The following is a 72,089-nucleotide window of genomic DNA, read 5'->3' as shown; positions in this document are numbered from 1 at the left end:
CTGTCCTAGAACTTAGGACAGGAATGCTCAAGTGCTGCTCATCTCGCCTCCTGGTTGCTATGTGTCTGAACACTTAGTGCCCATAAACAGCTAGCTTGACCTTTTGTGTAAAAGCTGGAACCACTACGGTGCCCACATAACCAATTTCTCGTCCTCTCCTCTCCTCCCATCACTACCACCCACGTAGGCATAAATAATTCAAGCTGGCCCTGTCGATGTGGCTGAGCGGTTGAGCGTCAACCTATGAACCAGGAGGTCATGGTTGGATTCCATTCAGGGCACATGTCTGGGTTATGGGCTCGATCCCCAGAAGGGGGCGTGCAGGAGGCAGCCAATCAATGATTCTGTCTCATCATTGATGTTTCTATCTCTCTTTCTCTCCCTTCCTCTCTAAAATCAGTACAGAAACATCTATATTTTAAAATTGAACTGTTTTTTAAAAAAGCTACTACAAATCTATACCAAACATCATTGTTAATAAAATCTATAAGTATGCATTTTAAAACAGGAAAAAAAATGTCTGCTGTGATCACTCTTTTCAACATTGGAGGTTCTACCACACAGAAGTAAAAGAAAAAACAAGTATGAGGATTGCAAAGGGAGAAATAAAACTATTAAACACAGATACTATGCTTGGAAAATTCCAAGGACTCTATAGAAAACATATTTCTTGTTTAACAAGGTGGCTTGCTGTGTAGACTGATTGTGTCCCCCACCAAATTATAATGTTGAAATCCTAACCCACAATGTGATGGTATCAGGAGGTGGGAGCCTTTGGGGCTGATTAGTCATGAGGGTGGAGCCTTCATGATGGGGTTAGTGCCCTTATGAAAGAGACCTCACAGAGCTCCCTCACCCTCCCACCCCTCCACCCACCGCCTTCCATCACCTGAGGACACAGCGAAAAGCCTGGAAGTGTGCCCTCACCAGACACTGAATCTGCTGACGCCTTGATCTTGGACTTCCAGCATCCAGAACAGTGAGAAATAAGTTTTGTGCTTGTTTGTTTATAAGCCACCCAGTATATGGTATTTTGTTATAGCAGCCCGAATAGACTAAGCAGTGGATAGATTAAAAAATGGTTGACAAAAATAAATTACAACCAATGAGCATGGGGAATATAAATAAAAAGATACCAATTTCAATAACAAAATTATAAAATATTTAGGAACAAACCTAACAAAAAATGTGAAGACTTTTGTGGGGAAAATGAGGTGTGGTGCCTGAAAGGACCAGGACTGAGCTGTCTAATGTAGCTGCTAGCTACATGTGCTTACTGCAATTGAAATATAAATCAATTAAAATTAAACAGCATTCAGGATTCAGTTCCTTAATCATATTAGCCCAATTTCCAGTGCTCAGTAGCCACATGTGGCTACCCCACTGGACAGTGTAGATATAGACTATTTCCACCATCACAGAAAACCCTATTGGAAAGCACTGGACTAGAATATGTCCCTCCATCTCATAAATTTTCAATTAGAATGTGATCATTTAACATGGCTTATGTTCTACCCCCATAAAGGGAAGCATGACTTAGTAAGAAATACAGATTAGGAGTTATAAAGTTTTCTTTCCTTTTTTAAATATTTCTTTATTGATTTCAGAGAGGAAGGGAGAGGGAGAGAGAGCTAGAAACATCAATGATGATAGAGAATCATTGATCAGCTGCCTCCTGCACACCCCCTACTGGAGATCAAGCCCACAACCTGGGCATGTGCCCTTGACCGGAATCGAACCTGGGACCTCTCAGTCCACAGGCTGATGCTCTATCCACTGAGCCAAACCAGCTAGGGCATAAAGCTTTCTGAACTTCTAAGAGTTTTGGGGGTTGTCTTTTGGAGGGGGTTGGGGGTCTTGCTTAGCATCTGAAGGCACCTCTGACAGTTAGGGAACCAACTATTTTATGAGTCTTTTCATTATCAAAGCCCCAAAGTCCAGATTATTTTGATATTTGCTCTTCCATAACCCTGGCAGTAAGGATACAGGCATGGAACCCACGGTTGGCCAATCAGATACTCTCTTTGAAGATCCAAGTCTTGGGCAAGCAACACAGAGATGCTGGAACAGCTTAGAGTTCATGGGCAGTGGTGGTCTCTGGTACCTGGTGACCACGGATGGCGCCAGTGGTGATGATGTCAGTGGCAATATTTAGTACCTAGCAGTGACAGCATTTTAATCAGGCCAGTCATGTTCTGGGTTCCTGTTGTTCCCGCCACTGAACAAACTCAATTCACCAGCCTTGCCTCTAAGAACTACCCATAATCTCCCCCCAAGAAATCCCTTTTCTAAGTCACAAGGAGTTGCTGTCTTTATTTGCAACTACAGACTCTGAATGGTATGAAGTTCAAATGTCTCATAGATTATCTAGTGCAAGCTTACTGTGATTCATAATGTAAATGCAGGCAAATGGCATTACGCCTCTCTTCATATCAGTCAGCTTAGGCTAAGCCATACTGTGGGAAAAAAAAGAAAATAACCCCTCCCCTTGAAATCTCAGTGGCTTAAAACAAAACAAAGATTTATTTCTCACCTTAATGTCCATATGGGTCAGCTGTGGTTCCGGTTCCATGTCATCTTCCCACTGGACCCAGACTGATGAACCTAACCTAATGGAACAAACCCTGTCTGATATATTGCAGGTCTCAGGGGCTGAGAGAAACAGACCAAAATAATACCCCTGCTGGCTCTTAAAGTGTCCATCCATATGTCATTGGCCAAAGCAAGTTCTACATTTTGATGTACAAGCCTTCTAAAGGGAGGGCCCAGCTGATCTGAATGCTGTGATGGTCTACAATTGCCCTACTGGAAGGGTCATAAACTATTTGATCAATAAAACCATCTAACACAGCTCTTAAGACTCAGGGCTTTGCTTTATTAATTTGGTAAGTTTCAAATTCCATAACATGAATTAAATTTATTTGGAATGGCCCTAGCTGGTTTGGCACAGTGGATAGAGCGTCGGCCTGTGGACTGAAGGGTCCCAGGTGGATTCCAGTCAAGGGCACATGCCCGGGTTGTGGGCTTGATCTGAGTAGGGGGCGTGCAGAAGGCAGCCAATCCATGATTCTCTTTCACCATTGATGTTTCTAGCTCTCTCTCCCTCTCCCTTCCTCTCTGAAATCAATAAAAACATAAAAAAATTATTTGGAATGCATTATTTTGAGTTTGAAACATTCATAATAGTAACACTTGATCCAGTTTGTTAAAGTTAGATGCAGTGCTTCCAAAGTGTGGGGTGAAATATGCAGAACAGAAACATGGATGAACTCATATTGAAATCCCACTCCCACTTAAATAAACATCAACTTTACAAAACTGCATTAAGCAGTTAACCTTGGGACTTTGAGGGGAAGAAAAACCAAACATGTCCACAAGCAACGTAAAGCAGTGATACAACAGGGGAGAGATAGAATACAGAAAATTCGTCGGATGAGCTAAGTGTAAAATCCCCCAGCCTAATGATGTAATGGAATTATGTAAGGAAGAGACTACTTCACAACAAGCTAAACAATTCAAAAGCACAATAATTTTATGCCAGAGGGTGTATATGTGGAAGGAGACAGGCAGGGGAGGAAAAACTGAACCCCACATGTTGCTGAAAATTATGAACTTGAGTGCTCCTCAAAGTCCTTAGTGATGAAATTCTATTAAATCATCTTTGCCAACTAAATTAAGAAATGAGGGGAAATATCCGTATTTCCTTTTTTCTTAAGGACAAAAAAATCACATGACCTTTATCTTGTAGATAAGATTCGAGTTTTTCTGCATTCAATATGTCAAGTTTTGCATGTGGTTAACCAAAAATAATCATTCACACAAAAGTTTGAAGAAGTGTAATTGGAACAGGTATAAATGTTAAGTTATTTGCGTAAATTCAGTTAAAGCTGCACTTTCAATAAAGGTCAGCACAGTTCCTTTGGTTAGTAAAACAAGGTTTATTTCTTGAGCTTTAAAAAAAAAACCTCATGTGAAAGAAGCCAGACACAAAAGAGCACATATGGTATGATTCCATGTATATGAAATGTCTGGAGCTGGCAAATCCAGAGAGACAGAAAGTAGATGAGTAGCTGCCAGGGGCTTGGGGGAGCGAGGGACAGGAAGTGAATGCTAATGGGGACTAGGTTTCTTTGGGGGATGGTGAAAGTGTTCTGAAATTAGATAACGGCGATGGTTACACAACTGTGTGAATACACTAAAAACTGCTGAATTGTAGAATTTAAGTTAAAAAAAAACTGCTGAATTGTAACAAAACTAAATAAATGCACATGAGCTTAAAACACCCTGTGTTGAAACTATATACATATATACAATTAGTTTCAGAGAGGCACATTTGAACCACCAACATACACTCAAGGACAGTCTGTAATACATAGGTAATTAAGTCAACAACAACAAAGAAATCACCAAGCAATTCTTCCAACTATGTTCCTTATTAAATACTTGCAGGGTCTTCTGGCAAATAAAACAATGAGCAAATAGAATTTGATTCTGACCTCCTTTTCCTTATTTGTCTCTGGTGAAAATGGTGTGGAATACTGAAATGGAAAACCATGCAAAGAAAGGGAAATGTCCTAAGACAACAGGACGGTTGTCTATACCCTAGCACAGTGGTTGGCAAACTCATTAGTCAACAGAGCCAAATATCAACAGTACAACGATTGAAATTTCTTTTGAGAGCCAAATTTTTTAAACTTAAACTTCTTCTAATGCCACTTCTTCAAAATAGACTCGCCCAGGCTGTGTTATTTTGTGGAAGAGCCACACTCAAGGGGCCAAAGAGCCGCATGTGGCTCGCGAGCCGCAGTTTGCCGACCACTGCCCTAGCATTTGAGCACATGTGGCCTGAGACTTTGTATCTGATGCTCACTCAAAGAGACTACATGGCAAAGAAAAGCTCGAAAATATTCTGGGAAAAACACGTTTTCTCTGTTCCAAGTCTCCACTCTCCAATTGTTTTGCCTGTTGTAAACTACAATCACTCCCTCTAAACTGCTTTTTAATTCTTTACATAAATGTGCATATGTATTGATATGCCATCTTTCTGGCTATTCTGGTTTTCTTAAGTGCATTAATTCAGCAAATATTTGTTGAAGGCTTTCCATGTGCCAGGAACTGTTCTAGGGGCTGGGGATAAGCTGTGAACTAAGAAGACACAAATCCCAACAGCCAGTGCAAAGGTCCTGTGGCAGGTGTGTGCCCGGCACAGTCAATGACCAGCAAGGAGGCCAGTGACCTGCAGCAAGCCACATGAAAACAGTGTTTTCAAGGAAGAAGCAAGGGTGTCAATGCTGCTGATAGGTTTCAGGGCTGAGAAGACTCCCATGGATTTAGCAACATGGAAGATGGAGATGGCTGTGACCAAGACCAGTGGAGAGAGCTGTGCTAGCTGGGAACTCGGGATTTCATCCAGAGGTGTAAGTGGGAGGCAGAGTTCGCAGGTCCAATTGCTGTGGACAGGACAGCATTTTGCAAACTGGAACATGAATAGGACTCACCGAGGGCTTTGTGACAAGAGTGATTCAGAGTCAACAGGTCTGGATGAGGCCCTGGTTTCTGTATTTGCTCCCAGGTGATGCTGATACTGCGGATCCCCAGGGCCTCACTGCAAATAGCGAGAGCACGGGGCTGATTTGATCTGCAGTTTCTTTTCTGAGCACAGATCTAACCAGGGGCATAGGTGGCAACTGCTCTGGGTTGATTCTAAAAGCTTTTCATTCCAGGGGCTTGATATCATTGTCAGCGCAGCTCAAATCTGTGGCTTGAGAAATAGGGAAGAAACAGAGAGAAATGGGGAGCAATGATTGTGGATCGAAGCTTTGGCCCTGTTGGATGTGTGACTGAAAGAGGAAGGGCCTTCTATGCAGAAACGCCAAGGCCAGAGCCCAGCACGCTGCCTGGCCGCCAGCTGGCTCCTCTTCATCTGTCAGTGGTTCTGGCGGGCACCTCCTGGAAGCCCCTCTGAGGAAGGCTGCTGTATTGCTCCATTATAGGTATGAGGGAAGCTGGACACTGAATTGTACAGAAAGGTTCAGAATGACTCACTGAGATAAATATCCAATAGAGATTCTGTCTCCAATTCTCTCTCTCAGTTCATTTGTTTTTTTAATATCCTATCTAATAATAGACAAATATGCAAATTGACCACACCTCCGACACACCCACAAGCCACACCCCAAGCCACACCCACCATCCAATCAGAGCGAGTATGCAAATTAACCCAAACCAAGATGGCTACAGCCACAGAGAGCAAGGTTTCCTAGGTAACAGAGGAAGCCAAGCTTTCCGCCTGCCCTTGCCAGGCCTAAGCCTCCACTCAAGCTACAAAGTTTCAATTATAGAAGGTAAACAAATTCAAACAAATGGCGGCAGAATGGAGCTTGAGAGAGTAGGCCAGGGTTGCCGCCGGCAAGAGGGGAAGCAAAGCTTTCTGCACACCCTGGCCGGGAAAGGCAACAAAGTTTCAATTATAACTCCAACACAAATGGCTACTGGCCTCCGAGGGAGCCCCAGGCTTGGCTCCGCTCCAGGCTACAAAGTTTCAATTGTAGAAGGAAAATAAATTCCAGATACCAGGGCCTCCACTTGCGTTGCCAGGGGGCGTGGCCGGCCTGCAAACCACCACAGGCCCCTCGCTCAGGCCGCCCCACGCCCCAAGGGAACCCCCACCTGATCCGGGACACCCTTCAGGGAAAACCAGCTGGCCCCCACCCCTGTACCAGGCCTCTATCCTATCTAATAAAAGAGTACTATGCAGATTGATCATCACTGCAACACACAATATAGCTGCCCCCATGTGGTCAAAGATCCTGCCCCCATGTGGACACAAGATGGCCACCACAAGATGGCCAGCAGGAGAGGGCAGTTGGGAGGCACCCGGCCTGCAAGGGAAGGCAGTTGAGAAGGACCAGGCCTGCAAGGGAGGGCAGTTGGAGGTGATCAACCCTGCAGGAGAGGGCAGTTAGGGGTGACCAGGCTGGCAGAGGAGAGAAGTTGGGGGCAAACAGGCTGGCAGCAGAGTGGTTAGGGGGTGATCAGGCTGGCAGGCAGAAGCGGTTAGAGGCAATCAGGAAGGCAGGCAGGCAAGCAGTTGGGAGCCAGCAGTCCTGGATTGTGAGAGGGATGTCCGACTGCCCGTTTAAACGGGGTCCCAGATTGGAGAGGGTACAGGCTGGGCTGAGGGACAACCCCCCTCCATATATATATATATATATATATATATATATATATATATATATATATATATAATATATTTTTATTGATTTCAGAGAGGAAGGAAGAGGGAGAAAGAGATAGAAACATCCATGATGAGAGAGAATCATGGATCAGCTGCCTCCTGCAAGTCTCCCACTGGGGATCGAGCCCACAACCCGGGCATGTGCCCTTGACTGGATTCGAACCTGGGACCCTTCAGTTCGCAGGCCGACGCTCTATCCACTGAGCCAAACCGGCTAGGGTTGATTTTTTTAATATATTTTTATTGAGAGGGGAGGAGAGGGAGAGATAGAAACATCAGTGATGAGAATCATCGATCGGCTGCCTCTTGCACGGCCCCACTGGGGATGGAGCCTGCAACCTGGGCATGTGCCCTGACAGGGAATGGAACCGTGACTTCCTGGTTCATAGGTTGATGCTCAATCACTGAGCCATGCTGGCCGGGCTGATTTTCTTCATAATAGCTTTACAGACCATACAATTCACCCATTCAAAGCCATCAATTCAATGGTGTTTATTCACAGAGTTGTGCAACCATTATCACAATCAATTTCTGAACATTTTCATATCCCCAAAGAAACTCCCACACCCTTTAGCCTCTGTCTCATTTTTAAATATCAAAATGCACTTAAATGCCCGGCCAGTGTTGCTCAGTGGTTGAGTGTCGACCTATGAACCAGGAGGTCACAGTTCAATTCCCCCGTCAGCACCCAGGCCGGGGTTGCTGGCTCGATCCCCAGTAGGAAGTGTGCAGGAGGCAGCCGATCAATGATTCTCTCTCATCATTGATGTTTCTATCTCTCTCTTTCTCCTTTCCTCTCTGAAATCCATAAAAATATATTTTAAAAATAAAATGCTGGCAGGGTGGTTGTGAAGATTAAATGAGATGCTGTACGATATGTAAAGTGCCAGGAATCTAGTGAATATGGTGATGGAACATCCTTCGCCCTTCCTCTGAATGGATGACTAACCTCAAGATTTGCCTGAAGGGTCACAGCCTCTATGAAGCCCTCCCTGATTCCCCTAGACCAGTGGTCGGCAAACTCATTAGTCAACAGAGCCAAATATCAACAGTACAACAATTGAAATTTCTTTTGAGAGCCAAATTTTTTAAACTTCAACTTCTTCTAACGCCACGTCTTCAAAATAGGCTCGCCCAGGCCGTGGTATTTTGTGGAAGAGCCACACTCAGGGGCCAAAGACCCGTGTGGCGCTTCCACAAAATACCACGTGCGGGTGCGCACGTACAGTGCGATAGAAACTTCGTGGCCCATGCACAGAAGTCGGTTTTCGGCTCTCAAAAGAAATTTCAATCGTTGTAACTGTTGATATTTGGCTCTGTTGACTAATGAGTTTGCCGACCACTGGGCTAGACGCCTGCACCCCTGCCTCTTCGGTCTCTTAAAATGGAAAATGACTACTGGCTACATGGCATTGGCGCTCCACCTGCATCCGTGGGTCCTGAGGCCTGGGACGGTGTCTTGTCATCTCTTTGCACCCAGCACCTGGCAAAGTGTAAAGCAATGTGCAATCGTTACTGTACAGCCTTTCTGGTAACACACAGTGACATCTCTGGAAACCTGATTTTAAACAGTATTGCAAATGAGATTATATGAAGTTGTCATGGGTTCTCCCTACAGGCTGTGGGCTCTTCTGAAAGCAAGAAGGTGCCTTCTAAAATTAAAGAAAGAAAGAAAGAAAGAAGGTGCCTTCTATAATCGAGGCCCTTACAGTAAATACCTCTGAGAGACAGAAAAATATTTGCGTCAAATATTTTGCATTTACTGGTAAGTTATAAATAACAAAGCAATCTGACCTGCAAGATGAAGGGCCGGCCCTTGCTAAAGGCAGTGGAGCGCTGCCAGCCGCGGGCTTCCTGACTGGTCCTTGGAAATGGAAATGGGGAATGAAAGGAGCCTCTGATCCCAGGAAGGGCTGGGGAAGAGACAGAGCTGCAATTGTACCAAGTTGTGATTTGAAAGAAGTGACATGGACAAAAGGAGAGTGATGTGGGAAAATCCATGAAGAGAGCCTTTCTGCATTCAGGTATAACAACTGTGCCGAGTGCAGAGCTACTCCTCATAACCATGGCAACCAGGATCCAGGCTATACTTGCCTGGGGCAGAAGTTTCTGTGCTGTTTGTTATTTCTGATTATGGGCCACAAGTAGGGAATTTGGGGTTGGTTGTATTTTATGAAGCATCCATTTGCAATATTGCCAATGTATGGGAGGAAAACATCGTTTTTCTTCTACCCGTCCAGGTTCCCGGCTGGGACTCTGTAACAAAAGACAAATTAACAAGAGGAAAGCATACACATTTATTGAGCGTAAGTTTTACGTGACACGGGAGCTTTTATAAGGAAATAAATACTCAAAGAAACGGTTAAACCCGAGTGTTTTTCTACTTGGTTTGATGAAGAGTGGAAAGTCATGAGAAAATGTGATAGAACAAAGGTTATGAGCCAATAGTAGTAATCTGAGGGAAACCTAGTGAGGCCTGTTCATTCCGGTTCCTCTCATCATGTTTCCATCTATAGACATAAGAATGGTCTTTTCCTTGGGTGTGGGTGGGCACCTAGCCGGTTTGGCTCAGTGGATAGAGCGTCGGCTTGCGAACTGAAGGGTCCCAGGTTCGAATCCAGTCAAGGGCACATGCCCGGGTTGTGGGCTCGATCCCCAGTGGGGGACTTGCAGGAGGCAGCTGATCCATGATTCTCTCTTATCATGGATGTTTCTATCTATTTAGCCTATGACCTGCCTCCAGGGAGAATGGGGAGACCAGAGAGTCCTTCCTGCACCTGCCATTTCTCAGATTCCTTCAGCTTAAAATATTTTGGGGTAGCATGTCCTGAACCCCATTATCAAGGACTTTGTCAACCATAAGGATACAGGGAGAGCTGTCTTTGTGTCCTTGTGTTTGAAACCAGGTATATGAAATTTGGACCATTGGTATGGCCACTTAAGTGGTGTGCCTGATCCACCCTTGCTTTCTTCCTCATTTAACTTAACATAGAAGCCACAGGGATCCTTCCTAAAGGTCATTCCAATCTTATCACCACCAACTCCTTAGCTTCCATGGCTTCCCCTCAAGCTTGGAAAACCCCCCAAAGTCCTTATCATGACTGAGTCCTTATTATGAATTCGATGGCCCTTAACTTCACCTCTTCCCCCCCCCCCCCCCCCCCCCGCCCCGCTGGTGACGACACCTCAGCCTGTGGACGCTTGCTGTGCCTCATCTTTGACAGGCACCTTCCAGTCTTAGGTCCTTTTCCTATAAAAAGACTTTAAATAAATGATCCTTTACCCCACAAGCAATTTAAAAAAACACCTTTGCCCTGGCCGGTTTGGCTCAGTGGATAGAGTGTCAGCCTGCAGACCAAAGGGTCCCAGGTTCGGTTCCAGTTAAGGGCACATACCTTGGTTGTAGGCTCCTCCCCAGTCCGGGCCCCGGTCGGGACTCATGCGGGAGGCAACCAACTGACGTGTTTCCCTTACATCTATGTTTCTCTCTTTCTCTCTCTCTTCCAATCTCCCTAAAAATCAATGGGAAAATATCCTCTGGTGAGGATTAACAAAAACAAACAAATTAAAAAAAAGCAACACCTTTATTTTTAGGGAAAAAGATATAGGATGTGAAAGAATGCTTACCTATGCTTAGAAAACATAATGCTATCTAAAGCAAAAACCCAGATTACTATTTTCCCGACTCTAGTTGCAAAAGTCACTAACAAAGTTAATACAAAATGAGGAAGACTAGCCAGATTTTTATGTCTTGGAGAGTAAAGGAATTTCCATTTCAGGTGTTTTTGTCTGCAAATTTAGGTTGCAAAATTCCAGTATAAATAAAAACTACCCACAAAAAAATCCCCAAACCCCAAAACACACAGACTAAAAAAATAAAAATAAAAAAAACCCTAACCAAAAAGCAAAGAGTGACATGAACTAATCACACTTGGGTTTCACGTACTGTGCTCTTTCATACCCACTGAATAGTCTTTAAGATCATTCCAAGTCACATGAAACCACGCTTTGTGAAACTTGAAGTTTTAGGTGACTTTGCAAGTTTCTCTTTAAAAGACTAATATGCCACATCACAATAAGCAGCTCTGGGAAGTCACAGGGAGAAAAGGGACCAAAATAGAATTCACACTCGATGGCCTCAAGCGATTTCTTCAAAACCATTTGAAACACAAAGGTCTTTTAGTTTTGAGCACCTTTGGGGGAATTCTGTGGTGAGGCAGGTAAACTGTACGTGGGCTTAGGCCTTCAGGGTCTGGCAGAGCAAGTTAAACAAGTTAGGAGAAAAGAACTTATGAAAATGTGTAGGTCATCTGGTTGGCAGATAATTCAGAAGTAAACTTGGACTCTTATTTTTTTATTTTTCAGAAGTAAACTTGTTGAAGCTATTACAATGAACATTCTATGAATATTTATTTTAAAGTATATTTTATTGATTTCAGAGAGAGGAAGGGAGAGGGAAAGAGAGAGAAACATTAATGATGAGAGAGAATGATCAATCGGCTGCCTCCTGCATGCCCCACACCGGGGGTCGAGCCTGCAACCTGGGCACATGCCCTGACCAGGAATCCAACCATGACCTCCTGGTTCATGGGGTCAGCACTAAACCATTGAGCCACACCGGCATGGCCTCTATGAATGTTTAAAAGAGAAAAAAAATCAGCTGCCACCACACAGAAGGCTGGTTATGTTTAAACAATTATACCACTTGCTTAAACACTGTTTGCCAGGCCTCAAAGAAGTCCTTTCCTTTTCAATTCATTTATTAGAGAACTGCTGGGAGAGTCCAAGGCTGAAGCAATGGCCTTCCTCTGACTAATTCCTGTTTTTACGTAAGTAGATGTGGAACTTCAGATCTAGAGGGGTTCAGAGGATGCCACCCCGGGATATGCCATCCTGATAGAAGGATCATTCTGAGCTGAAAGCGAATGAGAAACAGCAGACACAGGATGAGCTTCCTGCCCTCATGAAAGCAGAACAGAAATTCCCCTCACGAATTCCTTACCAGGAAGCGGGTAACAACCTTTTCACTGGAGACGAGATGGCACTGAGACTACCCAAACAAACGACTAAATAACCACTGCCTCCCATTAGGTTCCCCATATATTTACTTTCCTTTGTCTTCTCTACAAATTTCTTTGTTAAAATGCCATAGAAGCCCAAGTGCTAACCACCCCTTTGAGTTCCTCATCACTGAGTTTCTCCTGTGGGTATCATGTAGCAAGTGGTAATAAACTGGTTTTCTCTGGTTAATCTGTCTTTTGCAGTCTAATTTGCAGCCTCCCAGGTGCTTTGTCTGAAGCATCCATCTTCTATAAAAACTGTTTGAAATTTTAACCCTGCTATTTGGCTTCTGTAGATGCTTGCTTGCTTAAATAATAAGGAAAATAAGACTACTCCCACTTCGGAGAGGCCATTAAACCTTCCCCGGACAAAATTATCAATGCTGGCACCAGGCCAAGCCTTTGGTTGAGGTCTCAAGGCCCAGCACATAGGGGCTCTTTAAGAACTTGCAAAGGAGGCCGGAAACACCCCATATTTGGGAGACAAAGAAGGTAAAAACATATAAATAGGGAAAATTCCTCCATGTTGGGGCCCAGAATTTGAGAGACATTTTTCCTCTGGACCCGTGCATAATAAGGTGTGACTCCAAACTCTCCGTCATTGTTTGATTATTCCGGTTCTCTGTAACATGTCCTCCCCTACAGACCTAAAACACATGCCCTTGAGAACATGAAGACTCTCTAATATCAGAAACTAAATGTCATGGTTGAAGAGTTTACACACCCTGGAGAACTTTGCAAAGAAAAAACCCCCATAACTCCTTCAACTAATCAAGGTCTCAAAATAAAACACTGTAGGGTTAGTTATAGGGTAACTTTCATGGCTTAAGGGAGACCTGTAAACTGAGAAAAGCGAGGGAAAAATAACAAAGCTCTAGTTACACAATGTTAGAGCCTAAAGGCACTACTCGCTTAGTCCTGCAAATCTCGGAACACATTTCTCAGAAGTCAAAGTAGCCTGGCCGGTGCGGCTCAGTTGGTTGGAGCATTGTCCAGTGCACAGAAGGGCCACAGGTTCGATTCCTGGTCAGGGCACATACCCGGGTTGTGGGTTCGATGCCTGGTGGTGGTGCATATGGGAGGCAACCGATTGATATTTCTCTCTCACATCAATGTTTTTTTCTCTCTCTCCCTCTCCTTTCCTCTCTCTCTAAAAATCAATGAGAAACATGTTCTTGGGTGAGGATTTTTTAAAAAGAAGTCAATATTGAGGCAGTTGCTGACAGTGAATTTGGAGGAAGAAAATCTGGAAGCAGCTCGAGTTGGGCTATCTGTGGTGTGTAGCCTGGGCAAGTCACAGCGCCTCTGTGGACCTGTTTCATCATCTGTAAAGTATACAGAACAACAGTCTTAAAGCCGTGAAAAGGATCAAGTGAGAGCCTAGGTATGAGCAGTTCTCAACTCTGACAGCATCTCAAAATAACTTGAGAAATTAAAAAGGAGCCCGGCCCGTGTGGCTCAGAGGTTGAGCATCATCCCAGGAACCAAGAGGTCACTGGTGCCATTTCCGGTCAGGGCACAGTGGGGGCGTGCAGGAGGCAGCCTATTGATGTTTCTCTCTCTCCATCCCTCTCCTTTCCTCTCTGAAAATCAATAAAACGTATTTAGAAAAAAAAATTAAAAAGGAAATGTTGACGCCCGGGTTGCAGCCCACAGATTCAGATGTGATTGTTCTAGGGTGGCCCTCAGCCTCGATGGAGTTTCAAAGTTCCCCAAGTGATTCCAATACGCAGCCACTGTTGATAACTACTGGCCTATTGCTATAGTAGCACTTCTCAAACTATTTTGGACAGGATCAACTTTTAGTGATAGTGGTGTGGACTTCAGCAAACGACTTTCTTAGGGTTTTTAAAATATATATATATATTTATTGATTTCAGAGAGGGAGAGGGAGAGATAGAAACATCAATGATGAGAATCATTGTTTGGCTGCCTCCTGTACGATCGAGCCCGAAACCTGGGCATGTGCCCTGACTATGACCTCCTGGTTCATAGGTCAACACTCAACTACTGAGCCACACCAACTGGGCTTCTTAGGGTTGTATAGGATTTTAAAAACAAGCATAAAAGGGTGATATAAATAAAAGGTTTTACTCCAGTTATCTGTTGTTCAGAACATTTATTTATTTTACTTTAAAAAATAATTTTATTAATTTTTAGAGAGAGGAAGGGAGGGAGAGGGAAAGAGAAACATCAATGTGAGAGTGAAACATCAATTGGCTGCTTCCTGCATGCATGCCCCCTACCAGGGACAGAGCCCGCAACCCGGGCAAGTGCCCTGACAGAGAATCCAAGAGGATGCCCAACCAACTGAATAAAGCTGTTATTTAAAAATTCATATACTTTACTTAGAAATCACATGTGAAAAGGCCAAAAATAGATACACAACATTTTAGACTGGGATTTCCTGAACGGCAAGATTTAGGTGATTTTTGTTCGTTCTCTTACTCTTTTCTGATTTTCATAATCGTAAAGTTGTTAGTCTAATATAATTTCCTGACAAAATCTATATACATTTAAGATATGTGCCAGGCCCAGAGCATTTATTTACAATTACAAGCACACCCAGTTGCTATGGTACCACTGTTCCCCACATTCATTACAGATTACATAGGTCATCATTTGTTCATCTGGGTTTGAATTCCGCACCCAACTTGGAAGGAAAAGTGTCCCTCTGTCAATTACAGTGACCTTGCAATTGAACTTCTCACAGCGTCTGCATTTGATTTTCTCTGTCGGGGTGCCCTCCATCACTTGGGGAAGGCAATGCTCCTGAATGCCAGATTCCGTGTAGGAAGCTCTCAACTGTTTCAACTCCTTGCTTGCCATGTCCATGACCGTCATTTCGGCAAACTCTCTTGGCGACATGGTCCCGGAGAGCAAGTTTTGTTGTAGGTGAGAATTTTTTGGGTTCTTCAGATTGGCAACTTTGCTTCTGATACAAGTTTTATATTTTTTGAGGTTCTTTGGATACAGGTTAAAAACGTGCTCTTCAATTTCTCTTGCAAAGTTCTGCCACAACTCGGCTTTGGGCTGATCTGCAGAAGAACTAGTTAAAGCTTCATAAAGAAGCTCTGTGCATTTCATTCTCACGGGCACTGCCGGATGTAGCAACTCACTTGATCTCTGGTCAGTGGATTGAGGGTCGCCACCCTTGACATGCTCTTCCTGACATTCCATTCCACTAGGGCTATTTTCAGGCGTAATCATTTCAGTGGCTTTTGCTAGAACATCTTGGGAAGACAGCAGAGAATCAGAACTGGAGCCTCCCACTGTCTCATCTGGACGTGAGTCATAATTCAGTCCTGAATGTTTGGCCTTTCCACCCGCAGGGAAGAATGTGGGGCTGTCCTTTGGTTTGAAATAAGGATCCTGATAAACAGCTTTCCATTTTGACAGCAGACACTTGGCCTTCTTCTTCAAAGCCACCGTGGGGCAGTTTTTGAGGACACGGTACACAGCCCTGACCACATGTGTCTGCTGGAGATGCTCCTTGGTCACGTGCAGAGTCTCTAGCTCCGTCAGGTGGTTGCCAAGATCCTCAAAGTTCCCTTCAGACATCAGTTGCTCAATAAGGGAAGCTCTGGCAGCTAGCTGGGGCTTGGCAGACATTTTCACAGCTGCAAAGAAAAAAAGAGTTTTCCATTTTCTTAGGCTTGTGTTTGCCAGTCACAGCTTCCTGATATTAGCGTGGCACTTTCTGCCAGTGACCTACATGGTGTTTGCTAAAGGAGTTGGGTAATAAAAATGGGTGTGGCATGTTAGAAAACGGGATCTGCAGTGTGGCATGGTTTAGTTTAAAAAGTTTGATTCTCAGTAGTTTTTTTTTTTAAAGCAGCACTGTAAACAGCTTCTGCATGAATGGCTGCTTAAAGATCTGCTATAACTTTTGCCACCTCAGATTTTACAAATCAGTGAGCTTCCCAAATCAAGACTGGTCACTTCCTGTGCATGGAATCTGGTGGTCATGTTGGGGATGAAATCATGCCAGTGTCAACATCAACAGGGTACGACTGAGCAAGTCTGGAAACTTCTTCCCATATTCAGCTATATAAGGGAGCTACTTGCTCATTTTATAATCTTTTTTTTAGAAATTTAAAAAAATATTTTTATTGATTTCAGAGAGGAAGGGAGAGGGAGAGAGATAGAAACATCAATAATGAGAATCACTGATTGGCTGCCTCCTGCATGCCCCACACTGGGGGTCGAGCCTACAACCCGGGCTTGTGCCCTGACCGGGAATCGAACCATGACCTCCTGGTTCATAGGTCGATGCTCAACCACTGAGCCATGGCGGCCAGGCTAATTTTATACTCTTTACATGGTACTTTTCTGAATATAAAAGAATGAGAAATAGGGCAAAAGGGGATGCTCTTTAGATGTCCCAAAGGATCTAAAGAAGTCATGAGCTAGCACAGGTTGGGAGGCAGCCGGAGCCAGGTCTGATGGGACCCCCTGTGCTGACATCTGAGTCTTCTGAACAACGGGGTAAAGTTTTAGACCAGTGGTCGGCAAACTGCGGCTCGCGAGCCACATGCAGCTCTTTGGCCCCTTGAGTTTTAAGCAAAGGCCAGCTTAGGAGTACCCTAGTTAAGTTAGTAACAATGTACCTACCTATATAGTTTAAGTTTAAAAAATGTGGCTCTCAAAAGAAATTTCAATCATTGTACTGTTGATATTTGGCTCTGTGGACTAATGAGTTTGCCGACCACTGGTTTAGACTAAGCGATCCATAGGATTTATGACATTGGACTAACTGGTCCCTAGGCTGGAGTTTGGCTCTGTTAACTTTTTTTTTTTTTTTTTTTTTTTTTTTTTTTTACTTTTAGGTGTAAAAAGTTGCTTGATGATTATATCTGAGTGAATCTCATCCCGGGCATGCAAATGTTTACTCTACCTCACCAGTCTATGTTTGTCTCCACATAATGTACACCATCATGCCTACATGACACTTGTGGATCTATGTAGATCTGCCCATCTGGCTAAACGTGAACATAAGCGTCTTGATGGCAGGGACCCTGTCTTAAAAAATTCATGGACTCCTTCCTGACTGGTTTGGCTCAGTGGATAGAGTGTCGGCCCATGGACTAAAGGGCCCCAGGTTCGATTCCGGTCAAGGGCATGTACCTTGGTTGCAGGCACATCCCCAGTAGGGGGCATGCAGGAAGCAGCTGATCAGTGTTTCTCTCTCATCGATGTTTCTAACCCTCTATCCCTCTCCCTTCCTCTCTGTAAAAAAATCAATAAAAAAATTCATGGACTCCTACTTTACAGAACTTGGTATTAAATAACCATCACTGAACATACACAGGCTAATAACACTGAAGCGATTACAGAGAGAATGAATGTAGTCTTCCTAGAAACCATCTGACAAGTGCTGTAACATGTAATGTCCTTTTAGACAGCAAATCTACTTCTATAAATTACTTTAAGGAAATGAGAGATGTGGAGGCTGGATATCTAATAATTTTCTTCAAACTAAGAAACGAGAAGGTCCCAAATGGTTAAACATGAATGTTCATAGCAGCATCCTACATAATAAAAGCCTAATATGCAAATTGTCCCCTCAACCAGGAGTTCGACCAGGAGTTCGACCAGAGGGTGGGGCCAGCCTGCCAACCACCTGCAGCTCCCCCTCTCCCCACTGGCTCTGGCCCTGATTGGACCCCCTCATCAGGCGGGGCCAACCAGCCAACCACAGGAAGGGAGGTCCCAGCTAGCAGCCAGCAGCCGCTAGGGACCCTACCTGTGCACGAATTCCGTGCACTGGGCCTCTAGTTATTCATAACAGACAAAGAGTAGGAACAACCCAAATGTCCATCAACTGATGGATGAATACACAAAATGTAGTACATCCATATAACAGAATGATATTTGGCAATACAAAGAAATGAGATTCTGCCTGGCTGGTATGGCTCAGTGGTTGAGCATCCACCTATGAACCAGGAGGTCACCGTTCGAATTCTGGTCAGGGCACATGCCCAGGTTGTGGGCTCGATCCCCAGTGTGGGGCGTGCAGGAGGCAGCCAATCAATCATTTTCTGTCACCATTGCTGGTTCTATCTCTCTCTCTCTCCCTCTCCCTTCCTCTCTGAAATCAATAAAAATATTTTAAAAAGAAAAGAAATGAGATTCTGATACACACTACAATATGGATGACCCTTGAAAACACTATGCTAAGTTAAAGGCACAGAGGACCATATATTGTGTGATTCCATTTATACGAAATGTCCAGAATAGGCAAATTCATAGAGCACAAAGGAAACTGGTGGTTGGCTAGGGCTGGGGGGTGGGGGCAACAGTGGGTGGAATGAGAAAGGGAGTGGCTGTTAAGGGGTGCAGCTTTTCTTGGGGTAGGTGGAAAATCTTCTCTAAAGGTGATTGTGGTGACAAAGTTGTGCAACTGTCAATATACTAAAACCCACACATATCATTAAAATTAACCATCTTAACCCATTTCAAGTGGTCAGTTCAGTAATGTTGAGTACATTCAGTGTTGTGCAACCAACCTCCAGAACGCTTTTCATCTTGTACACCAACGTGTACATGCCAAACAGGGGAATTGTATGGTATATAAATTATATCTGAATAAAGCTGTTATTTAAAAACAACATATAGAGTCTGAACCAAATTTTACTTAAAAATCACATGTGAAAATATATACACAAAATTTTAGACTGGGATTTTCTGAACGGCAAGATTTAGGTGATTTTGTTTGTTCTCTTCCTCTTTTCGGATTTTCTATGATGACTATGTATTATTTTTATAATCACAAAAGTTATTACTCAGATATAATTTCATGATAAACTCTATATACATTTAAAATATGTGTGTAGTCTTGTTGGTGTGGCTCAGTGGTTGAGTGTCGACCTATGAACCAGGAGGTTACGGTTAGATTCCTGGTCAGGGCACATGCCTGGGTTGCAGACTCTATTCCCCAATAGGGGTGTGCAGGAGGCAACCAATCAATGATTCTCTCTCATCATTGATGTTTCTCTCTCTCTCTCTCTCTCTCTCTCTCTCTCTCTCCCTCCCTCTCTGAGATCAATGAATATATATATATATATATATATTTTGAAAAAGATTTTAAAAATATATATGTGCCTACTGAAAAATGGCCATGTAAGTGGGCCAACAAACCTTCCCTCTGGAGTTGGAATACCGCGAAGGTGCTCCATCACCATGGCTTTGCATTCAGATTAGCATTCATAGTTTCCTCAGGAGTCTACCCTGACTCTAAAACAGTTGACTCTCCCCTCAAACTTTACCACCAAATATAAGAATTAAGTACCCTTTAAAACATTAAGCACTCTTGCCCACAACTATGAGGTTCCTTCTGGTGTTTCCCTGTTCAAGATTCCTGAGTCTTGCATTTTTACCACCAGAATGTAGACCACCTTGGCAGGTTTTTTGTGGTTTTTTTTTTTCAGTCATTTAATAGTCACGCAATGGGCCATCAATTCAGGATCTTAAGTGGCTATTTTTCTAATTACCCATTCAGTACTTCACGGCCATTGCTTTTCCTTTTTGAAGATTCCACTTCCCCCAAAAGCAAAGGCTCAGTAAACAAAGAACAGGCAATATAGCACAGAAAAATAAAAAATACACACCCTCGATTGCTGGATATTTGTCTCAAAATTGTCCGCCTGACATCTTGGGATCTGGAGGAAGTCAAGCAGCCATGTCATGATGATGAGGTCTCAAGCCCTCCCCCACTTGCTGGAAAGTATCCTAACCAAGAAGAAATATTCATCCTGCCTGCCTTCTATATTCACTCTATATGCATGAATACCAAAGAAATCAGGATGGAAATTAGCTGGAGGTTAGCAAGGTAGTTAATAAGAGACAGGTCTACAGTGCCCACATGGCGATTAGGCAATATTTAACTCAGGTCAGAATTTCTCAACGAAGGGTCAGAGTCTCAAGGAGACTCTGAAGGGGAATTGAACTGCAGCTTCAGGGCGTCAGTGCCATGAGAGCAGCAGTCTGGCATCCCAGCAAAACTTGTCCCTTACTCACATCAATCTACAGAATTGAATGCACTCATGTGTAAGCACTTTGCTCTTCATTCTGTATGTCACTCTATTTAGCTCTCCTCCATATTTATTCATTTTCCATTTTTAATTGTGGTAAATTACAGACCACAAAATTTACCATCTTAACCCTTTTCGAGTCTACAGTTCAGAGGTGTTAAGTGCATTCAGTGTTGTGCAACCAACCTCCGGAACCTTTATTTCATCTCGCAAAACAAACTTTGTGCCCTTAAACACTAACTCCCCATTCCTTTCTCTCCCCCTTCCCTGCAGCCCTGGGAAACCATCATTCTACTTCCTATATCTAGGAATTTCACTACTTTATATACCCCATATAAGGCGAATCATACAGTATTTGTCTTTTTATGACTGGCTTATTTCACTTAGCATAATATCATCAAGGTTGATCCATGTTGCAGCATGTGCCAGGATTTCCTTCCTTTTTAAGGGTGAAATATATTCCATTGAGTACAGAGGCCACATTTTGCTTATCCATTCATCCATTGATGGATACTTGGGTTGCCTCCACCTTTTGGCTTTTGTGAATAAAGATACTATGAGCACAGGGGGGTACAAATACCTCTTCAAGGCCCTGCTTTCAATTCTTTGGGTGTATACCCAGAAGTGGGATTGCTGGATCATATGGTAATTCTATTTTTAATTTTTCAAGGATCTGCCATACTGTTTTCCATTCTCCATCTTTTAAAAATATATATTTTTATTGATTTCAGAGAGGAAGGGAGAGGGAAAGAGAGACAGAAACATCAATGATGAGAGAGAATCATTGATCCGCTGCCTCCTGCAGGCCCCCTACTGGGAATCGAGCCTACAGCCTGGGCATGTGCCCTTGACCGGAATTGACCCTGGGACCCTTCAGTCCGCAGGCTGACGCTCTATCCACTGAGCCAAACCGGCTAGGGCTCTCCATCTTTTTAACAGCATTTAAATCCTGTCAAACTTTCTACTCCCCCCATGGGACAATCTGGTGAATATAAAGCACTTATTACCCTAGGCCAGTGGTTGGCAAACTCATTAGTCAACAGAGCCAAATATCAACAGTACAACGATTGAAATTTCTTTTGAGAGCCAAATTTTTTAAACTTAAACTTCTAACGCCATGTCTTCAACATAGACTTGCCCAGGCCGTGGTATTTTGTGGAAGAGCCACACTCAAGGGGCCAAAGAGCCCCATGTGGCTCGCGAGCCGCAGTTTGCCAACCACGGCCCTAGGGGGGGTCTAGTGTGGAAGCAACTGGGATACAAATTTTGAGAACTGTCATAAAAAGACAAAGTGAGCTGTGTGTCCAGTTTCGAGTTCTACATAGTTCATTTAATAAAACATTTAGTATGTGTCTAGTACATGATAGATGCTGAGCTTCAATATTCTCTGCCTCGAAGGAGCTGCCAGCTCAGTGGAATACAGACAGAAAAACTCAGCCAATTATGATCCACAAAGATAGACACGATCCACTAGGAACTCACATAGGAGGACACCGAATCTGGGCTTGCCATCATCTGACCAGCTCCAATTGCATCCTCACTGCCTTCCCGGCACTTGGTTAGAGGGGTCAGCCTCTCTCCACTTAGAGCCCTTCAGGGATTCCCTTCTGCTCTCAGGATGGAACCAAGGTCCTTGGCCAGGTAATGAAAACCCTCCTTCCAGCCCACCCCCCCTGTGCCCGGCTGAACCACCGAAGGCCCAGCCAACTTCCCAGCTCTGGGCCTTTGCTCCAGTAGCTCCCTGTGCCTGGCCTGGATCACTCACCATGAGTGGTTCTCAATCCTCACTGCAAATCCGAACCATCTGGAGAAAGTCAGCAGCAAAAACAACAACGCCAGGCCCTTGTGGGATAGAATGATATCATAATGAATTAGAATCTCCGAAGGTAGGCCTGGTATTCTGTCAGCTCTCCAGGCAATTCTGATTTAAACCAGAGCTGCCACCACTGCACAGGCATAACTCCCTGCCCGCAGCAGGAACGTCCCAGGGTCGCTGCTATCAACCCCCCGTCCTGCTCCTAGACTGAACGCACGGAACCTCTCTGACTGCGCTTTTGCTAGATGAGCCCCATTAAATCAGGAAATATTAAAAACACCTGCTGGGCACAACCAATCTGAGAACCTTCTCTATAAATGACACGTGGTGACTGCCCTGTTTTAGGTGCCAGGATGCACCCAATTCCCCATATTCATTTCCTCTCTTACCTCGTAGCAGCAGAAGGCAATGTATATTTATTGAGCAACTCCACCTGCCGTACACTCACGTCATCTTGATCCGCACAATAACCGAGACAGGCTTCTCTCCATCTTGCAGATGAGGAAACCTGTTAAAAACATCAAGTATTTGCACAGTTTTTTTCATGCTGCATATCACATTCAATTTTCTTTATTGTCTGTCTCCCCCACAAGACCCTAGGAATGACATGTTTCATTCCCTGACACACACCGGGCAAAGCCCCGGCCAATGCTCAGAATTACTCAACAAATATTTTTTGTTAAATTCAGGAGGCTCTCTCCTCTCTGCTTGTGAAGTTCATTCTTTTCATACAGATGACCCTGCTTGTACCCACTGCACCGAGCTCAGGGCCCCCTCAGCTTCTTCTACAAGAGACTAATCTCATCTCAATTTTAGTATAAAAAAATCATTAACAGCCCTAGCTGTTTTGGCTCAGTGGGTAGAACATTGGCCTGAGGACTGATGGATCCTGGGTTAGATTCTGGTCAGGGGCACATACCTCGGTTGCAGGCTCAAGCCCCTCTCTCTGTCTCTTCCCCTTCCCTTCCACTCTCTCTAAAAAAATCAATAGAAAAATATCCACAGGTGAGGATTAACAACACGGATTTAAAATAAATAAATAAATAAATAAATAAAATAAAATCATTAACAGAAATTCTAGTTAAAAACAAAAAGAAACATGGTGTCTACTGTGGGCTAATCAAGTGGGGTCCAGGAGTCAAGCCATGTGGGGATAAGGAGGTTCAAGAAGGTACAGTTCCCAGAAGTGAGGTGTGTTGAGCATGCTGGGTAGGCTTCCTGACCATTCTGTGCCTCATATTCCTCATCTACAAAATGGGGGAAATCCAACATCCTAGGATTAATATGAGAATTAAACGACATAGTCCTTATAAAGTCCTTAGAACTACACCTGTCACACAGTAAGCCTGACTGACAATTACACAGGACTACAATGAAACGGTTTACATATAGCTAGTATAATACCAGGCATTGTTCTAGAACAGGGGGTTGGTAAACTTTTTCTTTAAAAGGCCAAACAACAAATATTTTAGGCCTCACAGGCCATCCGATCTCAGTATGTACTACTCAACTCTGCTGCTCTTGCAGCAGGAACAGCAACATTGCCAATGCATAAATGAACGAGCATGGCTTTGCTCCAATCAATCTTTTTTCCTAAAGCAGGCAGGCTGGATTCAGCTGCAGGTCCCAGTTTGCTGATCCCTTTCTAGAACATTGCTGTTCAATAGAAACATAATGCAAGCCACAGATAGAATTTAAAATTGTGTAGCAGCCATGTTAACAAACAGACAGGTGAGCCCAGCCGGTGTGGCTCAGTGGTTGAGCGTTGACCTATGAACCTGGAGGTCAAGACACATGCCTGGTTACAGGCTGGGTCCCCAGTGTGGGGCTTGCAGGAGGCGGCTGATCAATTATCATCTCTCATCATTGATGTTTCTATCTCTCTCTCCCTCTCCCTTCTTCTCTAAAATCAATAATAATAATAATAAAAAAAAACACCAGACAGGTGAAATTAATAATACATTTTACTTAACCTAGTTTATCCAAAATACTGCTACTTCAACATGTGATATTAAAAAACTATTGAGCTACTTTATATTTTTCATAGTAATTCTCAAAATTTTTGCTGTTTTATACTTACTGCACAACTCAATTCGGACCAGGCACATTTCAAGTACTCAGTTGCCTATGTAGCTAGTGGCTACCATATTGGATAACAGTTCTAGAACATATGCTAATACAGATAATGCTTAGATACACACCTATACCTCTAGCTTCTGAATACATACCAAAAATAGAGTGTATACAGCGCCAGCAAGAGTATGCATGTAAAAGCTTGTTATTATTAACTAGTACTACAGTATGTGCAAGGTGCACGCATTTGGCCTTAACCCCAAAGAGTGGAAGACCAGAGAAAATTTTCCAGAAGTTTACAAATTAGCAGTAACTTAGATCTGTTGAGAACTTTAGATCTAAGATCTAATCCAGCTACACAGGGAGCCCCTTCCTCTAGGGAGCGAAATGCCAAATGTCCGTAGGGGCGTCTCGGTTTCTGAACTGTCAATACTGCGCTAGGGGACGATCCCTAGCAAAGGTGCAGGGCCAGTGAATGGAAGGGACACTCCAAGGGCCCGCCCTGGCCCGGGTTCGGGTTCCAGTGGGTGGGGTGGAGCGACAAGCAAAGCCTGCAGCAAACCGTTCTGGGGTGACAGCCTGGCACCCAACACAAGCAGGGGCGGCCCCGAGGGATCTGCCCACCCCGGGGTCCTCGGGCGGAGGGGACAAAGCAACGTTGGGCCTGCCCCGCCCGCGCACCAGGACTCCCCTGGGCAGAGCCCCAGGCGAACCCGGGGCGTGGCTCACCCAGAAGAGCCGGCTGAGCGCAGAGCCCTCCTCGGCCTCCGAGTCTAAAGTGAACTTCCGGTTCCCAGGGCGGGACCACCAAGGTTCAGCCAATCAAAGCCCGCAGACTGGAAAACACAGCCCGGATTCAGCACTTGCGTGCTAGGGAAATAGCGCCTGCGCACAGCGATCAGCGGCCGGGCAGGTTTGGGCCGCTCGCTGGAGGCGGTAGGCCCAGGGCCAACAGTGCAGCATGCGGGCACGGATTGAAAAAACTAGTGCGGGTGTTGTTTCTCAGCAGCAATTTGTGGAACTACTCTGCAACGTTCCATTTCTGCTTCCAGTCAAGACAGTGCTCAGCTAAATGTTGACAAAACTTTGGACAAATTGCTAATTACCTATTTAACGCAGAGATTAATTCCACGAGTATTTAATGCACCCCTAGCATGCACCAGCTAATGCGAAAGGAGTAGACATTCATTAAGTAGCCACTAATCACCTGTGCACATCTTCCCCTGCAAAGGTTCAATAAAACCAAAGTGATGGTACAACTCTAAGGGGTCCTCAAACTACGGCCCGCGGGCCACATGCGGCCCGCCGAGGACATTTATCTGGCCCGCTGGGTGTTTTTGCCGCCGCAGCCTGTCCTGCTTAGCAGCCGACTTAGCAGTGTGCATAGGAATTTGTTCATAGTTTTTTTTAAAACTATAGTCCGGCCCTTCAACGGTCTGAGGGACAGTGAACTGGCCCCCTGTTTAAAACGTTTGAGGACCCCTGACCTAGAGAATGTGGCTCCCTTCTTTGCTGACCCCCTCCTATAAGACAACTTGGGGGAGGGTTCAAGGAAGCATGGGTCTGCTCTGGATTGGATGCTGTCAGGAAGCAGGGCAATTCTAAGACGGAGCAATGTAATAAACCTCACCTAGAAGAAGGGAAGACAAGACCAAGACTAAAGCTGTAATTAGAAAAAAAAAAAAAATATATATATATATATATATATATATATATATATGAGCAGCAGTAACTCAGTTTAAAAAAACGGTTGAAATACTGCAGGTCCATTCTGGATGTAACCTAAGAGACTTTAGTTGCAAAAGTTGATTGCTATAAGATTGTCTCTATCACAAGAACAAAGTGAGACATCTGTAAATTGATTTTATTGGACAGGCTGGGCTCTGTAGGGCGAATGGAAGAAGAAACAATTTTCTCTCACCACTGCCTTGAAACAAGCTTTGTGGGCTCTCTCCCCTTTGTGGGCTCCTCCACGGCTGGATCTTGAGGCTTTTCCAATTACTTTCAGGTTTAAAGAAATCATCTTAGTTTTAGGTTACTAAAATCCATTCTAACCTAATGTAAAGAATTCAATTACTCATCCCATTCAAAGCTTCGACCTTCCCTTCGCTCAGGTGTGGTTTGTAACTCTGGAACAGCAAAGAGAAACACATATGAAGGGCTAGCAAGTCTGGTTTTAATAACTTCTTGGTGTAGCTCATAGGATGGAAATTTAGAGGCAATGAAACAATATTTATACTACTTGGTTACTGGGATGCTTCAAAATTCCATTTAATCAGAAAAATATAGGAAAAGTACAAAAAAAAATGGGATGAAAGGATGCCAACTCTATTCAAAGACCTGCCCACTCGACTGCCTTTTGCACTGTGGTTAGGAAATCTGAGCTGAAGCCTACCACTGGGATTTCATTTGGTCAGAGTGGCTTATTACCAGGAAGAGTACAGTCTGCCAGTGAATCTGGACAGACTGTTCCATGAAACGCCTCTTCATTTTGGTTCTCAGCAGTTCATCCGAGTAGGAAGACATAAAAACTGAACTAAAAATCACTGGCCCGTGCTGCTTCCTTGTCTTTTGTTCTTGCACCATGTAGCTTCAAGGCTCATTCTCACGGACTAACTGTACTCACCACCCACAGCCCCCTTTCATGGTATAATCTGGGAGTGCTGCCATAGGGGCCATTAATCAAAAATGACAAGATAACAGATGACATGATACTGTACACAGAGAACCCTAAAGACTCCACCAAAAACCTACTGGAACTGATAAATGAATTCAATCAAGTAGCAGAATACAAAAGAAATATCCAGAAATCACTTGCATTTTTATACACCAATAATGAACTATCAGAAAGGGAAACTGAGAAAACAATCCCATTTATAACAAAAAATACCTGGGAATTGCCCTAGCCAGTTTTCTCAGTGTTTAGAGTGTTGGCCCATGGACTGAAGGGTTGATGATTCGATTCTGGTCAAGGGCAGGCACCTCGGTTGCAGGCTCAATCCCCAGCCCCAGTCAGGGCACGTGTGGGAGGCAACCAATTAATATGTCTCTCTCACATCAATGTTTCTCTCTGTCTCTCCCCCTTGCTTCCACTCTCTCTAAAAATCAATGGGAAAATATCCTTGGATGAGGATTAACAACAACAAAATACCTGGGAATAAATTTAACCAGGGGTGTAAAAGACCTAAGGACTAGTTTTGTTTTTTTAAAAAAATGTTTTTATTGCTTTCAGAGAGAGAAAGGGAGAGAGTCAGAAACATCAATTATGAGAGAGAATCATGGATCCGCTGCTTCCTGCACGCCCCCCACTGGGGATGGAGCCCGAAACCCAGGCATGTATCCTGAGAATTGAACTGTGTCCTCCTGGTTCATGGGTCGATGCTCAACCACTGAGAAACACTGGCCGAGCTCATATACTAGTTTTTATTAGTTGTTCTTAGTTTCAAAACTGACCCAAACATCAACTAAGTTTCTAGTTGCTAAAGAAAACAAAGGCATCAACTCGTTTGTCATGACAAGGGTACATCATTTAGACTGGTATGTTGGCATGTACTAAATCCCAGCTTTTATGTGATATGGTCCACATGGGAACTTCGGTGGGCTTGGGTCAGCAGCTTTTAGCCCACTTTCTGAAAAGCTAATTAGTTACCCCAATCTGCCCTAGCAGGGAGCAGCCACATGACCCAGGCTGGCCCACCTGCCCACCCCTCCCCAGAATGTGAATTTTGAGCAGAAGATTTGAGGGCCATCAGAAAATGTTATAGTTAAAGTTACACTTGCAGCTGTTTATTCCTGACACTTGAGTTATCTTTTAAGGGTAGCCTCCCTTCATTTGTCAGAGACCAGCAGAACAGGACATAGGACCAGTAAGCGTTGATAGAAGAGAATGAAAGTTCTGCAAGATTGGATTCATATGTATGTATACACACACACACACACACACACACACACACACACACACACATTTCAGAGAGGAAGGAAGATGAGAATCATTGATGGGCTGCCTCCTGCACCCCCCCCCACTGGGGATCGAGCCCGCAACCCAGGCATATGCCCTTGACCGGAATCAAACCCGGGACCCTTCAGTCCACAGGCCGACGCTCTATCCACTAAGCCAAACCAGCTAGGGCAAGATTGGATTCTTCAAGATCTCAGTGGTGACTGAATTGTAAGGTTTTGGGTATCCAGAAAGAAGCATGAGTCCACCAGACACTGGAAAAGGGAGAAATGGAGCAATGGGGGGTGGGAGGGTGGGGGGCTGAAACCGGTTTGGCTCAGTGGATAGAGCGTCGGCCTGCGGAATGGAAGGTCCCAGGTTTGATTCTGGTCAGGGGCATGTACATTGGTTGCGGGCACATCCCCCGGTGGGGGGTGTGCAGGAGGCAGCTGGTCGATGTCTCTCTCTCATCGATGTTTCTAGCTCTCTATTCCTCTCCCTTCCTCTCTGTGAAAAATCAATAAAATATATTTTTAAAAAAAGTCCTTTTAGCTGTAAGTTTCCCTGGTGGCAGCCACATACATATGCTCATAGGCTGCCACAAGGGGGCACTGCTGGAACTCTGAGAAAGGGTCTCAAAAATGAATGGTGCAAGTGGAAAGCCTCACTTTGAGCAGGAGAGCTGTGTGACTGCAGCTTGGACTCATGAGGAAAAAGATTTTTAAAAGGACAGTGACAGCAAGGAGGTTGATGGGCACTGGAATAGAGGAGGTCAAAGACCTGTGAGGCCAGGATATTGGATGGGTCATTTGCACAGATTGATTGATGACAATGGCTAGCAAGGACAGAGGGCTGGAAAGCTCCTTAATGGCACCTCCAATGAACAGTGGCTTTTACATGGAAATCAAGAAATAAGAGACTGTAAACAAGAGTAGGACGAGGAGAATGGCACCTTCAACTCCAGACCCTGATATGTGTGTGCTGTGGGAGGATGAGTGGCAGCCATTTGATCAAGCTACAGGGGTAGAAGTGACTATGGGAGACTCAGTTTAGCTAAGGCTGAGAGATGGAGGAAGACATCACTGGCATGAATTAAGATGTAGCAGAGTTTGTTCACCAGACTGTGGAGTATGTGTGATGGGGGAGGGGCAGAAACAGTGAGAGTTAGTGTCCAGAAGAGGAAGCTCATAACAGTGTGGGGATGAGAGAGTGCGAGAGCATGGATGACATGGGGGTGGGGGGTTGGACATTGGATCATGGCCAGGGTCAACAGATAGGGGAGTCATGGCTGAATTAGCTGACCTTAGATTTCCCCAAAGGAAGCAAAGTATGATTTGGTGCTGGTGCAGGTTAGAGCTCCATGACACTACAGGCTGTTGGTTGGAGTTTAAAACAATATGTTGGTATTTTATTTATTTATTTATTTAACTGTATGAGAATATTTATTTGGTAAATCACAGAAGTAGAAATAATTCCTATCCCTGTGGGTGTGGCTCAGTGGTTGAGCGTCGACCTATGAACCAGGAGGTCATGGTTTGATTCCTGGTCAGGGCACATGCCAGGGTTGCAGGCTCGATCCCCAGTAGGGGATGTGCAGGAGGCAGCCGATCAATGATTCTCTCTCATCATTGATGTCTCTCTCTCTCCCTTCCCTTCCTCTCTGAAACTAATAAAAAATATTTTTTAAAAAAGAAATAATTCCTAGAAGAAATGGGTTTAAAAAACAAGTTATAGAGGTAGGAAGGGCTCTTGGAGTTTGGGAGTGAGGAAGGGATGGGGCAGGGGGAGGACGGGGAAAAGAAAGGGAAAGGCGTGGGCATGCTCCTGGAAGGGAGAGCACCAATATGTTGGTATTTAATGGTCTAAAAAGTTAATCCCCAAGACTATGGTCTTGTGTTGAAAATGGCAGAAGTAGCCCCCGGGGAGCAGGGAGAGTGGTCACCTGAGTCTGGATTCTGCTTTGTTTGAAATCCTAGGTAGGCCAACAAAGGATGTTTTTTCTTTCACTTAATAAAATATTGAGCAGTGACTCGTCTGAGCAGCGGTAGAGATGCCATAATGTCGTCAGTGACCCAGGCTTCCTCCAGCTATGCACTCCTTTATAGGGTGTGGTCCTTGCCCTCATGATCACCAAGTACCTCACAGAGTTGCTGCCTTCACAACCACATTGAAGGCAGGAAGAAGGAAGAAGAGAAATGGCAAAAGTGTGCTGCCAGCTGAGAGCCTTCTTTAATGATCCCTTCTGGAAGCCTAACAATGCTTCAGTGGCCTCCTCCAACTGAAAGAGATTTTGAGAAATGAAGTCCTTTAGTTGAGTACATTGCCCTCTAACCCCCAAATATATTTATATACTAAAGGCTCAGTGCACGAATTCATGCATGGATGGGGTCCCTCGTGGTGGCCTGCGGAGATAGGGCCCCAGCTTGCGCCTCCAGCCTTGCAGCCCCACAGCCCCGCCTGGCACCCCGCCTTGGCCTGGCGCTGCCCCTCACCTGCTCCACCATCCCCACCCCCCACCCCTGCGGCTGGTCGCCATCTATGGGGCGATTGGTGGGGCGATCGGGCCCCACTTGCACCCACCTTGACCCAGCGCTGCCTGCTCACCTGCTCCACCATCCCACCACAGTCCCACTCTTGTCGGGGCCCATTGGGGCTGGCAGCGCCTCCACAACCGCCTGCCATGTTTTGCACCTCCCCCTGGTGGTCAGCACACGTCATAGAGAGCAGTGGAACTCCTGGTCCAACAACCACCGGATAGGACAATTTGCATATTAGGCTTTTATTATATAGGACGGTTATATTAGTAAAGGAAAGGGTGAGAATGGATACTGGATATGTAACTAGAAGTCTCTGCTACACATATTAGAGAAACATGAAGTATTAGCTTTATGCATTGTTTTTATCCATGTATAACCTGATTCACAGGCCTCCCTATTTCATTTTTGGTTCAACATCTCTTCCTTCATTTTTTAAAAATATATTTTTATTGATTTCAGAGAGGAAGGGAGAGGGAGAGATAGAAACATCAATGATGAGATAGAAACATCAATGTGCCTCTTGCACACCCCTTACTGGGGATTAAGCCTGCAACCCGGGCATGTGCCCTTAACCAGAATTGAACCTGGGACCCTTCAGTCCGCAGGCTGACACTCTATCCACTGAGTCAAACTGGCTAGGGCACATCTCTTCCTTTAATCTGGATCACTGGGACACTGTCTTTTATTACAAATTCTCCCCCCTATCTTTTATTCTAAGGCACAACTATGGTCTCAAATTTCTTTGATCACTGGATAGAAAGTCTTCTTCAGATTCTACAGCAGTATTTGAAACCATATGTATCAGTTAGCTTTTGCTGTGTAACAAACCAATCCAAATTTTAATGTCTTAAAATAACCATTTTATTCTCTCTTACAATTCTGTGGGCTGATTTGATGTAGCTGGGGCAGGTTTTCAACTGGTCTCAATAGAAAAACTGTTTTTGAGGGTTTCTGTAACTACCAGTTCTCAAACAGATACAGCTACAGTCCCGTGTAGACCTTGTGTGCTAAAATTACTGCACACTAAAGAAAAACAATTTGTTTCCCTACCCTCCCACAAGAGTTTCAGTATAAAAAACTTGAAGAGACTACAAATTTTAAAGATTATTAAGTGGGCCACCTTCTCTCTTTCCTTACTCTTATGGCCCAATGCCTTCATTGCTTTTAGGAGAGGTCAAGAAAATATATGGAGAACCTTCTATTTGGGAGCTACCTTGGAGCTATTTGTGACTGAGAATCTTAAAGCAGAGTATCCTTTCATCCTAAGAGAATTCACTCAGGATTCATTACCATACAAAGCTGTTACTGGATTTGGAAGAAAAGAGAAATAGAAAAGAGGGTATCCATCTTTTTTTTAGTCCTGCTACTTGCTTAACTTAGTTTTAGGTTCTCTGAGGCCTTGAATTCAACAACTTATGCTAATTTGCATTGCAATTATGAAGCCTAATAAAGCAGCCATGTGTTCCCATAATAGAAAGTACTTTTAAGAAAATAAAGTATTTCCATAGAGAAAAGAATAAAAACCACATTTCCACAAAGCAAATAACCATACACATAACTAAACATAAAATCAAATTAGCATATTTTCTTACTTAGAAAAACAAACCATGACACGAGGCAATTATTTGGATATTAGTACAAAGAATTTAAACATACAAGTTTGGCTATAAAAGATCAGGGTAAGCAACTTAGGTAAAAGTCTATCTGTGATGTCATGGTTTCCAAGAAGTGCCCTAAAAGTCACACAATTAAACATTTTTCTGTGCTTTTTTTTTTCCTTGGTAATTCTAGAAATGTTGTATAGAGAGGTTCATCAACTCATATAGACAAATAAAATATATTGGGGGGAAAAGCTGAACTGACATTTCCACATTTTATCAATTCAGAAATGAATTTAAAGCACATAATGATGCATCTATACAAGAAAGGCAGCTTACAATAATGTTTCTATTGGTACATTACAATTTTTCAGTTTGTATTTTTTAAATGGAGGGGCATCTATGACATTATATAAAAAAAACAAACAGAGAACTGACATTAAAAGTCAAATATAAGGATATAAAAGACAACAGTAACATTCCAGCATCCACTGATAAAAAGGCCACCAGGACATTAGCCTGACACCAGCATGACACCGTCTACAGCAATTTCTCCGGTTTTGCCTTTGTATATTCTGCTTCAAAAGTGATCTAATAATGGAGAGAGAATAAAAAATTACTTCAAAATGTTCAAAACAATGAGATAATCAAACCATTGAACAGCTATTAAAGAGGACTAACTCATGTGTCTCTGTTGCACAGGAACTGGCTTTGACATTGAGTAGTAGGAATGTATTTTATTTTCCAGATGCCAGTTATCCACGCTGAGTGAGCTATGTTCAGAGGAAACAGGGTCACTGTAACACCGAAATGAACCTGAAGAGCCCTGTGAAGCTGAGAAGGGCAAGGTTTAAGAAGAAATTCTTGAATTCCCATTTAAAGAAATAAAAAGCAAAAATAAAAGAATATGAGTTTCTTTAAAAAATTGCTTGCCCAGCCAGCGTGGCTAAGTGGTTGAGTGTTGACATATGAACCAGGAGGTCATGGTTTGATTATCGGTCAGGGCACATGCCTGAGTTGTGGGCTTGATCCCCAGTGTAGGGCGTGCAGGAGGCAGCCGATCCATGATTCTCTCTTATCATTGATGTTTCTATCTCTTTCTCCCTCTCCCTTCTTCTCTGAAATCAATAAAAATTATTTTAGAAAAAAACTGGCTGGAAGAAATTTAATATTCCCTGTGAACATTTAATAGAAAACTATATAGTTGAAATATTGATTTTGGTAGTTTTGATATATTCAGATTTTGGTAGTTTGTAGTAGTACAGTTATTTTCCTTAACATATTGATTCACATATTCAGAAACTATCTGGCATGTCATTGTTTTCATGTGTTGACAAATGTTTAATAATAAGTTATAATCACTTTAATCTAAGATCTTTTTTAATAATCTACAGAGAAGCAGCAAGGTAGGGGGCGGTAACATGTCCCTTCTCACCAGGTTTTGGAAATATATTTTTGTGAGATTCTCACTCGCTATTAGGGGAGATGTTGTCATTGGCACACTAGTTCTTGGATGGGTGGTCCTGGGTCTACTCCTCACATGGTTAAATGCAACGGTCACGGGGCCAAGAAGAGACAAGGCAAAATATAGAGGGAGCAACAGATGCCCAGTGAGAATGAGATGGAAAGTCTCAGTGTGGGGGTTCAGGGCGGGTTAATAGGAAAACTGTCCTGTATGGGCTGGGACTTAGGGTGGGTTCTGTCGTCATCCAGTTCGTGGAGAAAACTAAAGCTTATGCTCTACTTCAGGGGTCCTCAAACTTTTTAAACAGGGGGCCAGTTCACTGTCCCTCAGACCGTTGGAGGGCTGGACTATAGTTTAAAAAAAACTATGAACAAATTCCTATGCACACTGCTAAGTTGGCTGCTAAGCAGGACAGGCTGCGGCGGCAAAAACACCTGGCGGGCCGGATAAATGTCCTCGGCGGGCCGCATGTGGCCCGCGGGCCGTAGTTTGAGGACCCCTGCTCTACTTATAACATTTTCTTCCCTACAATGGTCTCCTTTGGCTTTTAAAACAATAACCACACAACTGTGAAATTCTCCTTTCATTGAGCAGGCCTGTAAAAGGAACCTTCAAGAAGGAAAAATGTAGGGTTTGGCAGATCCATCTGGTAAGGGTCTCCCTGGTTTGGGGTTGAACTGCATGGAGGTCTGGGCAGCCAGACAGACAACTGGGCTTGCTGGACAAGCAGGCTGTCTTTGTGGGGAGTGGAATGAGCGGGTCTGTGTCAAACAGGACCCCCGCCCCCCAAGGTAAGGGAAAAGGACCCAGACTTCTTGTTGCCCACAGGAGCAAATTTGATTGCGCATCTGCAGAAGATGTTACATTCCAGACTTATAGAGAACCCTGCTTTTTAGGACTTAGAGCCAAACCCATTTCACTTAATGAGTGAAACTGTCTTTTCTTCTTTCATGTCCCAGAGAGACCACCACTCATTTTTCACAAAATGTGTAAAATAACAGAAGTGATACTCACAAAACACATCTCCTCGAAGGCTTCGTTCCTGCTCCACGTGGTTCTTCAGGGCTGTCTCCTCTCTTTTCTCTTCCTCCAGCCCCTCTTTCTTTCTCTCCTCATTCTCCCTTTTCCCTCCATTTGGGTTCCCATCTCTGGAAACACTCTCTTCAGAGTCAAAGGGCCGCAAGTTACCCTTCGGGGCAGGAGTCCCCGCAGGTTCTACGATGGTGTTTTTTATTTTTACCGTCTTTTTCATGCTGTTTTTGTGAGCAAGCAACTTCTTGATTCTGTCTTTGATGGTACCAGGTGCTCTGAGGACTTCCTTCACAGACTTTTCAGGGATAACTACAACAAACAATAACAGGTGAGAAGTTCCACCTTGGCCGATAATTAGATAACTCACAAAACAACAGAGCATTTGAAAAGTGTTCAAGTGCCGGAAATGAATACTTTCAGAATCAACCCACATGAGGCTCTACCATTTGATATTTTCAGAAGAACTATATCTGCACCTGTTTTAAGCAGTTATGTTATGGTAGTATCTTTTTAAAAATATTTTATTGATTTTTTACAGAGAGGAAGGGAGAGGTATAGAGAGTCAGAAACATTGATGAGAGAGAAACATCGATCAGCTGCCTCCCATACAACCCCCATTGGGGATGGAGCCCGCAACCAAGGTACATGCCCTTGACCAGGATCGAACCCAGGACCCTTCAATCCAAGGTCTGACGCTCTATCCACTGAGCCAAACTGGTTAGTGCTGTTATGGTAGTATCTTAACTATCTTAGAGCTCATACGTTTGTTTTGCTTCAGAGACTATGATGATGAATACCTGCTCCTACCAGGTTGGGCTACAGGTTCTAAGGTGATGGATTTTTCTGGGGGTCCTCTCATATTTCTGTTTTCACACAGATATTCTTTATAGCTGGTGTCATCCAGGTAGCCCTATCAATTTGTCCAAATTTGCTGTTCAAAGATTACAGCTATAGCATTAGGCTGGACCAGGTAAATGGTCAATAATGGGCCATTTGTGACCAATAAAAATTGTGCTTTATGGTTCAATGTGTATATACCTAATTTTTCTTCCCTGCTCTCTCTCCGCTTTGAATTTCTTAACCTCAATCCACTACTATCTAAAATGAAATAATTTTATTTATTGAATACTTATAGAGGCTTTTACATTTGCTGTTTTACATTCATTTCCTATTTCTCACCACTAGATTAAATTGTTTTAAAAAATGTACCTCTAGATTGATTCCTCATGCCCCCAGTGGATCAATGAAGAACGCAAGAGGTAGAAAAAAAGATCATTTAGCCCAACAACTTTGATTTATAGATGAGGCAACTGGGTCATGTTAAGTGACTTGCCCAAAGTCACTCAGATACCAAGGGGCTAGGATTTGAGGGTGAAGCAGATGAATGATTCTTTTTTTCCAGCCTATTTCCATGACAGATTTATTCCTACTCTAGGATTAAGGGTTACTTTTCTCTAGACTGGTTCAAATGCCTTGAAATCTAGAACCCAAAGATGCATGCCTCCTTTTCAGGGATCTACTCATGACAATTAAAGATATCTAACTAATGTAAGAAAAAGTAATTTTTAAAAATAAAAAACACTGCCCAGCCAGCATGGCTCAGTGGTTAAGCATCGACCTATGAACTAGGAGGTCACAGTTCGATTCCCAGTTAGGGCACATGCCCGGGTTTCCGGCTCGATCCCCAGTGTGGGGCGTCCAGGAATCTCCCTTTAAAGTGAAATAAATAAAAATATTTTTAAAAATTAAAGACACTAAAAAAATTAAAAACACCGATCTTTAAAATCAAATATATTGTCCTTTTATAAAATATCTAGGCATGTGCTGGTCTAAAACTAATAACAGCTGAACCAATTTATTCAATTCTACTACTTGGATATAGTTTAGAGGAAAATGAAATAAGGGAGTAGACATCAACTTTAGTCCCTGAAAAGAATACTATCCAAGAAATTGGAAATAACATTTTTCTTGGCAATGTTTTAATCTCTTCTGTTCAATTCCTTCTTCATTACTTGGTTGATTCACTCTGTACCAAAGTGGTAGAAAAATATACAAGAAGTCCACAATATTTTTGGGCAAGCAAAAGGAGAAAGAAAAAATGCTTTGAAAATATGCATGCTCTTAATTAATACATTGCTTTTACTTTGAAATCAATCTAAGGCTGTTATAACAAGAGCTACATTTCCCTATTCAATGAAATGTCCTAGTTATTTACCAATGTGACAGCCTATAGTTATAGGTTCGAAATCAACTACTACTAATACAAGTAAGGCTTCATTACTCATTTTCCTGACCTTCAGAGGGCCTGTTTTGACTTCTTTGCCGGAGGTCGCATGCTAAGTTTTGATTGTAATATGCTGATCAGATATAGACCTTCCCCTGGAGGCCCCACTGTGTAATTCTGCACATGGTTCCCTGAATCTTTTCCCAGGATCCAGCACGAAGATGAACAGGAAACACCCATTCCCTAGAAATTTCCTTTATGCAATCAGTAACGTAAAACTAAGGACCTTTAATAAATAATGAGGAGAGGGTTGCAACCTACACCAGGCAAACTGAAACATCTGCTTTCAGTTTCTGCTTTGAAGTTTTGATTTTTTCCTTTTGGAAAAAAAAATCAAGCCACAAGAACTTTGTGGTGCCAACAATTTCATTTCCTTAGTATGTTAAGAGGAAGCTGGGGCAAGGATATGGAACCCATGCATAGGCATGACCATGAAGATATGGCTTTACCTGAGTATTGCTGTTTCAAATGTGACATAACTGATTTTTTTCACGTTAGAATTTCTTGATTATTGCATCATCTTCTTGAGAATATAAAAATGTGGGAGGAAGTTGCAGTAGGAGGGCCTTTGACACATTGGGGGATCTCAGACATAAAAACAGGGAATTCCAAGGATTTCAGATTCACAAGACAGTCTTCTGTAGATGAAGTTGGCAATTTCTCTGGGGGAGATTTGAGATTTCTTTATATACCCATTTTTCCCCCAGCTGGCATGGCTCAGTGGTTGAGCGTCGACCTATGAACCAGGAGGTCATGGCTTGATTCCCGGTCAGTGCACATGCCCAGGTTGCAGGCTGGTTCTCCAGTGTGGGGTGTGCAGAAGGCAGCCGATCCATGATTCTCTCCCATCATTGATGTTTCTATCTCTCTCCCTCTCCCTTCCTCTCTGAAATCAGTAAAAATATATATTAAAAAAATAAAAAATAAGTAAATAAATAAATAGATAAATAAATAAATGTAGTGCCTGCAACTTCAGTGTTGGAGTATTGGAGATGTGGTCCAATTAGCAGAGAAGACAAGGCTGAGGCCGAGTTAAATTTTCAAACACTGCAGGCTAACTGATGAAGGGAGGAAGGAGACATGGAGAGAATGCTTCATTGGAAGAGCTTAGACACCGTGACCAAATGCTACTTACCGGAACACTGAAGTCCACTGCCTTTATATCCCTGCTTGCACTTGCACTTGAAGGATCCTTGGGTATTAAGGCAATTGGCGTAGAGGCTGCACGTATGGGTATTTACAGCACATTCATTTATATCTAAAAATGTGAACAAGCTTGTAGTAACAGGGCATGCTGAAAGACTACCATCTTGGGCCAACCATCAACATTGCCAACAAACCAAGTGTGGCCACAGAACTGCGAGGTGTTCATAACCCCCAGTGCGTTGGCCCGGAGCCCCAGCTTGCCAGACACCCGGTAGGTAGGGCGTGTGTCTGTAGCTCACCACCCCCAGCAATCTTATCTGCTTATCAATCCTGCTGAAATCTGTAAGATGTGTAGGTTGTTTTCTTAACTGTCCCCTCTGTCTAATTTAGAACTAAATCACAATATCAGGAAATACATTCTATACAGGGAAAGGTTTGGAATTCCTAACTAACAAAGGACAAGACTGGCCAGGAACCATCGACATCATCTGCATATATAGGCATTTTGTTCAAAGACTGCAGACTGCCAGGAGCAAGGTCAGGCTGGTCTGAGCTTGTCTGCTGGATTTAGACTAGGAAAGCTGACCAAATTCCACCCAGGTGAGAAGTGCATTAGCCCGCTTCTCCGCCCGCTTTCTAGCTCTGCTTTTGTAGACATACGCACACGAAATAGTCTACTGTTTTTAATTTAGCCACAAAGGGAGCTCAGAGGCTAATCTCAATCACTTTTGTTGTTGTTAATCCTCACCTGAGGATATTTTTCCATTGACTTTTTTGGTATTTATTTATTTATTATTCCATTGATTTTTAGAGAGAGTGGAAGGGAGAGGGAGAGACAGAGAGAGAAACATCGATGTGAGAGAGACACATCAATTGGTTGCTTTCCACATGCATCCCTACCAGGGCCAGGGATCGAGCCTGCAACCAAGGTATGTGCCCTTGACCAGAATCAAACCCAGGGCCCTTCAGTCTGCAGGCTGATGTTCTATCCACTGAGCCAAACCAGCTAGGGCTCATCTCAATCACTTTTAAAATCACAAAAAGATTTGTTTCCTTTGGAAGCTCTCCATGCCTGTCCTGTGGAACCTCCCTGTGGGTATCAGGGAACAGGCTTCTGCTCTGTGACATGGCATCACCCATTACAGAGTTGGACGGGTCTGCAGCAGGGTGTGGGGTCCAAGCCCACAAGAAACAGGGGCTTTACCAGCCTGTTTGGGGTGGTCTTTGCGTTTGAGAAGATCTCACGGAAGAGCTGTGGAAGCTTCACAGGACAGTTCAAAACTCAGGAATTGAGTGTTGCCCCAACATGATAACACAGGATGCATCCTGGGTGCAAGGTTACATGAATTCTGACTTTTCCCCCAACTGTTAGCTTTCCGTGTCATGTGCACATTTGCTACACATATCATGTGACTAGAATTCTACAGGGGCCTAAACTCTCCTTCACTATAGGACCCCACGTTATATCAGGGCCATGGGAATGCATCCAAGGGCTCCACAGATACCCCATTTCTCATGCTCATTGAGACTTGGAATCCCTTCACAAGGGATAAGTATTTTATTTCACACAGATCAGGCCTACCGCTGCCTGATACCAGAATCTGAGCAGAGTGGTTTTGGTGACCCTGGAAGGGAACATCTTAGGGATGTGGAGCTCGAATCACGAAAGGGCTGAAGGAGGAGAGGCAAGAGCACGTGCCTTCATCTCCTTCAGCTGTTTCTCCAAAGCCACCCCTGCTGGAAACTGCCATGAACAGATCACTGAGATCAAGATTAAACAGGCCTTGTTACTCTTCCTTTTATCAAATATAAAAACTTCTTTATTGTTCCCATTTTTAGGTATGTACGTGGACAAAGAATGAAAAATTAAAAGCAAAACCAAACAAATTTTTTGAAAAAGGCCTGGCTGATATTGCTCAGTGGTTGAGCATCGACCTATGAACCAGGAAGTCACAGTTCGATTCCCTGTCAGGGCACATGCCTGGGTTGTGGGCTCCATCCCCAGTGTGGGGCATGCAGGAGGCAGCTGATCAATGATTCTCTCTTATCATTGATGTTTCTAGCTCCCTCTTCCTCTCCTTTTCTCTCTCTGAAATCAATCTTCTATATATATAAAAGCCTAAATGACCGGACGGTAGCTATGACATGCACTGACCACCAGGGGGCAGACGCTCAATGCAGGAGTTGCCCCCTGGGGGTCAGTGCACTCCCACAGCCAACCTCCTGTGGCTGGCCAACCTCCTGCAGTCCCTCCCCCCCGCCGGCCGCCCCGAATGGCCCCATTTGCCAGCCAGGCTGAGGGACCCCACCTGTGCATGAATTCATGCATCAGGCCTCTAGTAATAACATATTTTATATTTTTAAAAAAAGACCACAAAACTTATCTCAAGATATTTGCCCCCATAATAGAGCTATCCAGACTGAAGTTCCTTAGTTTAAATCTTTACTGACCTGACTTCCTATAATTCATGGCGTCAGAGTTCCCTAAATGCCAGACTTGTAAAAAATGTAACTGTTTCTGTCGTTCAGCTGGTTGGTACCCTAGATTGTTCAACTAATAGACTGAATTGAAATAGTTGTAGAGAAAGCCTACATGTTTGGTGGGGACAGGGAAAAAGAAAAAGGTGCCACCAGATCTTACCTACACAGTCATACCGGCCACTGATATATTTCAGTTCGAAACCAACATGACATTTGCAGTAGTAGCTTCCAAATGTGTTCACACATCTCCGATTGTAGGGGCAGACAGCTTCGCCAGAGGCACATTCATCGATATCTAGGATGGAGAACCAGAAGGTGTCAGTGACAGCAAGAAAAACACTCTCCCTCTGAAATACACACGCACGTGCACGCACACGCACACGCACACGCACATTACATGTTTGCTGAGTGGATTAATATTTTTCCCGCTCTGTAAACTGCATAGCATACACAATTTTTGAAAACAATCAGATAGCTACACTTTAAGCCAGGGGTCCTCAAACTTTTTAAACAGGGGGCCAGTTCACTGTCCCTCAGACCGTTGGAGGGCTGGACTATAGTTTAAGAAAAGCTATGAACAAATTCCTATGCACACTGCACATATCTTATTTTGAAGTAAAAAAACAAAACGGCAAAAACACCCGCATGTGGCCCGCGGGCCGTAGTTTGAGGACGCCTGCTTTAAGCAAACTGAATACACAAACATTTAAATTGTGCATTTTACAAAATAATTATTTCATTAGCAAGCTCTCCCAAGTCCTGAAATATTGACCCAAATCACAGAAATGTGGTTTCCTAAGAATAGACTTATTACACAAATTGTGGGTCAAGCCCGACCGGTGTGGCTCAGTAGTTGAGTGTTGACCTATGTACCGGGAGATCATGATTTGATTCCTGGTCAGGGCACATGCCTGGGTTGTGGGCATGGTCCCCACTAGGGGGCATGCAAGAGGCAGCCGATCCATGATTCTCTGTCGTCATTAATGTTTCTATCCCTCTCCCTCTCCCTTCCTCTCTCGGAAATCAATTTAAAAAAAGATTTTTAAAAAGACTCAGATTTTGATTTCACTTTCAGATATCAAATCAAATAGATATTGTGTTGTTATTTTAGAATGGTGCTGGCTTACTGTTTCTTTTGCATTCTTTTTTAAAAAGTAAATTTTATTGATTTTTTACAGAGAGGAAGGGAGAGGGATATAGCGTTAGAAATACCCATGAGAGAGAAACATCAATCAGCTGCCTCTTGCACACCCCCTACTCGGAATGTGCCCGCAACCAAGGTACATGCCCTTGACCAGAATCGAACCTGGGACCCTTCAGTCCGCAGGCCGACACTATCGACTGAGCCAAACCTGTCAGGGCTTCTTTTGCATTCTTAAAATAATCAATAAATAAGTGATGGACTGACAACAATTATTTTTCAGTGATTACTTTCCTGTACATCCTCTTCTCCTTCCAATAAAAACAGCACCTGAATAATCAAAGACGTGGGGGGGCGGTGTGTGGATTCAGTTTTATCAGGAATTAGCCTTGTCATAGAAACCTTCTTTTACTACAGAATACTAAACTTGTCATTCTGATTAAAGCTGTTTGATTACTCTCAAAGAGTAGAGCCAAATTTTTAATTTACGTGATTAAAAAAAAGTGTTTAACTGATGTAGGACCTATTTGGCTGAGCTTTCTAAATGCAGTGTATCAAGTTATGTACATTTACGATAAACATCCAGCACCTTGAGTGAAAAATATTTCTATTATAGTAAGGAATTAAGAATATTAAATCATACTGATATTTCCTTATTTAAATAAATAAGATTAATAACTCAATGTTCTGACTTGGTTTGACATGGCTTAGTAATGCTCTGTGCTCCTTGCTCTAAATATTATGTATATTTGGTGCAATATAATTCAGTACAATACTATGAGGATATGCAATTTGGTGGCCAAAGTCACATGTGCAGGGTAAATATACTAAAAGAAAATTATTTCAAAATTTTTTTACACTATGGCATTAGGCAACTCCCAAACAATAGAGAAGTGTTCTTTCTAGCATTCCAAAGTCTAAAGCATATGTGGGTAACAATGTTGTCTCAGAGCCGGACATAAGTCTGTACTTTTAGGAGCTTGCAATGTTTAGTCACCAAGCAGATTGTATCAGTGAAAAAGGAGGAATTGAGCTCTAGCTGGTGTTGCTAAGTGGATAGAGCATTGGCCTATGGACTGAAGGGTCCTCGGTTTGATTCCGGTCAAGGGCACATGCCAGGGTTGCGGGCTCGATCCCCAGTAGGGAATGTGCAGGAGGCAGCCGATCAATGATTTTCTCTCATCATTGATGTTTCTCTCTCTCCCTTCTCTCTGAAATCAATAAAGATATGTATATATTGAAAGTTAAGGAAAAAAAAAAGAAAAAGGAGGAATTGAGTAAAGGGATCAGTCAAGGACAGGGGACAGGGCGTGGAGGCGATGCCTGCTGCCTTACCGATGCAAACTCTTCCATTTGGGGCCAGGTGGAGTCCCGAGGACGGACACAGACACTGTGGCCCTTCCTCCGTGTCTTCACAGCTGTACTGGCAGTATGTCATGGCACACGTCCGAGAGTCTGGAAAAGTAGGCAAAGATGAGCCTCCTCCTGAGATGCCAAATAGTGCTTACTGAGAAACCACCTCCGAGTTCTGGGATGTTACATGTAACACATGGAATGGAATCTTTATATATAAAAGACTAATATGCAAAGTGTCCCCTTGGGCGTTCAATCAACCGGGAGTTCGATCGCTCGCTATGATGTGTGCTGACCACCAGGGGACAGCGCGGAATGAAGGAAGGCCCCGGCCAGCAGCCAATAGGGACCCTACCCTTGCACGAATTTTGTGCACTGGGCCTCTAGTTATAGGATAAGCTTCATTGTTTGAGACCCAAATGGAATCTGGGCACGGCAGTGCCTTGGTGGCCGCATGGTCTGTTTCAATGGCCAGTGTGTTGAATATGACTGTCTTTGGGTAGAACATGCACCCCTCAGTTACCAGGCTGCATCTGCCTCTCCTCCTGCCTGAGCTCTAATCACTTCTTTATGTCACCCGGCTGCTCTCTACAGGGTTGAAATGCAACCTCCGATGCTGGTGATCAATCTGAGTAATTAGGGTAGAAGAACCCATGCTAGACAGCTCTCCATGCATGTCTAGCCTCAATGAGAGAGTCACTTGAGATATGAGACTTGGTCTTTTAGGTACCAGTTTTAAAACATGTGGCAGACAATACTGATTGGCTGCTAGCCATTCTGGACCTCCTTTTCTCTTTATATTAACACTAGTAGCCCTGCACACGAATCCGTGTGCCAGTAGCTCGCCAGTAGCTCGCTGCTGCCCTCCAGTAGCTCTCCACCTGCTGCCCTGCCCTCCTGTAGCTCCCTCGACCCCCCTTGCTGCCCTGCCCCCTCCTGTAGCTCTCTGCTGCCCTCTTGTAGCTTGTTGCCCCACCCTCCTGCTGATCCATGATCTGGTCGTTATGCGGTCGGTCGTTATGCTTCACGGCGTAATGACCATTTGCATATTACATCTTTATTATATAGGATCATCGAGGCTGAAAAGCCAGATACTTATCTTTTCCCCAGTTTCCCTTGCAGCAAAGAGGAGGGACCATGTCACCCAGTTGTGGCCAAAGAGATATACAGATGAGCCTGCTGGAGGGAGTGGGGTTTTTGGAAAAGATGCTGCTGCACAATAAAAGGGACAGTCATGACAGAGGTGTCATTCACTGGCATCACTCCTTTCCCCTTTGTCTTGCCTCCCTTAAATGCACGTGTGATGTCTGGAGCTGCGGCAGCCATATTGTGACTCTGAGGCAACAAGTATGAGAATGAAATCAATACCCTGAGGATGGCAGGGACTGAGTCCTTGTTGAGCGGTTGGGAAACTGCCTGCCTTCGGCTATTTTAGCAAATAAGATGATTTAGCTGGATTTTTCTGTCGCTCATTGCTAAACATAACTTATCTCACAAAAATGCATTTCCTCAGCAGGAGTCCAGTACGTGTGGATCATAAGCTTCTACAACAGGAGAGCATGGCGAATATACTCCCTTCACCCACCCCATCCACGGCATGCCAATCACCCAGCTGCACAAGAGACTGCAGGGAGCCAGGTGCAATAAAATCAGCATCCAGGAGAGCGGTCTGGGGCCCCGGGACACTCTGAGCTATAAACAGAGAGGCCCAGGCAACTTTTACATACACAGAAACAGACAAAGAGGGGGCAGCGCCAGATACACAGGCCGAGATAATGTAACAAACACCTACCGATAGTTATATTTCTAGTTTACTCTTCCTTCTCTTTAGTTGTCGTCTTTTAAAATTAATCTTCACAATTACCTAATTCTATCTTTCCATTTGGAGAAAGTTATCTTTTTTGGCACTGACTGGGCCTTCATGGAATGTTTTAGAAACATCCATTAGCATATATCTTTTCAGAAATGTTAAGTGACTACTATATAAGCCTGTCTAGTGGTTCCCCCGAGGGTGGGGGTGGGGCGGTTCTGGCGAAGTTCTATTTGGTAGTAGTTACACGGGTGCTCACCATATAAGAATTCATTTAGCCATGTATTTGTCTCTGGTGGGTTTCTGTTTAATTTATAATAGTAAGGGTTTTTAAAATATATATTTTATTGATTTTTTAGAGAGGAAGGGAGAGGGATAGAGAGTTAGAAACATTGATGAGAGAAACATCGATCAGCTGCCTCCTGCACACTTCCTATTGGGGATGTGCCCACAACCAAGGTACATGCCCTTGACCGGAATCAAACCCGGGACCCTTCAATCTACAGGCTGATGCTCTATCCACTGAGCCAAACCGGTCAGGGCGAGTAAGGATTTTTTAAAAGCCTCTTGAATGCCTGCTCTATCTCTTCAGCTTGCTGGCCAATGAAGAATCTAGGTGAGTGGTGGTGTTGGGGCACTTTGCCAAGGAGGGGCAGTCCATGGGTAAGCCAGGGGAGCAGTGAGCCCCGCATTAGCCAAAATTTTACAACAGCAGGAAAGCCCAGGACGGGCTGGGGAGTCCCCAGACTCTGCCACCACAGGAAGCTGGCAGAAGGCACAGGCTCCAGGCTTGTTGGGGGCTGCAGGGCATAGAAAGAGAAATGGGAAGAGGGGAGGGAAGCCGGGAGGCAGACAAGGAGGATGGGTTTACCTTTTAGCTGCAACATCAAACCTGCAAAGCTTTCCTTCTCAGTAAATGAATGGATACAGACTCTCACCCTCCCACAGGACATGGGTTTCTCTTGATCACAGAAGGGCTTTTCTTTCCAGGAATGTGAACCAGAGTGTATTTGCAACAAGAGTCACTAATCTTTGAGCCTGGGGCAAAGGGCGTGAGAAAGGTACTTGGTGGGACTGATATCCCAAGATGGAATTTAAATTTATCACCTTCCTGAAACAATATGCTTATTCTAGCCAACATGTTTATTTTCGTGAAGAAACCCAATACATCCCTGCATATACAGAGATACAGAATTTATTCTGTTCCTCAGCGACTCTTTTTATTTAATATCCACATCCATAGAGACAGAAAGCAGATGTGTCATTGTCTGAGGGATGGGGGTGACTGCTATTAAGGATGGTTTCCATTTTGGGGTGAAGATGTTCTGGAATTAGTGGTGATAGTTATACAATATTGTGAATATATAAAATGCCACTAAACCGTACACTTAAAAATGGTTAAATGGAGCATTCTATGTTATATATGTTTTACCACAATTTAAAAAAAAAGTACTCAAAGATGTTTTAGCCTGGGATGATGTTAGAGATTTTTCTGTGTGTTTTTTTGTTTGTTTGTTTGCTTTTAAATCACTCAAGTCAACTTTCCTCCAAGCATCAAATGGCAAAAGTTAAGCCTCAAAGGCTGACTGACAGCAGCCTGGCTGTTGACACTTACTGGCACATGTGGCATCCGGCATGAGCATGTGGCCACTGAGGCAAAAGCACTTGTAGCTTCCATGTGTGTTCACACATCTGTGTTGGCATGGCCTGGGTTTCTCTCCACACTCATTCACATCTGCAGGGGGTGGTGAGAACACGAGAAAGGTTCCCTGAATCCGGAAACATCCAGATGTGGAACTGGGTAATGCAAAGATGTTCAGGGAATGTTAAATGAGAACAGAAGATTGCAAAACCACCTATAAAGATCAATGCCAAACTTGTAAGAAATATAATATAAACCCGAGACAGTTTGGCTCAGTGGATAGAACATCAGCCCGTGGATTGAAGGGACCTGGGTTCAATTCCAGTCAAGGGCATGTACCTGGGTTGCAGGCGCGATCTCAAGCCATGGTTGGGGCGTGCGGGAGGCAACCAATCGATGTGTCTCTCTCACATCGATCTTTCTCTGTCTCTCCCTCTCCCTTCCACTCTCTCTAAAAATCAATGGAAAAATATCCTCAGGTGAGGGTTAACAAACATATATATAAAATAAAAATGCATAGAAAAAAAAGGCCTGGGAGGCTGCGCTCAAATGCTAATGATGGTTATCTCCAGATGGTGAGACTGTGACTTTCTTTTCTGTGCTTCTCAGTGTTTACTAAAAGAATTCTGAACATTAAGAATGAATAACCTGCCCAGCTGGTGTGGCTCAGTGGTTGAGTGTCAACCAATGAACCAGGAAGTCAAGGTTCGATTCCCGGTCAAGGGTACTTCCCAGATTGTGAACTCGATCCCCGGTGTGGGGCATGCAGGAGGCAGCCAATCAATGATTCTCTCTCATCACTGGTGTTTCTATCTCTCTCTCCCTCTCCCTTCCTCTCTGAAATCAGTAAAAATATATTTTTAAAAAGAATGAATAACTTTACTACAATAAAAGTGATACAGAAAGAAAACAAAACTTGAAAGTGATCCTGGGTAGAGGAGATTGTGTTTAGAAAATGAGAGAGACATCATGGATCGGCTGCCTCCTGCACGACCCCCACCCCACCCCCCGCTGCCACTGGGGATCAAGCCTGAAACTGGGGCATGTGCCCTGACCAGGAATCAAACCATGACCTCCTGGCTCATAGGTCAATGCTCAACCACTGAGCCACACCAGCCTGGGAGAGTGTGATTTTTTGTTTGTTTGTTAATCCGCGCCCGAGGATATTTTCCCATTGATTTTTAGAGAGAGTAGAAGAGAGAGGGAAAGACAGAGAGAAACATCCATGTGAGAGAAACACATCGATTGGTTGCCTCCTGTATGAGCCCTGACCGGGACCTGGGCTGGGGAGGAGCCTGCAACCGAGGTACATGTCCTTGACCGGAATCAAACCCAGAACCCTTCGGTCAATCAAACCCAGAACCCCACAGGCTGATGCTCTATCCACTGAGCCAAACCAGCTAGGGCGAGAGTGTGATTCTTTTTAAAAAAAATTGATTTAGGAGAGGAAGGGAGAAAGAGAAAGAGATAGAAACATCAATGATGAGAGAGATTCATTGATCAGCTGCCTCCTGCACGCCCCTACTGGGGATTGAGCCTGCAACCCGGGCATGTGCCCTTGACTGGTATCAAACCCGGGACCTTTCAGTCCGCAGGCCAACACTTTATCCACTGAGCCACACCAGCCATGGTGCGAGTGTGATTCTTGACGCAGCTCCCTCAAGCAGCTGGACTCGGTTTTAGGAAACACCTTAGGGCAGTGGTCGGCAAACTCATTAGTCAACAGAGCCAGATATCAACAGTATAACGATTGAAATTTCTTTTGAGAGCCAATTTTTTTAAACTTAAACTTCTTCTAACGCCACTTCTTCAAATAGACTTGCCAAGGCCGTGGTATTTTGTGGAAGAGCCACATTCAAGGGGCCAAAGAGCCACATGTGGCTCGAGAGCTGCAGTTTGCCGACCACGGCCCTAGACCAATTAAAGCTGAGTATCTGGAGGGAGTGGAGTGGGGGCCTGCCCTGCTCTGGAACTTCCTGCTCCTTCCAGAACACTGGCCCTCTATTCTTGAGGGCAGCTGGACTTGATTTGCTGCTCATCGCTCAACTGCGTTCTAGAACCAGGGACCCTGTCAGAATGATGGCACGTTTCTTCACGCCAGGGTTTCTCAACCTCAGCATTGCTGACATTTGGGTCAGATCATTCTTCATGATAGGGGGCTGCCCTGTGCCCTGTAGCATCTGAGCAGCATCCCTAGCTTCCACCCAGTCGATGACGGTAGTAACTCCTTCAAATGTGTTCAGATGCCCCCTGGGGTAAGGTTCCCAGATTTAGCAAATAAAAATACAAGATGCCCTGGCTGTTGTGTTCAATGGTTAGAGTTTCAACCTGCACACCAAAGGTTCACGGGTCTGATTCCTGGTCAAGGACATATACCTGGGTTGCAGGTTCAGTCCCTGACCTCAGTCGGGGCGTGTGCTGGAGGCAACCAATCGATATGTCTCTCTCACATCAATGCCTCCCACATTGTCTCTCTCTCCTTCTCTCCCTCTCCCTCCACTCTCTCTAAAAGTCAATGGAAAAAATATCCTTGGATGAGGATAAACAACAACAAAAATACAGGATGCCCAGTTAAGTTTCAATTTTAGATAAATGATTAAACTTTTTTAGTATATACACATCCCAGTCAATATTTAGAACATAAGTATGCCATAAAATTATTTGTTGTTTATCTGAAATTAAAATGTAACTGGGGATCTGTATTTTATCTGGCAAATCTTCCTGGGGAACAGTATTATACAGATTGAAAACTGCTGTTCTCAATATTATAAATAAACTCTCCAATGTCTTCAAATAAACAGCCCATGACAAAAGCCACAAACTGCCTTTTAAAATATATCCATCAAAATAAAAAATGTACATTATTCAACCCAGCAATTCCATTTTTAGAATTTATCTTATTCTTATATGCATATCCTTGTACCCACTCAAGGTGCAAGGATATGCATAGAACGATGTCTGCTTTCGCATTGTTTATAATGGCAAATAATTGGAGACAACTTAGACGATAGTGCTTAAATAAAGCATTTTTTTACATAAATGATAAAAGTGTTCACACTAAGGACTAGGATACAGGCTTAAAAAGTGTGAGGCAGCTCTGTATGTGCTGACATGGGAGATGCCCATGAGAGGTACTGATGTTGGTTCTATCATAGAAAAGGCTGGAGGGACCTAGCACAAACTCAACTATGGCAAGAGTAGGGACTGGGAGTGGACACTCACTTTAAAAAATATTTTTTAATTGATTTTTAGAAAGAGAGTAAGGGAGAGGGAGAGAAACATCTACACTGAGTGGTCAGATTATTATGATCTCTGAACGCATAATAATCTGGCCACTCAGTGTATATCCTATATAATAAAAGGCTAATATGCAAATTGTCCCCTTGACCAGGAGTTCGACCAGCAGGCAGGCCGGCCGGCCAACCGCCCATGTCCCCTCCCCCTGGCCAGGCTGGCCGGACCCCACTCATGCACGAATTCATGCACCGGGCCTCTAATACACACACACACACACACACACACACACACACACACACACACACACACTGAGTGGCCAGATTATTATGCGTTCAGAGATCATAATAATCTGGCCACTCAGTGTAGGTGAGAGCGAAACATCAACCGGCTGCCTCCTGCACGCCTCTTAACAGGGATGGAGTCTGCAACCCAGGCATGTGCCCTGGCCAGGAATTGAACTGGCAACCTTTTGGTGCATGGGACGATGCTCAATCAACTGAGCCATACTGGCCAGGGCTGGACACTCACTTCTTTTTAAAAAAATATGTTTTTATTAATTTTAGAGACAGAGAGAGGAAGGGAGAGGGAGAGAGTGAGAAACATCCATCAGCTGCCTCCTGTATGCCTCCTACTGGGGATCGAGCCTGCAGCCCAGGTACATGCCCTTGACCGGAATTCAACCTGGGACCCTTCAGTCCGCAGGCCAACGCTCTATCCAGTGAGCCCATTTGAAGATCGGAGTTAAATCCTGAGCACTATATCATGTCACAAATCTCACTGCAATGATGAGAATGCTTGTGAAAGATCTGGGGTAGGTTTGGACTAGGACCTGGTCTGTGCCACTGACCTTGACTGCAGGTTTTCCCGGTGTATCCTGGGAAGCATCTACATTTGTTTGGTCCCACACACTCACCAAACTTGCAGCCAGGTTCACACGTAGCTGTGGAAAGAAAAGTGTTTTAAGGATAAAAGAACAGGAGTAGTTAGCACAGTGAAATGCACCCATGTCAAACTCAGCCGCCTTGTCTATGGCAGAGACATCCGTGGGGACATTTAGAGGATGATCTGCTTTTTCTCTGGTCCATTTTCCTCTTTAACACACTGGAAAGTTTTTTAAAAATATATATTTTATTGATTTTTTACAGAGAAGAAGGGAGAGGGATAGAGAGTTCGAAACATCAATCAGCTGCCTCCTGCACACCCCCTACTAGGGATGTGCCCACAACCAAGATACATGCCCTTGACCGGAATCGAACCTGGGACCTTTCAGTCCACAGGCTGACACTCTATCCACTGAGCCAAACCAGTTAGGGCAGCGTTGTCATTCTTAAAAATAGCTAAATTATTGTGCTTTACAGTTTATAATCTAATAGGATCCACACCAACACCTAAAGTGTATGGGGCATGTAGTAGTGTATTTGTCCATTTAACAGATAAACACTGAGGTTCAGGCATATGCCACCTAGGGACACAGGAACAGTGAGACCAGAGTCCTGCCACGAAGGAGTGCATCCCAGCTCAGTCAGCTGGGAGGAATGAATGCAGATTTGATTCCTCACACTGAGAGTGTTCATTATGATAGAAAGTCATCTAGCCCTGGCCGGTTTTGCTCAGTGGTTACAGCATTGGCCCTCGGACTGAAGGGTCCGGGTTCAATTCCAGGTCAAAGGCATCTACCTGGGTTGCAGGCCTGATCCCGGCCTGTGTCAGGGCATGTGCAGGAGGCCACCAATCAATGTGTCTCACATTGATGTTTCTCTCTCTCTGTCTCTCTCCCCACCCCCTCCCTTTCACTCTTTCTAGAATCAATGGAAAAAAAGTATCCTCTGGTGAGAATTAGTGAAAAAAAAGAAAGTCATAATAAAAACAAACACCACCAAACTCTACATAAATTCCTGTCCTTCCCAACCCTCTTGAAATGATCAGAGGCCTTTTCCTAACGCATGGCCTGAGAAACAATGTCCAAGGCCAATTATGGCTCGTTAGTATGAAAGTTGTACAGAGAATCCAATAATACTTAACATCTTTGCATATACACATGTATATCTTGAAACCATCTAGAAATTGGCATAATGGACTTTCAAAATGTGAGTAACAAAATTATAAAGAAAATGGCTTACTTTCACATTTGTGACTGAAGTCTACCGGTTGTGTGATTCATAATTAAAAAGTGTATATCATTAGAAATCAATTGTGAAAAGTTATAATTGGAAGGAGGTACTTATTGACCTATTTTTGTCCAACTCAGTTTCTCCTGATTAAAACAATAACAAGCCACCCGGTCATGCTCACTAAGATAGCAATAGAAATAAGTGACAAGGCAGGCCTCCTAACAAACCATGTCTAGGGGTGATGGTGTCAGCCACATTTTGGGTGGGAAGAGGTCTCACAGGAACCTAAGAGCTTGGGTGTTGGTGGTTGAGAGTCGACCTAAGAACCAGGAGGTCATGGTTTGATTCCTGCTCAGGGCACATGCCCGTGTTTCGGGCTCGATCCCCAGTGTGGGACATGCAGTCGGCAGCCGATCAATGATTCTCTCTCATCATTGATGTTTCTATCTCCCTCTCCATTCCTCTCTGAAATCAATTAAAAAATAAAAATAAATAATAATAAAAACCTAAAGACCCTGAGCTCCTGCTTGAGTACATGGTGGCCTGAGTTTTTACAAAGTTACCTTCACAGACTCCCTTGCTGCCCCTTCTCCAGCCGTAGCAGCAGGCCAGTTTGGTTCCATAGCGACAGAGCCCGGGCTCAAGTGCCGACAACCCGTGACCCCTTGGACTGCAGACAAAGAGCCACATGTTAGTATTGAGAAAACAGAAAGAGCAACAGGGATCCTTCCCTGCTACTAAATGAGCAGCAGAGATGTCAGTTACCGGGTTAATTTCAACAAACCTGCCCATTCGACTTTTAAAAACCTGAATTTGGGGTGGCCAGTCCGTGCTACCATCCCTTGCCAGCCTTCTCCAATAATTAGTGTCATCCATTTCCTTCTTCCTCAGAGTTAAAAGAATTGGGTTACATAATCTAGAAAACTGGGGCACATGAAAGTGGCCAAAAGTTCATGGGCTTCCCTCCGGCTATCCTTTGGCACCTGGGACCTGGGCATGCCTCGCAGCCCTGGCTTCATCCAGAAGGTCATCCGGAAGGACGTCTGGTCTAATTAGCATATTATGCTTTTATATATATATATTACGCTTTATATATATATATATATATATATATATATACACACACACACACACACACACACACACACATATACACACACACACATATATATACACACACACACATATATATACACACACATATATATACACACACACATATATACACACACACATATATATACACACACACATATATATACACACACACACATATACACACACACACACAAACATACACACATACATACTAGTATATATTTCAGGGAAGAAGAGAGAGGGAGAGATAGAAACATTAATGATGAGAAAGAATCATTGATCAGCTGCCTCCTGCATGCCTCCCACTGGGGATCGAGCCCACAACCCGGGCATGTGACCTGACCTGGAATTACACCATGATCTCCTGGTTCATAGGTCAACGCTCAACCACTGAGCCATGCCAGCTGGGCAACAGTACTCTTCTTTTGATTTAGCTTTAGCCACAAGCCACATAAAAACAGATGCCCACCCAGCGTTGGCTTGCAGGCTATAGTTTGCCGATTCCTGACCAAGTGAGCCCTGTCACCAAGTGCCCCTAAGTGTTCTGGGCCACGGATAAAGCTTGCTGCAAGTTTACCTACTCACTGGCCTAGGATGGGACAGGGTTGCTAGCAGATCCTGGAAGAAGACTTGAGTTGTACATTTTATGGAGGGCTGGGGTTGTTCCCACACGCATATTAAATTCACTGTAAAATGTTTCCTGGGCTGTTTAACAGACAAGGAATGTACATTTTACCACGTGCTTTCTGCTGCAGGGCTGGATTTTATGCAAGTTAATAACATCTGAGTCAAGGTCGGGAAGTTAACTAACCTTGCCGTTTTCCCTCGTGGTCTGCCTCCCACCAACTTGGTTGTTCAATTAAGAGCTACAAAGAGATGGTGTCTGACATTTCATTAGCTGAGAACACCAAATCAAGGATGAATTTATTCTTTACTTTTAAAAACACACACACATATTTTTATTGATTTCAGAGAGGGAGAAGAGAGAGATAGAAACATCAATGATGAGAGAGAATCACTGATGACTGCCTCCTGCATGCCCCACACTGGGGATCGAGCCCGAAACCCAGCAATGTGCCCTGATCAGGAGTCGAACAGTGACCTCTGGGTTCATAGGTTGATGCTCAATCACTGAACCACGCCGGCCGGACTACTTTTTTCTTGAAGGGACATTATTTTCATCCTCTAATGGAATTAATTTTGGGGATTTGTAAGTCATTCACTCAACCTCTGAATGGGGTTTTCTAACCTCTACATGACCAATATTTTGAGCCAAATAAATCTTTGTTGTTGGAGGCTGTCCTGTGCATTGTAGGATGCTTAGCAGCATCCCTGGCCTCTACCTACAGACACCAGCAGCACCGACCCCTCCAGTAGTGTCAGCTGAAAACGTCTAGACATCGCCAAATGTCCCATGGAGCAGCAGTCGCCAACCTTTCGGACCTCACGGACCACCCCACTGGTTGGCGACCGCTGCCCTGGAGGACAAAACCATCCCATGTTAAGTACCACTGCATTAAAGCGAAACATTTACTGAGCACTTGTTATATTCCAAACACTATATTAGGCACATAGAGTGATGAAAATGGCCCAATCTTTGCTCTCTTAATGTCATAGTCTACTGTAAACAGATATATTAAAGGACAGCCTGGTAAGTAGCATTACTATGCTCTCAGAAAGTGTTGTGGCTGAGAAATAATACAGCCATCTGACATAATCTAATCTGGATATATATATATATATATATATATATATATATATATATATATAGCTAATATGCAAATTGTCCACTCAGGAGTTCAACCGGGAGAGTGGGATTTTGATTGCTTGCTATGATGTACGCTGACCACCGTGGTGGCGCGGAACATGCTGGGAGACCAGTGGTGGTGGCAGGGCGCTGAGGGAAAGGAGGAGGTGGGGAGGCGGGGAGGCCAGGCCTAAGGACCCTACCCTGCACAATTTCATGCACTAGGCCTCTAGTTACTAATAATTCTACTTGACCCAGTCTGCATGGATCTAACAATGCCCAAACAAGAAACCACAGACTACTGAACATGAAGTGTGTTGAGCAAATAAGTACTAGTCCAAACACAGTGATGCATTTAAGAATCATTTCTTAGCGTTTTGAAAATTGATATATAATTCACATAAGGTAAAACTTACCATTTAAAAGTGTACACTTCAAAGGGCAAGAGATCTTTCTTTTTTATAGCTACATAGTATTCCATTGTGTAAATGTACCACAGCATTTTTATCCACTCATCTACTGACGGGCACTTGGGCTGTTTCCAGATCTTAGCTATTGTAAACTGTGCTGGTGTGAACATAGGGTACATACATTCTTTCTGATTGGTGTTTTGAGATTCTTAGGATATATTCCCAGAAGTGGGATCACTGGGTCAAATGGCGGTTCCATTTTTAATTTTTTTAAGTATATTTTTTTATTGATTTCAGAGAGGAAGGGAGAGGGAGAGAGATATAGAAACATCAATGATGAGAGAGAATCATTGATTGGCTGCCTCCTGCGTGCCCCCTACTGGGGATTGAGCCCACAATCCGGGCATGTGCCCTAACTGGGAATTGAACCGTCATCTCCTGGTTCATAGGTTGATGCTCAACCACTGAGCCATGCCGGGTGGGCCCATTTTTAATATTTTGAGGAAACTCCATATTATTTTCCACAGTGGCTACACCAGTCTGCATTCCCACCAGCAGTGTACTAGGGTTCCCTTTTCTCCACATCCTCACCAGCACTTGTCGTTTGTTGATGGTAGCCATTCAGACAGGTGTGAGATGGCACCTCACTGTTGTTTTAATTTGCATCTCTCTGATGATTAGTGACTTTGAGCATGTTTTCCTGTCTCTTGGCCTTCTGTATGTCCACTTTGGAGAAGTGTCTATTTAGGTCCTTTGCCCATTTTTAAATTGGATTGTTTGTCTTCCTTTTGTTAAGTTGTTTGAGTTCCTTATATATTCTGGATATTAACACTTTATCAGATGTATCATTGCCAAATATGTTCTCCCATACAGTGGGCTCCCTTTTCATTTTGTTGATGGTTTCTTTTGTTGGACAGAAGCTTTTTACTTTGATGTAGTCCCATTTGTTTATTTTCTCCTTAGTTTCCCTTGCCCTAGGAGATGTATCTGTAAACATATTGCAATGAGAGATGTCTGAGATTTTGCTGCCTATGGTTTCTTCTAAGATTTTTATGGTTTCACAACTTACATTTAAGTCTTTTATCCATTTTGAATTTTGTGTATGGTGTAAGTTGGTGGTCTAGATTCAAGTTTTTTTTGCATGTACCTGTCCAATTTTCCCAGCACCATTTATTGAAGAGATTGTCTTGATTCCATTGTATGCTCTTGCTTCCTTTGCCAAATATTAACTGAGCATAATGGCTTGGGTCGATTTCTGGGTTCTCTGTTCTGTTCCATTGGTCTATATGCCAGTTCTTGTGCCAGTACCAGGCTGTTTTGATTACAGTGGCTTTGTGGTATAGCTTGATATCTGGTATTGTGATCTCTCCTATTTTGTTCTTCCTTCTCAAGATTGCTGCAGCTATTCGGTGTCTTTTTTTATTTTTATTTTTTTTGGTCTCATATGGTGACCCCTAACCTCCTTATATCCCATTGAAATACATTTGCATGCTAACTGACACACCCTGCAGCCGCCTGAAGCCTATATAAGGACACAACATGGTTGCTGGGGTTCTTACCAGAAATCTCCACCCCTTTCCCAGAAAGATCCTGAACATTCCTCTCCCCTCTTATTGAATGCCCTACCACCCGATTAAATGAATGTCAATGAAAGAAGTAAATTCCACTAGGGAGGGGATGCTCTGTAGATGGAATAGCCACTCTCACTGCTTCACTAAGAAACTCTCTTTCACTTTAAATTCTATTCTGGCTTGTATTTGAATTCTTTCTTGCATGAAGCCAAGAAACCACCATGGTTGGCAGACCCTTGGGTCCCCGGACCCCAGGAATGCCTGCATCAAGGGGTTTTCTAGAGGAAATAGGGCCTGATATGAATTCTGGTGACGGGTAGAACTTACCCAGCTCCAAGGGAGGAATCTGTTTACTGGGGAAGGTGTTTCAGGCAGAGAAAATAGCCTGTGTCAAGGATGGAGCCACTAAGAACACAAGTTGGTGGCCTATAGACTTGAGAATAGAAAGTAGTGTGTGTTTGCACTAGGGAAGTGGGAGAGGAAGCAGAGAGAATAGGATGGAGAAGGGGCAGGGAGATTAGCAGGGGCCAGAAAGAAAAGACCTGTGTCCACGGGAAACAGTCTGTCCATCTTGAAAGCTCCGAAGAGTTATGGAAGGATTTCAAGCAGTAAGAAATATCAAAGATTTGACAAAACACAGGCCAGCCGCCTTAGAACCATGGTGAACTTGATAAGCTCTAACATGATTACTAAAACTGTTAGATGTGAAATATCACAAAAACAAATTGCAATTTGTTGAAATATGGTATTTTTCCAAAAGTCTAAGTAGAAACTTTGGTGAAAGCGCCCAGGGTCCCCTGCACAGGTGGTCAAACCCATTTCATATGTGTTGGGTAAAATCCATCACTTTTGATTTATGCAGAATTCTGCCTGGGGTTAACTAACAGGAGAAAATTAGCAGAAGATGAAATTCATATACTGCTTGCACATTACCACAACTCTCCAGAGACATCGTCTTTCTCGAGTTTTATTGCTTTCACATGCTTGCCTGTAGGTGAAAAGGTGACACAGAAATCTGCGTTGTAGTAATTTCTCCCAAGTCATCGTTTTTGACATTGTACGAAGTATCACTTGTTAAACTCTCCAAAATGTTAATGAGTAACCCTTGGGCCATCCAAAACGTGTTAATGAAGTAAGATTTCTTAGGCACTGGAAGAAATCCCTTTCTCAGTGACAAGTGCATCTTAGAATTCAAGCTCTCTTAGAAGAAATCAGAAACTGGACATTAAATCTAGCCTTAGTCTCATTTGTGTAAAAAATGAAAATAGCTAAGAATCTACTGATGATTAGGAACTAGAAAATGGATTCTGATGTCCGGGCAAGTATACAAATCAGCCTCCAGCTCCACTATGGATGCAACGGCACGCTCTGTGCATATTTTCTAAAGACGACCGAGCAGCTTCAAACAACAGGGAAAGAAAAACCACTAGAGAACCATGCGAGTCCATAAATGAGCCACATGCCTTTTAATGAATGGGTGTGCCATCCATGAATTCACTCAGCTTTGAGAGATGGCTTCAAACGAACAGCTACAAATGGGATTTTACTGGTTTGATCATCAAATTCTACATCTGGTTATGAGAATGGAAAATTAGTTTAAAGGGGGGAAATCACTCCTGGACAGAAATGCTACTAATTACTTGCTGGTTTAAAAAGATGCCAGAGGAAATTGATTTATTACCCCAAGAATCGAGCTCTGCATTTTATGCTTGCCAGTTTTCTTTTAATGCACATATGCAGCTATTTAAAACTACAAATAAAAAGAAAATTAATTACTAATTGTTTCTGTTTAAATTGAAACAATATTATTGAGGGGAAGAAATAGGCAAGCATGATATTGACAATAATAGCAGGGCACATTAACTTATAAAATCTTTTAAAAACTGAGAGAGAGAGAGAGAGAGAGAGAGAGAGAGAGAGAGAGAGAGAGGTCTTGGACATGGACAACAGTGTGGTGATTGTAGGGATTAGGGGGGTGGGTAGAGGTGGAAGAGGGCATATAGGAGATAAATGGTGATGGAAAAAATAAACATTTTAAAAAGTAAGTATAAATGTCTGCTAAAAAGCTTGAACATTTAGTTTCTACATAGTTCTCACATGCCATTTCATGTTAACATTAGCAAATGATTCAAATTACTTTCCCAGAAGCCTCTCCTTCTACCTTTGCTCGAATATCATGCCCACTCATGATCTTTCCCATCACTAATTCAATTATTTTACTTTAATATCTGGTTGTGAGTATTCTGGATAAGGGCCATAAACTATTAGGTTCAACTACACGAAACTACCATTTTTTTAAAGTTAAAAATGGCCAAATAGTTTTAACTCCATATGTTGCAATTTAACGGTGGTGGAAGAGATGGTTAAGTGCTCATTAGGCTGCTTCTGTGTCTCCTGGGCAGAGCTACGCTAGACTTCCCAGCCAGCCTGCCAGCTAGTTTGAGCCCCAGGACTGGATTTGGCCAGTGGAATGTGGGTAGGTCACCTCCAAGCCTGCTCACAACGCCTCCCAAGAGACCCTGGATCTGCTTATTTTCCATCAACCCATTGATGAAAGATGATTCTGTGGACCTGGAGGAAGATGGTGACTCTCAAGATGGATGGAGCCTGGCTCCATGTGAAGGCATGCCGCCATCTTTTAACATGCCTTGGACTTCAAGGCAAACAAAGAAAGAAACTTCTGCAGTGTTCAACCACTGAGATTTTGAGATGGTCTGATGCAGAAGTTAGCCTATCATGATCAACACAGTAGTATTTCAAGAATCATTTCTTTTCCTAAAGTCTGGTACACATGATTATGTTCTTTATATGTGAATCCATTCATACAAAAACAAACAAAAAAACACCTTACAAAGCTATCAATATGAATTGCATTTAGTTCCATATTTACTGCAGCATGTATTTTTTAAATGTATAAAATTGGACCAGTGCATTCTGGCATTATCAAAGATACATGGTTAAGGCATAGTATCAATCATCAGAATTTAACAGATGTCTGAGTATAGAGAGCTTTTATGCATTTGGCTGGATTGACCCAACCCTATGGAACCTGATATACCTGGGGTCATCAATAAAAAGGAATTTATGAAAAAGAATTTCTGATCTTGGACTGAAATGATTCCACCAACAAGCACTGCCCTCTACCACCTTGGGAGGTCTGGCTGGGCTGGCCAGCTTCTCTCTCTCTCATTTCTCATCTCTCTTCTTAAACAATGTTTGGCACACAGAAGGCCCAGGGAACCTGGTCCTCAGGCAGGGACGTATTAACGTAGGGGAGTATGTCTCCGTGGAGAGAGGGCCCTGAGCTGTAGGAGTCTGAGCTAAATGCTGAATTGCCAGAGTTCCTTTAATGCATTATACAGCTTGCTGTCTAGATTGATCAAATTAATCAGAAAATTGCCGTCTCCACAGCTGAAGTTAATTTAAAAACATTCCAGGGGTTGTGTAAGTAGTGTAGTATTTCTTCATGGGATTCCTTATTTTCTGCAAAAAAAATAAATAAATAAAAAATACTGTGCCAGAATTCTCTGTACGCTTGTATATGGTTCCAGGAAACTTCATGATATTCTCCAAGACAAATTGAGAAGTTAAAACTTCTTTTACTGATGTTTAAATCCGTTTAAATATTGACAAACAAATTAAATCTTTTTTTTTCCTAAATAGGGATAACAAGGCCCAACCATGATGGGTTGGGTCTTTTGTTTGTTTGTTTGTTTGTTTGTTTGTTTTTCCATAGCTCCCAGCATGGCAAGCCCATTGTACCTAATGGGTTAAGATCAATTCTGGGTTCCCATCCATCTTCAAGATACAGGATTCAAGTCCAACAGGCCCAGGGATACCCCAAAGCATCTCACCTTCCTGAATATATAGGCTATCAAGCTCTCTAGGCCCAGCGTGAATTGATGAATTTTCAAATTCCCCATGCCTTGAGTGGTAGGGCAAAACTTGGCAAAACTTGGAACTTTCCATTGCTTCCTCTACTTCTCTCATTTATCTTTCAAGCTCAGGAGTCAGGCTAAAATTGGGGAAGAGGAGTGTGTTAGTTTGGCCTCTCCCTGGAAGCAGACCACAAGATAAGATTTGAATGCAAGAAGTGGTTTATTGATGAGGTGAAGGGAAGATCATTAGGGAAGAGGGAAAGTGAGACAAGGAAGGGAAGGTAGTAAAAAAAACAAAAAAGTCAGTGTTATCAAGACAGCCATCTTTATTTTCCATCACATTCATTCATTCATAGTGAACATGGTGGGGAAACGACATAAAATTAAGTTAAGAAATAGGCAAAGGATAGATCAAGTAGTCCCTTCCATGCCATTTTATATAGAACGGATTTTATTCTTTTTTAAAAAAATCTTTATTGTTGAAAGTATTATATATGTCCTCTTTTTTCCCCAATGACTTCCTCTAGCCCACCCCAACCCCCACCCCAGGCCTTCACCACACTATTGTCTGTGTCCATGGGTTATGCATATATGCATACCAGTTCTTCGGTTTTCGGTTGATCTCTTCCCACCCACCCTCCCAACCCTACCTTCCCTCTGAGATTCCACAGTGTGTTCCATGGTTCTGTGTCTCTGGATTTATTTTGTTCATCAGTTTATTTTGTGCATTAGAGTTCACATATGAGTGAGACCATGTGATACTCGTCTTTCTCTGACTGGCTTATTTCACTTAGCATAATACTTTCCAGGCCTGTCCATGTTGTCTCAAAGGGTAAGAGATCCTTCTTTTTTACTGCTGCATAGTATTCCATCGTGTAAACGTACCACAGCTTTTTATCCACTCATCTGCTGATGGGCACTTGGGCTGTTTCCAGATCTTAGCTATTGTAAATTGCACTGCAATGAACATAGGAGTGCATACATTCTTTCTGATTGGTGTTTCCGGTTTCTTAGGATATATTCTTAGAAGTGGGATCACTGGGTCAAATGGCAGTTGCATTTTAAATTTTTTAGGAAATTCCATACTGTTTTCCATAATGGCTGCACCAGTATGCATTCCCACCAGCAGTGTACTAGGGTTCTCTTTTCTCTACATCCTCACCGGCACTTGTTGTTTGTTGACAGGTGGTACCTCATTGTCGTTTTAATTTGCATCTCTCTGATGATTAGTAACTTTGAGCATTTTTTCTTCTACTTTCACCACTCTTATTCAACATAGTCCTGGAAGTCTTAGCCAGAGCAATCAGACAAGAAGAAAAAATAAAAGGCTTCCAAATTGGAAAGGAGGAAGTAAAACTGTCATTATTTACAGATGACATGATATTGTACATAGAAAACCCTAACAACCCACCAAAAAACTACTAGATTTCATAAATAAATTCTTCAATGTAGCAGGATAAAAAATTAACACCCAGAAATTGATGGCATTTTTATATACCAATAATGAATTCTCAGAAAGAGAAACTTAAAAAAATAATCCCATTTACCAATGCAACAAAAAAATTAAGATACATAGGGATAAACTTAACCAAGGAGGTAAAAGACTTGCACTTGAAAAACTACAGGATATTGAAAAAAGAGATAGAGGAAGATATAAACAAGTGGATTGATAGAATTAACATTATTAAAATGTCCATACTATCCAAAGCAATCTATAGATACAATGCAATCCCTATTAAATGGCATATTTCCCAGATCTAAAACAAAATACTCCAAAAATTTATATGGAACCAAAAAAGACCCTGAATAGCCACAGCAATCTTGAGAAAGAACAAAGTTGGGATCACAACATCAGATATCAAGTTATACTATAAGGCCACTGTAATCAAAACAGCCTGGTATATAGATCAATAGAACAGAACAGAGAACCCAGAAATCGACTCAAGCCATTACACTTAATTATTATTTGACAAAGGAGGCAAGAGCATATAATGGCGTCAAGACAGTCTCTTCAATAAATGGTGTTGGGAAAATTGGACAGATACATGCAAAAAAATAAAACAGCCACCAATTTACACCATACACAAGAATAAACTCAAAATGGATAAAATACTTAAATGTAAGTTGTGAAACCATAAAAATCCTAGAAGAAACCATAAGCAGCAAAATCTCAGACATCTCTCATTGCTTGCCAATACATCTCCTAGGGCAAGGGAAACAAAGGAGAAAATAAATAAATGGAACTATGTAAAAGTATAAAGAGAATTATGGGAGAAGCAGGGAACTATGGGATAAAATGGGATTATGAAAGATGCAGGTAACTATGAGAAAGAATGGGATTATGGGAGAAGCAGGGAACTGTGGGAGGGGATGGGCTTATGGGAGCAGCAGAGTACTATGGAAGAGAATAGGATTATGGGAGCAGCAGAGGAAAACGGGAGAGAATGGAATTATGGGAGAAGCAGATAACTATGGGAGGAAATGGGATTGTGGGAGAGAATGAAATTATGGGAGCAACACAGTACCATGGGAGAGAACATTTATGGGAGTGATTGAGATTATGGGAGAAGCAGGCAACTATGGAAAATAATGAGATTATGGGAGAAAATGGGATTATGGGGGCAGCAGAGTACTATGGGAGAGAATGGAGAATTATAGTAGAAGCAGGGGATTATGGGAGATCTAGGAATGGACAAAGCATGTCTAGAGCATCTAAATTGTCCCAGTGCCCAAAGGGTATAGAAAAGTCTGAGGTTCAAGCCAAATATTGATGCTTAAAACTATGGAAACATATGCTGCTAATGATTTACTTACTTGATAAGTGTTAATTGTCTACTACGTGCTAAGCACCATTTAAGAGGCATATAATTTTCTAGGTCACTAAAGTTATGGTGCAGATTTTCAATTAAATAAAAACGTGATTATATTAGAAATTTCTCTATAGCAGGGGTAATTTTTGCTATAAGTGTGAAACCTCAGAAAATAAGCATGCCCTGGCTGGTGTTGCTCAGTGGGTAGAGCATCAGACTGCGGATTGAAGGGTCCTGGGTTTGATTCCAGTCAAGGGCATATGCCCAGGTTGCGGGCTCGATCCCCGGTGGGGGGTGTGCAGGAGGTAGCTGATCAATGGTTCTCTCTCATCATTGATGTTTCTATCTCTCCCTTCCTCTCTGAAATCAATAAAAGTATTTTTAAAAAAGGAAGAAAATAATCAGCAGACATACTTTTCTGCAGTGAATGCCTAGCTTTTTCTTTTAGTGTGTCCCTGTAACTCAGAGTCTGGAGTTGATTAACCACAGCTCCCAGCAGTTCCTGAATAGCCGACCACTTGACATTTCCAAGCATGTTGAGGAGATAATACACACACCCGCTGGTGAACCTGATACGGTGTAAGGAAACCATGTTTCACATCTTGAAAACTGCAGAATCCTCCACAGAGTCTCCATTTTAATATTCTTTGGCTTATTTGGGGGCTTTTCAGCTTTGCATTTAATTTGGTGGCACTTTGAGAGTGACACTCCTAGCGGTCAGTTTGCTGGTTGCTAGGGAACTAGTACTCTCATCTCCAAAGAGAACTTGGTCTTCCTGAAGCGGGCTTTCTAGCACTACAAGACCCGCACAGTTCCAGGACAATGTGACTATGAGCAAATTACATCTGCCCACATTTTTATCATGAAAAGGAAATTGAAACTTGTGACCATACATTCTAAGAACCTGATTTGAGGTCTGTTCTCTTTGAATTTCAAAATCCCTTAATACTGTGGCAGACTCTGATAAAATTTTTTAAAAAATATACTAGAGGCCTGGTGCATGGATTCATGCACTGGTGGGGTCCCTCAGCTTGGCCTGCGGGGATAGGGTCAAAACCAGCTCTCCAACATCTCCCGAGGTGTCCCAGATTGCGAGAGGGCAAAGGCTAGGCTGAGGGACCCCATCGGTGCACGATCAGGCCGGGGAGGAACCGTGGGAGGGCTCCAGGTCATGTCCAGGATGTCTCGCCCAGTCCCAATTGGCTGGATCCCAGTAGCAAGCTAACCTACTGGTCAGAGCATCTACCCCCTTGTGGTCAGTGTGCATCAGAGCGACTGGTTGAACGGTTGAATGGTCGGACACTTAGTATATTAGGCTTTTATTACATAGGATTTTATTGATTTTTTACAGAGAGGAAGGGAGAGGGACAGAGTCAGAAACATCGATGAGAGAGAAACACCGATCAGCTGCCCTCTGCACACTCCCCACTGGGGACATGCCCGAAACCAAGGCACACGCCCCTGACCGGAACCGAACCCGGGACCCTCCAGTCCGCAGGCCGACGCTCTATCCACTGAGCCAAACCAGCCAGGGCTCTGATGAAAGTTTTTTCCCTACAAGTCAAACAGAGACAGGCTCACCTTAAAGCAGCCCGCACCAAAGCAAGGCTCCCAGCCTGCTCTGCCCAGGAAATGCCCACGAAAAAATCTCAAGCCCGGCCGGTGTGGCCCAGTGGTTGAGCGTCGACCCATGATCCAGGAGGTCACAGTTCGATTCCCGGTCAGGGCACATGCCCAGGTTGCCGGCTTGATCTCCAGTGTGGGGTGTGCAGGAGGCAGCCAATCAATGGTCCTCTCTCATCATTGATGTTTCTATCTCTCTTCCCTTCTCCCTTCCTCTCTCTGAAATCAATAGAAACATATTTTTTAAAAATCTCAACAGCGAAGTGGTTCTCACGCAGCTGGAGGTGATTCAGCAGGGGACCTTGGACATGTCCGGGGGCATTTTTTGGTTGTCACAACTTGGGAAGGTTGCTGCGGGCATCTGGTGGTTAGAAGTGCCACAGATGCTCCTGCTAAGAATCCTACAACGCACATAACAGCCTCTCTACCCCACAAACACGGTCCACCCCAGCCCCAAAGGGCTCTGGTCCCACAGTGGAGAAGCCCTGCTTAGGGGACACCTCGGAAGGCAAGACGTCACAGCCAGGGAACCGGGAACCCGTTTCCAGTGAGTGATCCCCAAAAGGCTGCCCTGGGGCGCAGGGACTCTGGGCCAGACCGCCTGGGTCTTACTGGCTGTGCCTCCTTGTGCATTTACCCCCGTCTGTGCCTCATGTTTCTCCTCTATAACTGGGGGATGATAACTCCACACAGAGTAGTTATGGGGCTTTATTTCATTTTAAGAAGTATATTTTATTGATTTTAGAGAGGAAGGGAGAGGGAGAGATAGAAACATCAATGATGAGAGAGAGAGAATCATTGATCAGCTGCCTCCTGCACGTCCCACCCCCCCACTGGGAATAGAGCCCACAACCAGAGCATGTGCCCTTGACCAGAATCGAACCCGGGACCCTTCAGTCCCCAGGCCAACGGGCTATCCACTGAGCCACACCAGCTAGGGCCGTTATGGGGCTTTAAATGGGTGTTTTGAACAGTGCCAGGCCTGCGGGGAGCACTATATAAGTGTGTCTTTCCTAAGTGGCCCTGCTGATCTCTGCAAAAGTAAGTTTTAGGGCTTGGAAAAACTTTTATGGGCAGTAAAGAAACAGCTTCGGATTCTGAACTGCCACAGCTAGAAGAATGAATCCGTTTCATTCACACCCATGTTCCTTCTTTCCAGTTCATCAACCCTAACGAGAAAGCCACTGCGTGGGAACCCCCTTCCCCGCGGGCTCGGCCCACAAACAGTAAGCGCTTAGTCCCAGTCCTCCCAGTTTCTTTCCCTTCTCCCCCAGCAAAACTAGCGACTGACAATCCGTTGGTACCGGTTAGAGAGAGTGGAAGACACAAAACTACACAGGCACAGAAGCTACCTACCCACGGGCAGACCCTCACACACGCGGCCCCACAGCTGCCAGCAGATCGCAAAGCCAGTACGCGCCCTCGGGGTGCGGGGTGCGCGCAGAGCCTCCCTCCTCCAGGAACCCACTGGAGGCGGTCAGGTGGGGCGCCTGGGATGCAAAGGGAGCTGGAGCGAAGCCCTGGCCGCTCAGGAACTGGCATCCTTGTTAAATCCCGTCTCAGCAGGCACACACCCGCGGGGGGTGCCAGGAGGGACGGGGGACAAAGAGTAGGGGCCCCGTGGGGAGCTCAAGCCAGGGCGATCGCCAGCCACTCACCTGGCCGCGTTCTCTAATCCACCTGCCACCCAGGGGAGCAGCAGCGGGAGCGCAAGGGCCCAGGGCGACCGCATCTTCGCGCCAGGCCTGCAGCTGTCGCCCGCCGCTCCTCCTCCTGCCCCCTGGGAGGGCGCGGGGCCCGGCGCAGCCTCCTCTCTCTCCTCGGTAGCTCTGGGTCTCCGCTCCTCGCCCGCGCGGCCCTGTGGTTGGGGGCGCTCGCGGGCTCTGGAGAGGTGGGGGCGCCCTGGCCAACCGCTGCGGCTCCTCTGAGGGTGAAGAGGGGTCGGTGCGCAAGGGAGGGCGGGGAGGGCCATGCACATCTGGCTGGGACCCGCCTCCAGCGCCCCCCTCCCCCTCTCCCCCCAAGCGCATCCTCCGCGCTAAGTTCACCAAGAAACTTACCCCGACTCAGTTTACTTCACTCTAGCTGGGTCGCCGTCTATTTCAGACCTGGGCAGCTTTCAGTGATACCTGCGCTGGGGGATTTAAGAATTTGCCTGAAAGGTCAAAGCAGGAACGAAGGATGCCAGTTGCGAATGATGCTTCTATCCTATATCTGTTTAGACTTTCATGCTGCAGAGTTTTCTTCAAAAACTGCACAGCATGGGCTGCTACAGCTGCAAAGTGCAACCCCTTCCTTTGACAAGTGACCTGCCAAACTCAGCTGCGACAGCTTACTCACAGGGGACCGCCAGGTGATACAGTAATGTAGTAACCAGCAGAAATTAATGGCAGAAACACGAATGCTATAGGAGTTCAGAGAATTCACTTGGGTACTTAGTATGTTCTTTGTTCTGACAATTTGTTATAGTAGAATGAATCAATGGTCCCTCCTTCACCCCCTCCCTGCATCCACACCCTTTGTCTTTTTTTTTCTTTTTAAATTGATTTCAGAGAGTTAAGAGAGAGGGAGAGAGAGAGATAGAAACATCAATGATGAGAGAGAATCATGGATTGGCTGCCTCCTGCACACCCCCTACTGGGGATCGAGCCTGAAATCTGGGCATATGCCCTGACCGGGAATCGAAACATGACCTCCTGGTTCACAGGTCAACACTCAACCACTGAGCCACACAGGCTGGGGGAGGAAGATTTTTTTAAAATATATTTTATTGATTTTTTACAGAGAGGAAGAGAGAGGGATAGAGAGTTAGAAACATCGATGAGAGAGAAACATCGATCAGCTGCCTCTTGCACACCCCTACTGGGGATGTGCCCGCAACCAAGGTACGTGCCCTTGACCGGAATCGAACCTGGGACCCTTGAGTCCGCAGGCCGACACTCTATCCACGGAGCCAAACCGGTTTCGGCAAGGGAGGAAGATTCTTGCTGCAGCTTCCTGATTCACACCATAGCTGTCTTTACTGGTGTAAGCCATACCTTTGTAGGCATCCTAATGGATTCAGTATTCCTGGTTAGTCACCAGTTAGGCCATTGAGCTGTTCATAGCCAACAGTGACTGGCATTGTCCTAGACACTTTACAGGCATCATCTTCATGAACACCTGCTCCCCTTTCTCATCTTCTTACTTCTTTGCAGCTTCAGAAGTCAAATGAGTTTCATGAATAAGGCAACAAGAGGATCCCATCAAGACCATTACCCAAACCCTTTGAACTCTTCAAACCATAGCTGGTTTTATTTCCTGAAAACACTAACAGTGAAAGGAAAGAATATAAGGTATGGACTGTATACCTGCCACCATCCTAAAGCAGGTGGGATATAAAGTTCCTCTTGGTGTGGGTTTGCCCACAAGCAGACCCTGAGGAAAGGACTGGATTGGTGGCGGTTTGTTCTGGAGGAGCAGAGCCCTGGAAGGGGGAGAGGGGGTGAGTCCAGAGAGGGAAGGTAAGCAATAGTAGGTGTGTATCAGGGTATCATTGGGGCAACTGCAGCTTCATGCTGCCAGGCACCTCCTTAAGCCAGCCTAGAACCTGGGTCTCACCTGAAAGGCCAGGGGGCTGGGGTATTTAGACACCATCTCTGTTCAGTCATTGCCTGAAGGCTTCCACCAGAGTGCAGGTCCAAGGACTTCTGCCTGCTGCGCTGAGAGCAGAGCCCGGCCAATTGTGGCTCAGCAGTTGAGCTTCGACCCAGGAACCAAGAGGTCACTGGTTTGATTCTGGTCAAGGGCACATGCCCGGTTTGTGGGCTCAATCCCCACTAGGGGGCGTGCAGGAAGCAGTGATCAATGACTCTCTCTCATCATTGATGTTTCTCTCTCCCTTCTTCTCTGAAATCTATAAAAATGAAGAAGAAGGAGGAGGAGGAGGAGGAAGGAGAAGAAGGAGGAAGGAGAAGAAGGAGGAAGGAGGGGAAGGAGGAAGGAGGGAAAGGAGGAAGGAGGGGAAGGAGGAAGGAGGAAGGAAGAAGGAGGAAGGAGGAAGGAGGAAGGAGGAAGGAGGAAGGAGAAGGAGAAGGAGAAGGAGAAGGAGAAGGAGAAGAAGAATATCCCATAGATGCTGAATGCAGACAAGCTACTGGTGCTGTCCAGCCGGGGAGGAGATGGGCGGGGCATCACATTGCTGCCACCTAATGGCCAGCAGTTGAATTGAAAATGATGGTTGTGCTCATGCCACTTCTTCCTAAATATTCGGATCCAAATCACTCCCTCTTCCAAATACACCATTATTTTTTTTAAAATTCTAATAAAACACAATCAGCTTAAAAAACGTGGTCGGCAAACTGCGGCTCGCAAGCCACATGCGGCTCTTTGGCCCCTTGAGTGTGGCTCTTCCACAAAATACCACGGCCTGGGCGAGTCTATGTTGAAGAAGTGGCGTTAGAAGTTTAAGTTTAAAAAATCTGGCTCTCGAAATTTCAATCGTTGTACTGTTGATATTTGGCTCTGTTGACTAATGAGTTTGCCGACCACTGGCTTAAAACATGGGGCCATCCTGTTTTCTTAGCCCCGCGTTATAAAGGGTTAGAGTAGCATCTTGCATAACCTTGATCTGTCACGTCCTACTTTTGTTTTCAGCACTTTGATGCTGTTTCTACTCTGTCTTTTTTTCCAGAGCCGGCTTCCCTTCTGTAATCTTAAAGGAAGTGATGAACGTTACAACAGGAAACTTCCGGAGGAGGTCAAATGCCCCTTGGCCAACCCACCTATTACTTCCTGGGGGACAAAAGTGCCATCGGGTAGTTGGAGAAACAGAGAAGGAACCAGGAAATGACGTGTTGCCAGATTGGATACAAATTGCCACGCAGAGGCAGGGGTTTTTAATAATCACCCTGGTGTTGCTGACTTTGAAGAGAACTTCTCTTTAGGGGACCCTACTCTGTTCTCCAAAGGAAAAACAGTCTTTGATCGGAATCTCATAAAATCATCCACACCTTTTATAGGGCTACATTTTGCTCTCCTAATCTATTTCCATTTAGCCCCCTGCGTATAACAGGTGTGATGGGATATTTTTGTGCTTTCTGAAAATATACACATAACACACTCTCCCTCCATTCTTGCCGAAACGTTGAACTAGAACCTACGAAGTGGTAGGCCCTGTGCCAGGCAATGGAGACCACTTGGTGGAAATGTGTCTACCAGTCAGTTTATCTGTTGTTTTTTTCCTCCCTGGTGACTTGGGCTGGACAACTAGCATGTAGTTTTTAGAATGACTTGTTTTCTTTAACATAATGAGTCTGACCTCTTGGGGAGAATCACTAAGGTGAAATTAAAAGAAAAAAAATGACACCTTGATTCATTTCCGCCTTGGACTTTGCCAGCTCTTAGAACTCTCTACTTTCTCCTCGAGGAAGAAAAAGAAATTGACATTTGTGGATGATTACTAAGGGATAGACATTTTCTAGAGAGTATTTACTCTAGACAACACCTGTAAGATAGGTATTATCACACCATTTTACAGATGAAGAATGTGAGGTATAGAGCAGTTAACTATCTCATCTAAGATTATCTATCAATCTAATAGAAAGAACATGGATTTTTAAGTCAGATCTCACCAGAGATTAATTTTGCCACCGGATTTCATTTGGGGGGGGGGGGGTAATCCTCACCTGAGGATATTTTTCCATTGATTTTTAGAGAGAGTGGAAGGGAGAGGGAGAGACAGAGAAAAACATCAATGTGAGACACATAGATTGGTTGCCTCCTACATGCACCCTGACTAGGGTTGGGAAACCTGCAAGCAACGTATGTGCCCTTGACCGGAATCGAACCTGGGACCCTTCAGTCTGCGGGCTGATGCTCTATCCACTGAGCTAAACCAGCTAGGTCCAGATTTCATTCTTCATAGCAGATTCATAGCCTGGTGGTGGTGGGCTGGAGTCAAGTTCACCACCAGAAACAGCAAATAACGTTTTATATGAAAGGAAGTATGTTCTGGTGAGAAACAATATGGCTTTCGTCTGATTTTTAAGGGAGGCCATGACCCTTTAAATGTCACTATTGTATAGAAAAGTCCCCTGGCCGTGAATGAACTCTCACTGTCTGAATGTTAGCTCCCTTGACTTTTACCAAATTCTTAAGTTTCCAACTTAAGGCACTCAGTCATCAGGGGCTTTTCTTTTTGTCTCTGTTGGGAGTAGGTATGGCTTGAGTCCATCCTGTACACTTCCTTCCTGCTCCACGTGTAAATATCCTTTGCTGTTTTCCTGCTCACAATTGAATGTAATAATCACTTAGCATACCCTGCAAGGCTTGTCTATTTCTTTTTTCCTACATAAAGCCTACACAATGATTTGTGAGAACTAAACCCAGGCAACTGAGTTTAGACGGGCCTTAAACATAAAGACTATGGGAAGATATGTACACATGTAATACCTTAATAAAAAATAGAACAAAAAAACAAATATAAAGACTCTGACTCAAAATCATTCCAACTTAATTTGGGAAAGTTTGGTTGAGAGATGTTCTGTGGACTATAAAATTGGAACTACATTTTTAAGCCCTCTTTTTAAAGAATAAAGATAGAAAAACTTTCTAAAACAAATTTTTTTTCTTTTCTTTCTTTTTTACATATACACTTATTTTCAAAAAATTCTTATACATGGTTTACACTTATTCCTTTAACCAACATTCGCTGTGCTAATCATGTGCTAAACACTGTGTTTGATTGGGATATAAAGATGAATAAAATATAATCCCTTGCCCTGGGTGACAGAAATGTAAATATATTATTAGAATTAATGGCATAAGTGGTAACGGAAGTACTCAAGGTGCTGTGGAAACAAGGAAGGAAGAAGATACATTCTTTGTGTTCTATACAGATAAGTGTTTGTTCCTGTTTTATCCCTCCTTTCATGAATCGTTTTATAAAACAATCTTTAGAAAGTAGAAAATCTTGCAAA

General features: G+C 43.9%; 2 protein-coding genes across 3 annotated transcripts; both read right to left on the bottom strand.

The window, feature by feature from the left end:
* Positions 1–14,486: 14,486 nt before the first annotated feature.
* On the bottom strand, positions 14,487–22,655 carry TCEANC (transcription elongation factor A N-terminal and central domain containing). 2 transcript variants are annotated; one of them, XM_079765911.1, is made up of 4 exons: positions 22,536–22,655; positions 22,096–22,172; positions 19,908–19,958; positions 14,487–15,917 (listed from the first exon to the last, which is right to left on the bottom strand). In XM_079765911.1, the coding sequence occupies exon 4, from the start codon at positions 15,907–15,909 to the stop codon at positions 14,851–14,853; it is 1,059 nt and encodes a 352-aa protein (XP_079622037.1). In that variant the 5' UTR covers positions 15,910–15,917; positions 19,908–19,958; positions 22,096–22,172; positions 22,536–22,655; the 3' UTR covers positions 14,487–14,850. The 2 variants fall into 2 exon arrangements, with proteins under 2 accessions (XP_079622037.1, XP_079622038.1); XM_079765912.1 differs by lacking the exon at positions 19,908–19,958.
* A 10,176-nt stretch (positions 22,656–32,831) lies between these two features.
* Positions 32,832–66,862, bottom strand: EGFL6 (EGF like domain multiple 6; the record flags this gene model as incomplete). Its single annotated transcript, XM_079765650.1, has 9 exons — positions 32,832–32,882; positions 34,778–35,097; positions 38,208–38,330; positions 40,860–40,994; positions 43,176–43,295; positions 46,619–46,738; positions 50,730–50,822; positions 52,557–52,663; positions 66,789–66,862. The coding sequence occupies 9 exons, from the start codon at positions 66,860–66,862 to the stop codon at positions 32,832–32,834; spliced, it is 1,143 nt and encodes a 380-aa protein (XP_079621776.1).
* Between the last annotated feature and the right edge of the window lie 5,227 nt (positions 66,863–72,089).

The sequence above is a fragment of the Cnephaeus nilssonii genome, assembly GCF_951640355.1.
Source record: "Cnephaeus nilssonii genome assembly, chromosome: X".
NCBI lineage: Eukaryota > Metazoa > Chordata > Mammalia > Chiroptera > Vespertilionidae > Cnephaeus > Cnephaeus nilssonii.
Note: the sequence above shows the minus strand (reverse complement) of the source record. Positions and strands in the feature narration are given on the sequence as shown.

Bases quoted from the DNA above. Each gene is read 5' to 3' on its own strand.
- TCEANC (XM_079765911.1), bottom strand. From the start codon at position 15,909: ATGTCTGCCAAGCCCCAGCTAGCTGCCAGAGCTTCCCTTATTGAGCAA.